This window comes from Magnolia sinica, unplaced genomic scaffold, assembly GCF_029962835.1.
Source record: "Magnolia sinica isolate HGM2019 unplaced genomic scaffold, MsV1 ctg59, whole genome shotgun sequence".
NCBI lineage: Eukaryota > Viridiplantae > Streptophyta > Magnoliopsida > Magnoliales > Magnoliaceae > Magnolia > Magnolia sinica.
Genome location: NW_026682857.1, coordinates 3,626 through 75,714, shown reverse-complemented (window position 1 = coordinate 75,714; position 72,089 = coordinate 3,626). Strand labels below are relative to the sequence as shown.

Here is a 72,089-nt window from a genome sequence, read left to right as displayed (position 1 = left end):
GCATCCGCAAAGAAAGACTCGACTTCTGTGTATGGCTTCGCATCGGTCATCACTTTATACTGTATTTCCATCTTTACAGTATTTAAAACATTGGTGCAAGGTAGAAGGTACAATATTATACTGATGTATCCATGGCCTTCCTAGGAGAAGATTGTACGTTGTCACGACATTTATAACATGGCACACAACATTAGTATCTCGTTCTCCTATTTCCAGCGTCACCATAATCTTACCAAGTGCGCGTTGCCCATCTTGATTAAAGCCCTGTATCATCATTCCACTAGGGCGTAGATCCGAACAACGATAACCTAATTTACCCAAGATCAAGAGTGGCAAGAGCTTCACCGCAGACCCATTATCTATCATTACCTGCTTGACCTTCTTCTCGCGGATATGGCCTTCTATCATCAGTGGCCTGTTGTGTTCTACCTTACAGATCAGATCATCATCGGAAAAGGAAACGACCAGGAGGCAATTTTCTCGCTCATCGTGATCTTCATGTTCTAGTTCTGCCAATAAAGTTTCTTTGACATCGTGATTGGACAATGCTTAGATCAAACTCTGCCAAAATTTCTCTGACAATTTAAGTGCATCATAGACGCTTAATCGAGCTGGTATGCCTTTCAAGTGACTCACTACGTCATAAGGAACTTTTACCGTCTCGCTTTTCTTTTCTTCCTTATCAACATTGTTCTACCTTTCAACGGTTTCTTTTCTTGCAATCCCTGACTTTTGTTTCGCCAGACTTGCTATCTTATTTCCTAATCTTAACGTAATTACTGCTACCTTCTTTGTTGTCTTACTGTCCTCTTTCTCTTTCGTATCCCGAATCTTTCCTCGGATCGTGAACATATTCACCGTTGCCATTGTACCCATTTCCTTTTTTTTTTCTAATTACTATTTCACATCTGTCTATCATTCGCTGTATTATACATTTCAATATATAATAATTCTCCATTGGATGTCCCACCAGGAAATGATAGTGGCAAAAATCTCTCTCTATGGTTCTTGTTACATCTTCAGGGTGCTTAGGTTCAGGCAATTTGATTGTACCAGATTTTAGCAGTTGGTTCATCATAAGAATGACATCTTCCTTGTTGAATGCGAACCCCTCGTGAGAATTAAGCATCCTGGACCTCTTTCAACTATATCTATTTCTTGATTGGTTCCATTCTTCTTTTCATTTCGGCCTCTTTTCCCTTGAGTCCCTTGTATCTTTGCTCCTTTTTTCACGATCGACAGTATTTACAGTCATTCTGCTAGGCACTCTCCTAGTTGTCTTGTAGTGGAACGCTGGCATCTTACGGGTCATCAATTCCAAAGCATGAGCCTTGGTAGCCAAGTCACAGAAAGTTCTGATGTCGGCGCTGGTGAGTCCAAACGTGATTCCTGTTTTCATAGAATTCAAACATATTTTGACTTGTTCTTTTTCTTCTGGCAGCTGTCTACATGAGGCTCCCAATGTTTTCCATTTGTCTATAAACTTTCCTACCAGTTCTCCTTCTCTCTGCCGCACGGAGGCTAATTCCGTAATACTAAGATCACATTCCGAGGAGAAGAAATTTGACATAAAGGCGTCCTACATTTGCTCCCAAGTACGTATGGACCCTGGGGCCAAACTGGAGTACCATCAAAATGACTTGTGTGTTAGTGACGACCCAAACAATCATAAGCAATATTGCAGTATTGTAGAAAAATTCCCCATGCTGGTAATGAAATGCATTAAGTGTTCTTCTGGCGATCCTTCCCCATTAAACTTTTAAAAATCTGGATGCTTGAAGTTAGGGGGAAACGGAACATCTTCTACCTCCCTTGGATACGGTGTTCGGTACCTGAAGCGGCCTGTATTTTCACACTCCCTCTCTATTCTTACAGCTTCTTCAACGACTTGTCTCACGTCATCTTGCGTTATGGTTCTTGCGGCTGGAACAGACCCCTGTGATCCTATCCCTTGTGGTTGAGAGCCTTCAGGCTGGTTTTCTTGTCCATTCATTGTGCCCATCATTGGTGGAGCCGTTATCTGAGTTATGTTATGTGCAAGGGTCGCTAAAGTCTCTTTGAGGTATCTGCACTCTTCCATTAGTGCTCTTTGTGCTTCTGTCATCTCATTCATGAGATCCTCTGTAGTTGGCATATTGTCCTGATATATCCCGGCCATATGTACCGCAGCTTCTCCACTCTTCGATGAAGCTGTAGTTAGCATGGGGTGAGAATACATTGATGTAATAGGGCTTACGAAGAGGGGAGAGGATGGAGTCTCGCTCGACTTCCCTACACTTCCGGTGCCATTAATCGATTGGGGCGATATAGACATCGGTGAACTTGTCTGGGACAATACAAACATTGGTGAACTTGCTATTAATGCTTTACCTTTTTGCTCTTTCGTCCATTTGACCCTTGGGGTGACCAAAGCCGGAAAGTCACGTGATACCAACTGTGGAATTGTTCGCTCAGGATATATCTTAGGAGGAGCAAGTTCAGGATGCTTCCGAGTTGCGTTACGCGTTATTGGCCCTCTAACTCTTGGTGAAGGTAGATTCATTCGAGAGCTTCTTGCATTCCGTACCCTTGTCTTGCGAGACGTCACAACAGTCTAGCCCTTATCGCCTTCCCGTGGTTGAGGTGAAGCAGATACAACCCCAGCTGTCGCTCGAGTCATGTTGTTTTTGCTTGCAGGAAGTCGAGTCATGCATAAGGGAGCTTGGTTCGGCGTGTACTCTATCGTAAATCCGGTTGGGGTGAAACAGAAGCTTACTTTTCTCGTAGAAATTGCCATTGGTTGTAACTTGTAGTTGAATTTGGAAACCTTCAGTCATGAAATGCAACTATAATTAGTGTTTGAAGAATCAAATGATCTATCTTAGAGATGAAGGGGAGGATATTCCCACTGAGAATGGCCATTTTGGCATCAGGAAGACGCCAAACTATGATGAAAGTTCTTAACTATCTCAATGTTATACTTAAATAAGATAAGTTCTCCTCAGCAGAGTTGTCATTTTGTTTCGAACAAGAAACAAATGTATTTGATTTGAGAAATTATCTTATTTAAGTATAACAGAGAAAAATATTTATAACGATCATCATATTTTATTAGTACTGAGTTCATCTACATCCCTTTAATATCCCTTGATTCCAAGATAGATTATTTGAAATAAAAAAAATTGTAATTAACAAAGCTTATATATTAAGTCTTGAATTCGACTGCATTTCGACAGTTGCTCAGGTCATCTCCTAGGACTTAGGATGAATGTTGAATTGATCAACCAATCTCTCTTTTGAGCTTGTCCTTCGAACAAAGGAGAGAGAGCCTTCAACAATTTCGGCAGCATTTCTGCCCTATTTTTCCTTGGCCACATAGTGACCTGGTTGCGTGACCTGCACAACTAATTTGAGGGTTGCGCAGCTTGCGAAACTGACCCATTCTTCTGCTCCTCATCTTCAGCCTTCTTTCAGAACTCTGTTGCTGCTCAAATGAGAGGGGAAGTGGGGTATTTATAGACCTCCCACACATGTCAACCCTCGATCTTCGTGCCATGGGGCCCACTGTGCATCAGATCTGTCCATTCATCTTAATCACTCTCTGTTCTCGATTACGCCACCCGCACAACAGAAAAGCTTGTTGCGCAGTCCGCACAACGGTACACTTAGTTGTGTGACTTGCGTAAGGACCAAATCTGCTTTTCATATGACAAACTGTTTGCGCCACCCGCGCAAGTGCTTCGACTGGTTGTGTGGTCCGCACAACCATTACTTGTTGAGCAACTCGCGCAACTGCCAGTCATGATTTCTTAGTTCTTTCTCATTTCTTCACTTAATGTTTGATTTCTGATCTTCATCCTTTCTTGATGATTTTTCATGCTTCAACACACTATATAGCTGCAGGACGGTGGAACCCACTTCAGATGTATCTGTTTCATCTTGCGGTGCGGGTCCCCTTTAATGTATGTATTTATTTTACACACCGTCCATGTGGACGATGCATGTGAGGCCCATCTTGAGGTATGTGTTGTATATCTACACCAGGCCATGGGGCCTTATGATGTATGTGTTTTATCCTTGCTGGCCATTAGCGATGGAGCCCACCATGATATATGCATTGTATATCCTAGTTGTCCATCTGGTGGGGCCTATATGGATTGTGCAGGCCCACCTGTTGCTTGTGCAGGGCCCACCTTAATGTGTATGTTGTGCATGGCTGCCCACCTATCTTGGTTAAACTATGGGCTACCTCATGAGGCCCATTGTTGCGGCCCACTTGATATATGTGAGGCCCATTGGTGCGGCCCGCTTGATGTATTTGAGGCCCATTTGGAATGTGCAGGGCGGGCTCACCTTAATATGATGTATTTGCGACCCATTTAGCAGGACCCAATTGTGGGTGATCATTGTATGTATTCTATCTCCACCTTCCGTCTGGTGAGGTCCATCTGACTCGTGTAGGCCCACCTGTTGTGTATTTGAAGCCATGTGGTAAGGCCTGACGTGATATATTTGAGGCCTATGGGTTGTAGCCCATGGTGATGTATTTCCGGCCCATTTGGTAAGGCCCATTGTGATGTATTTCCGGCCCATATGATGAGGCCCATTGTGATGTATTTCTGGCCCATATGATGAGGCCCATTGGATGTATTTCTAGCCCATATGATAAGGCCCATTGTGATGTATTTTCAGCCTATATGATGAGGCCCATTGTGATGTATTTTCGGCCCATTTGGTAAGGCCCATTATGATGTATTCTCGGCCCATTATGATGTATTTCCGGCCCATATGATAAGGCCCGACTTGATGTATATTAGGCCCGTGTGAGCGGCCCATTGCGATGTATATTAGACCCGTGAGATGTGACCCACTTGATATATATGTGGCCCATTTGATGTATATTGGCCCATGTGCCAAGGGCCATTGTGACGTATATGAAGCCCGTGAGTGAGGCCCGATATGATGTAATTATAGCCCATGTGATGCGGCCCCATTGTGATATGTGAGGCCCATATGGTAAGACCCATTATGATTGTATGAGACCCATTGAAATTGTATGCGGCCCATTATATTGTGTATAAGGCCTTTGTGTGAGGCCATGGGCCCACTATATACATATATATATATAGCCCTATGAAGGTCACTCTTTGGGAGCAATGTTGGTTAAATGTCTATATTGATGGGCAATAATGGTTAAATGTCCACATTGTGACCTTCCCTTAGGCTAATTATCGAGGCCGATTTCGATTCTGATTATCGAGGCCGATTTCGATTCTGATTATCGAGGCCGATTTCGATTGTCGATACTGATTCCGATTGTCGAGGCCCATTCCGATTATTGAGGCCGATTGTCGAGGTCGATTCCAATTGGCCGATTCTGATTATCGAGGCCGATTGTGATTGTCGAGACCGATTCTATTATTGAGGCTGATTCCAATTGTGAGTATGTAATAACATAGCATCATGATACATGGCCATATGTATCATCTGCATGTTTGTTATAAGATGTGATTGACCATTGCATATGCCATAGTGCAAGTAGTTTATGGGACTCCCTGATAGGCGGAGTTATCCCACATGAGCGCACAGTATGCGCATGATTGATGCATGATTGGACTGCGTAACTCACGCATCTCGCATTGTGTGATGGTGATTAGTATATACCCTAGCGACATCAGGGCCGTAGCCTCCATAGTTATGTCGTGGATGGCCAAATGGGACATCGAAAATCTATTACTAGCATCGGGCCGCCATAAATGGCCCTGGGTGAAAATTTCTAAACCCTCTTGGTATCAAAGGACGCCCTAACGTCTAGACTAAGTAGATATATATGTGCGGATGAGGGTCGTATACTAGTAGGTCACATCTCCCACTATGACGTGGTCGGTTGGGAAGGGGTGTGGCCTTACCCACCTGAGGGAGTAGGCAATGTTAGGCTGAGTCTGACCAACTTGAGGAATGGGTTCGCTATCGACGAGTCGGGCCCGATATTAGCAGGCGGATAGTGAGGTCTTTTCCACTTACCCAGTTGTACGCTTAATGGGACGGCAAGCTAGTGTAAAGTGTACTAGACCTCGGTGATGATCCCAGAAATGTACAGTACCGATTTGTGGAGCAGGAGTTGCATGCATACTCATTCATTCATTCATTCACTATCCACTCGGGCTGGTAGTGCGTAACTATTTGTTACGTGTACCTTTGCAATGGTCAGGATTTCGGTTGGGGCGCGCGACTAACCTGAGATCAGGAGCTTACTACATTAACTCTATCTATCCAAATTTAGGTATGGAACTGGTTTGAATAGAAGTCCTTTGTGATAGGCCCCATAGCCTGCGATATCACGTACTATCATCTCGACTTCATCCTGCAACTTGGTCATTTTATTCGCATCACATATCGCATATTGCATTACATCCTCGGCATATGGCATTTTGGGTTGCTATGTTTTTGCATTTTATATGATCTAGATGAGGCTGATGGTATTCGTAGCTCTTCCGAATTGCATATTGTATTGTATCCTCGATATCTGATATTTGGTTCATTATGTTTCCGCAGCCGATTTATATTACTTTCTCAGTATATGACATTGGTTTGTTATGTCTTTTCATCGTATATCCTGGATGAGGTTGATGATATTTTTATGGACTTGTCAATATTTATACTTACTTTGTTATTATATGATTCGTGGACTTACGAGTATTTCCGTTTACTCTGATATTATATTCTGAGCACGCATATACTGCTCACACACGTACACCACCCTCTAAGATTTCTATAAGCTTATGCACGATATATGCGTACAGGTGACGTTAGGTTGCAGCAGCATTGAGCTTGGAGTATGTAGCTGACTTCTGGAGCTTTGATTTCGATATATGTATTTCCCTTTCAGCATTGTATTCAAATGTTTATATTAATCTGTACGTGGCAATGAATAAATCAATTGTTTCACGCATGGTTCCTCCCTCATGATTATGATCAAGAATTGCTCCAATAATTCCAAAATTGTTGGACGGATAGCCGATCAGTGAGGGATTATTCAAAGAAGTCTTATTGTTTGTCGGTGAGAGGCAACCTGGTTGAGAATGAGTTACGATAAGTCCATTGGATTCGTCATTGGCGTACATGTGGCCCCTATGGAAGCATAAAACCAAACCAATATTCTAAAGTGGGCAAGCAACATCTCGTAAACGAACGAGATTTCATCAAACACTTTGAGGAGACGGGAGTCATGGTAGCACTGGTAGAAAAGAAAGGGGATGTGGAGTCCATGACCATTCCAGAAGATATAAAACCCATGTTGCGTGAGTTCAAGGCAATTATGCTCACCGAAGTTTCCAACGAATTATCCCTTATACAGGAAATTGGTCTTTTTTAGGTTTAGTTTTTCTTCAACAATACAATGAATCAATCTACCAAGCAGGCCCAATTTGAGGTTATGTATGCCTGAGTTCCTAAACATACACTCAACTTGTTTCCATTGCCTAAACTACCTGGAATAGGTGTTGGGGCGAAAAATATGGCAATTCGGCTAGCAACTATTCATGTTGATGTCTAGGAGATATTATAGAAGCCTATTGCAGAGTACAAGGAAGATGCTAATAAATATCAGCATCCGAAGTTGAATATCCATTGTGAACCAAGTCCATTGAAGAACTCGAGGAAGTTGAACATGCATCATGAACCAAACTCGAGGATGAGTTGTTTTTCTTTTTTTTTTTTTTTCAAGTGGAGTGGTTTGATGTAGAACAAGGATCAAACACATTCTTAACGCATAGTTCGATCGGTCGACCTTTGTGGTCGACAGGTCAAAATTCCGCCAAAATTTTCAGATTACTTGCTAACTGATTTCTGTCAGTTTAGACATGTCGAAATACTGTTCGACAGGTCCAAATACTATTCCAAATTACTTGTTGGCTGATTTCCGCTAGTTTAGACAGGTCGAAATACTGTTCGACGAATCGAAATACTATTCGACGAATCGAAATACTATTTGATAGGTCGAAATACTGTTCGATAGGTTGACAGATTGGGTTGACAAATCAAAAATCACAGAATTTTTGGTTTAAATCTTTGGACAGTTTTTAGTTGTTTCGACCTATTGACTAGACAACTTGACGACAGGTCGACTGACAGTGGAAATTTACATATTTTTTGAAGTTTATTTCCCTATTTGATTAGAATTATTTGATTACATTTTAACGATTTTTTTAGGGTTATTTAGATGGTGTTAAACTCTTTTCTTTTTTATTGTTGGATTCAAGAATGACTTGTGCATTCAAGATATTTATCGATTGAGGAAGACAGCGATTGACCTCAACACGTCCTTCCCTCTGTGATGTTGGATACCTTAACATAACTTACACGCTTAAGCAAAAAATGATTGCTTTTCTATTAGAGTGGAGTGCGATTGAAGGTGTTCACAACAATCCTCAATAGAAGCCCATAGTTATAGGGAAGACCTCCACAATTGTGATCCAATTGTACCCTCCTCCATAACTTCTCTTTTTCCTCCCTTTGCATCTTCATCCCTTCTTCATTTATTTATTTATTTTTCTGGTTTTCTTCAAAGAAAGTGGATGATTGAATGATTGCAATTGCAGTTTTTGGCGGTTTTTTAATGGTGGAATAGTGGAAAGAAAATTTAAGATTGAAATGGTGAGATCGAAGAAGAAACTTCTCTTTTTTATGCTAGGGTTAGGTTTTGATTGAGATCTTTTTTTTTTGGCAGGCACGTTTGTTTACCAAATATACTTATCTATTGAATTAGTAGAAACCAAAATGAGCTACTCGGGGCATAATTAGCTGAAGCAAAACTATTTTTTTAAAAAAAATAGTAGTTTTCATAATCAAAATCATGAAAAAAAAAAAAAACTATTTTGTTTTAGCCCCGGTCAAAACAAAGTACACACAACATGGGCAACTTGAGTTTTTTATCAGGCTGATTTTTGTACATTCACTTTATCCTTGTTAGTTACACTTGAGCAATGGGTCTGACGGAAGATACACACCATGGTTGCTCCACACAAACCTATGGTTGGCACCAAACGATTATTCCTCATGGGTGGCCAGCCTGATTTGTGGATTTGGCTGATTTCTTTTGCCTCACAGCCTAGACTCAGGGATAGAACCTGATAAATGGAGTGGATTTTACATATAAAACTGGTGGGACCCACTGCTCTTGGGTGTTTAATGCATTGTGTAGAACTGGTCTTGAGGATCCCACGTAACCAGAAGCCGTGGGAACATGTAAAACCGGACTTGGAGGGATCCTATCTAATCCAAAGCTTTGTAGGACCCTGTAAAACTGGTATTGTAGAGAGTCCCTACGTACAACTAGTGCGGTAATATGGAGCCCATGTAAGCAAAAAACTGTGGGGGCCACTGTGTTATGCGTGTGACATCTACTTTGTGAAGCGGTTTGGCGAACTCATCTTAAGACATGAGAGCTCATAAAATAGGTGGTTCCAAGACACAAGTGGTCCACCCACAGGAAATAGCGGCGATTAAATGCCTACCATTGAAACCTTCTTAGGGTCACTGAAGTTCTGGGTCAAGCTAATACTAGGGTCTCATCTGTATAGCTTATCTTGTGAATAAAATTTCATTTTGCTGAAAAAGAAGAAGCTAATATTTGTGTTTTCTGTTCATCACTGTCGGAATAACCGTATGAACAGTTGGATGCCATATAAACATCACATGTGTGTTTTGGGCCCCACTGTATGATGTGGATTATGACTGTGCACTTTTGACATTAGCTAGCTGGCTGGTGTTTGGGTCACCAGCCAAACCGACCCCACACTAATTCATCTGTGGGTAGAAGTTGTGCAAGTGCACCGAAACTTGTTCACATCATCACCTGACCACCAGCCAAACTGTATCCCTGTGATACACACCATGTGGGGTCCATGTATGCAATACTTATTCACTCTCACATAGAAGTTATTCACATGCACGGAAACTTGTTCACATCACCGTGGGGTCACCCAGTCAAACCATGTCCCCCATGATACACAGTTTGGGGCCCATTTCTGCAACACTTATTCACCCATGCAGAGAAATTCATATCCACGTAAACTTGTTCACATCATCACCGTGGAAAACATTTTCACCTACTGAAAGTTACGTATCTTGGGCAGACTCCACTCTTAAAGTAGAATCTGGGCCCAAACCCATCCAGTCATGGGTCCAACTCTTTGAAATCTGCTGGCACCCAAAAAAAAAGGAAAAGAAAAAAAAAAAAGACTTTCCCTTTATTAGGGAAGACCTGACTTGAAAAGTAGAATCGGGGCCCAAATTCATCCAGTTCAGGTCTCACTATTCTGAATTTTGATGCTCCTTGCAAGAGAATAGATTTGACTCTAAAGGTAGAAGTCAAGTCCAAAACCATCCAGTCCCACCCAATTCACACTCCTTGGAATATCGTTGATGCGAACCGCCTCTAACCCAGGTTTACGAGAATCACTTGGATAATGGGTTTGACGAAAGATACAGACTTATAGCTGGCATCCCTTCCATTATTCCAAAGGGTTGGCCACTTGAGTTGTCGATCACTACTCTGATTTTTTATTTTTATTTTGGCCCTACAACCAAGACTCATGGATGGAACCTCATGAATGGAGTGGATTTTATATATAGAACTGGTGGGTCCCACAGCTCTTAGGTGTTTTATGGATTGTGTAGAACCGGTGCCGAGGGTTCCATGTAAACGAAAAGCTGTGGGGCCGTGTAAAAACAGAGTTGTAGGGAGCCCATTCCTACAATTGCAGTTACATGGAGCCCGTGTAAGCAAAAAGCTGTGGGGTCCACCGTGATGTGTGTGTGATACTTTGGCCAGCTCACCCAAAAATGTGACAGACCCTAGACTGAAGTGGGCCATGCCACGGGAAAAAATGATGATTGAACACTTATCATTGAAACCTTCCCTGGGGTCAGTGAAGTTTTGTATCAGTCTGATATTTGTGTTTTCTGTTCATCCTTACTGGTATAATTGAAACTGTATGAAGATGTCATAAATATCATGGTGGGCTCAAGGAAGTGTCAATGGTGAGTGTTTCCATCCCCACTGTTTTGTGGCCCACTTCAGGTTTGGATCTACTTCATTTTTAGGCTCATGCCTTAAAATAAGCTGGCAAAATTGATGGACTGCCTAGATAAAACACATAAATTATGGTAGGGTACATGGAGCTTTGACACCAGCTAGCTGGCTGGTGATCGGGTCACTAACCAAGCCGCATCTCCATGATACACACCATATGGGGGCCATCTCTGCAACACTGTATGCAGAAGTTATTCACATTGACGAAGCTTGTTCACATCATCGCCCATGGAAAACGTTTTCACCTACTGAAAGTTTCTCATCTTACCGTGTGGGACCGACTGCGATTGGATGTGGTTTTTTTGCTTTTTTTTGGGTGTATTATAGTTTTATAAGATGGCCTACCTGATGGTTGGATGAGCTGGATTGGATTTTTGGGTGATCTGGTCAAGTTGGTCGTGGTGCAACTATTGCAGGGGTTGGATCTCCTAATCACTATCTGGGCTTTACAATACTTGATTGCATCACTTTAAGGAAAAAAAAAAAAAAGAATACAGGAATGCATAAAACAGATTCTTCTCTGGTGATTTAGGGCCCGTTTGGATGCACTTCCACGATAGGGGGTTTTGGAAAAGGTGGTCCAAGCCTCCTTTTTCCGATGAGTTGGCACTTGGCAGCCTACTTCTTTGATGATTTTGAGGTCCATTTTCTTACATTTCCACAAATTATTATTATTATTATTTTTGTCAGTATGTTTTATGGGGTTTAGAAAAAAGAAACTGCTCTTAGGGCGCCCTTGGAATCTAGTAGCTTCGTAAAAAGGTGGGGACGTGACTTAAAAGTAGGAGGATACTTGACTCTTAAAGTAGAATCTGGTCCAAACCCATCCGGTCATGGGCTCAAAACTTTCAAAATCTGTCAGCACCCAACTAAAAGAGACACAGACTTGACTGGAAAAGTAGAATTAAGGCTTAAACCTATCCAGTCCGGGGTTCCACTAGGAATCTTGAAAAGTAGAATCAGGGTCCAAACCCATCCATCAGAGCCATGGCCACTCCCAGAAATCTCACAGCACCCAATAAAAAAGAAAAAAAAAAAAGAGAGAGAGAGAGACTATTTTAATGGCAGACGACAAGTCCAAAACCATCCAGTCCCTCCCTAATCGCACGGCTCGCTTCTAACCTAGGATTACGAGAATCACATGTGACTTTAAGCTCTATGAGGGCAGCTGTGACGTCAGTTTTACTCCATTCCTTATGCCAGCCCATGCTAGGAGGTGATGTTAAAATCGATGAAGATTCAGAGCCACACCAAATGAAATAGTAGAAACAGAAATGCCCAGGTTGAAACTTTCCAAAGACCCGCCTTATGTTTATATGCCATCTAAAACCGTTAATAAGTTGATTCCCATGCAGGTGAAGGGAAACACTAATATCAGACTGATCCAAAACTTGTGTGGCCCACAAGAAGTTTTCGATGGTGGTTATTCAATCACCACTGCTTCTTGTGGTGTGGCCCATTTGAGATTTGAATATGCCTTATTTTTTAAATCTGATGGACGGAATGGATGTCACACATAGATTGTGGCAGAACACATAACTACCACCTACTGGAACATTTTCTATGAAGGGGCACGGCCAATTCACATCCACTCAACTCCGAAGTTCGGAGCAGCCAAGAACCGTAAGGAATTGAATACCACCATTGAAAACTAGGCTGGTATTCATATTTTCCATTCATGCATGTAAGGTATCAATGATCGGAGCTTCCGTCTTCCACTATTTCTTGTGAAGTGGCCCACTTGCATTTTGGATCTTAAAAAAGGATGGACAGAGTGAATATAAGAAAAACATCACAGGTTCACCCAGTCAGTTAAGGTAGGTCGCTTCCCCACTCTGTTTTACTGATAGAAACCATATATCAGCGTTAGGAACATATGTGACATCAGCACTGATGTGAAAATAGAAAATCAGAAAACCAGAATGCTCTGTTAGACATTTATTCCCTGTGCAACTGCACAATCTGTATCAACCTTTTCCTATAAATACCCATATATCCATCGTAAGTTTGTAACAGACCATAAGCAACAACAGCCATGGCCATACATAAATCTCTCTCCCTCGCTTTTCTCCTCTTTTTCCTACCCTTTCTTTCTTCTTCCCATGCAACAATATCATCTGCAACAGCAGGACTGCCAGAAGCAGAGGCTCTCCTGAAATGGAAAGCCAGCCTCTCACCAGCACAAGCTCTCCACTCATGGTCACTTCCTGCTACTAATGCCAGCACCAACACCCTATCTCCATGCAAATGGACTGGGATCTCATGCAACAGCCTTGAAAGTGTAACCGAGATAAGCCTACCGAGTGCAGGCTTGCAAGGTAAGCTCGACAACTTGAGCTTCCCCTCATTTCCAAACCTCCTTCATCTCAATCTCAGTGGCAACACTCTCACTGGTACCATCCCAGCTCATATTGGCGCTCTTTATAAACTCACATCGCTCAATCTGTCTGCAAATAGTATAAGTGGATCAATACCCCTAGATATAGGGAATCTTGTGAATTTGAATGAGCTAGACTTGTCCACTAACCACCTAGATGCTTCTATCCCTTCCACTTTAGGGAACTTGTCAAAGCTTTCCATCTTGTACCTGGACCAAAATCGAATCTCTGCCTCCATTCCTCCACAAATTGGGAATCTAAAAGATCTAGTTCATTTGTCATTGTTCCAGAACAATCTGACCGGTCCAATTCCTCCTGCTTTGGGTAATTTGAGAAACCTTACAGAGTTGCTCCTCTACCGCAATCAAATTTCTGGTTCAATTCCTCCACAATTTGGGAATTTAATGAATCTCAACATTCTTGATCTGTCCAATAACATTCTAACAGGTTCTATCCCTTCCACTTTAGGGAACTTGACAAAGCTGACAGTCCTCTTCCTCATTCAAAATCAAATTTCTGGTTCTATTCCTCCAGAACTTGGGAATTTAATGAGTCTCAATAAGTTAGCATTGTACGGTAACAATCTGACTGGTCCCATCCCTCCTGCTTTGGGTAATTTGAGAAACCTTACAGAGTTGCTCCTCTACCGCAATCAAATTTCTGGTTCAATTCCTCCACAATTTGGGAATTTAATGAATCTCAACATTCTTGATCTGTCCAATAACATTCTAACAGGTTCTATCCCTTCCACTTTATGGAACTTGACAAAGCTGACAGTCCTCTTGCTCATTCAAAATCAAATTTCTGGTTCTATTCCTCCAGAACTTGGGAATTTAATGAGTCTCAATAAGTTAGCATTGTACCGTAACAATCTGACTGGTCCCATCCCTCCTGCTTTGGGTAATTTGAGAAACCTTACAGAGTTGCTCCTCTACCGCAATCAAATTTCTGGTTCAATTCCTCCACAATTTGGGAATTTAATGAATCTCAACATTCTTGATCTGTCCAATAACATTCTAACAGGTTCTATCCCTTCCACTTTAGGGAACTTGACAAAGCTGACAGTCCTCTTCCTCATTCAAAATCAAATTTCTGGTTCTATTCCTCCAGAACTTGGGAATTTAATGAGTCTCAATAAGTTAGCATTGTACGGTAACAATCTGACTGGTCCCATCCCTCCTGCTTTGGGTAATTTGAGAAACCTTACAAAGTTGCTCCTCTACCGCAATCAAATTTCTGGTTCAATTCCTCCACAATTTGGGAATTTAATGAATCTCAACACTCTTGATCTGTCCAATAACATTCTAACAGGTTCTATCCCTTCCACTTTAGGGAACTTGACAAAGCTGACAGTCCTCTTCCTCATTCAAAATCAAATTTCTGGTTCTATTCCTCCAGAACTCGGGAATTTAATGAGTCTCAATGAGTTAGCATTGTACCGTAACAATCTGACTGGTCCCATCCCTCCTTCTTTGGGTAATTTGAGAAACCTTACGGAGTTGCTCCTCTACCGCAATCAAATTTCTAGTTCTATTCCTCCGGAACTCGGGAATTTAACGAGTCTCAATGAGTTAGTATTGTACCATAACAATCTAACTGGTCCCATCCCTCCTGCTTTGGGTAATTTGAGAAACCTTACTTTATTGTCCCTTTTTTACTGTCAATTATCTGGTTCGTTGCCTCAAGAAATGACAAACATGACAAATCTTTCTGCACTCTACTTGGATGGCAACAGCCTCTCTGGCTATTTACCTCAGTTATGCCAGGGCAGATCTCTTCACGCCTTCAATGCTGTTGGCAACCATTTCACTGGTGAGATCCCAAAAAGCATCAGAAATTGCACTAGCTTAAGAAGAGTGCGACTTAATGGAAACCGACTTGCTGCAAATGTATCGGAAGCCTTTGGTGTATACCCACATCTCTCATTCATGGATGTCAGCAACAACAAGTTGTTTGGTGAACTCTCACCAAATTGGGGAGAATGCCGAAATTTGACAAAGCTACAATTATCCGGGAACATGATCACCGGTAGAATTCCTCCTGAGATAGGGCAGTTGATGCAGCTAAGTGTGCTTGGTCTTTCTTCAAACCAGCTGGTAGGCGAGATTCCAAAGGAATTTGGGAGGCTGACTTCTTTGTTCAACTTAACTTTAAATGAAAACCAGCTTTCTGGTCTGATACCCCAAGAGATTGGAAAACTATCCAATTTAGAGGTTCTTGACTTGTCAATGAATCACCTAAGCGGTCCAATACCACCTCAATTAGGTGATTGCTTCAAACTCCAATATCTGAAATTGAGCGAAAATGTTTTAAATGGAAGCATTCCTTTTCAGATCGGTAACCTAGTATACCTACAGGGTTTACTAGATCTAAGTCATAACTCCCTCAATGGACAGATATCACCACAACTCACAAAATTGATTCGGCTGGAAAAGTTAAACCTCTCCCACAACATGTTGTCAGGCTTCATTCCACCTTCTTTTGAAGGGATGTTCAGCTTGCAATCCATTGATTTTTCATTCAATGCTTTGGAAGGTCCTCTTCCCAACAGCAAAAGCTTTCAGAAGGCTCCTGGAGAGGCATTCATAAATAATAAAGGCCTATGTGGTGAAGTGCAAGGTTTGCGACTTTGCAATGCCTCTTCAATCAATCGTGGTGATGCGATGAAAGGTCACAGAGTTGTGATCCTCATTATTCTTCCTGTCTCAGCGGCCTTGTTTCTTTTATTTGTAATCTATGGCATTTCTTGCATTTATTACCAAAGAAGAAGAAATATAAAGAAAGGGGTTCTTGAGATGAGCAACAGAAATCCATTTTCAATATGGAATTATGATGGGATTGCTGTGTTCGAAGACATCGTGGAGGCAACAGAGGGTTTTGACGACAAATATTGCATTGGAATTGGAGGGTATGGAAAAGTTTACAAAGCAAATCTACCACTGGGTCAGGTAGTAGCTGTGAAGAAACTTCACCCACTCGAAGGAGGGGATCAATCTAATCAAAGAAGTTTTAGAAATGAGATACAAGCATTAACCGAAATCCGCCATCGCAACATAGTGAAGCTTTATGGCTTTTGCTGCCATGCTCGATGCTCGTTTCTCGTCTATGAGTACATGGAAAGAGGAAGCTTGGCAAGTATCCTAAGCAATGATGAAGGAGCTACACAATTGGACTGGACTCTAAGGGTGAAGATTATTAAAGGCGTGGCCCATGCTTTATGTTACATGCACCATGATTGCACCCTGCCAATTGTCCATCGAGACCTATCAAGCAACAACGTTCTGCTGAATTCAGAACTTGAGGCTAGTGTTTCTGATTTTGGCACTGCACGATTGCTGATACCTGATTCGTCCAATCGGACTTTGCTTGCAGGCACTTATGGATACATCGCTCCTGGTTAGTCACTAATATATTCTCAACACTGAATAGTTTTATCATAAATTAGCCTTTATTTTTCTTAATATTTTCTATTTTTTGTTGAAATTATTTACTATAAAATTTGTGCATTTGTTACCACACTATTGTCAAATGGTGCAATATTCTAAGGCAACTGGAATATCAGAAAATTCATATTTGAAAATCTTAATTAACTTTCATCACATTTTATTAGCTATTAAATTTCTGGCATTGACCATTTTTAACTGTACATTTATTGGCCAGCAATTGGTTGGGTAGAATCCTTCCATAAGTGTTATTTCTGGGATCTTCTCTATTTACAACATGGGTCATGTTTTCAGATGGTTTGGATTGATTTACATGCATACCAAGTTTAGATGGATGAGTAAAGGGTCGTTAATAAATGATTGAAAAAGCTCATGTCTTCTAGCCCATGCATCGGGAAATGGAAATTAGATTGCGTACTGAGTTACTCAGTATGCTTTTATCTTACTGAATAAACTTAGTTGAGCCCACTGTGAATGTATGTGGTTTATCCACACCGTCCATCCGTTTTTTCAGCTAAATTTAGGGGTTAAACACAAAATTGAAGTATATCCAAAGCTCAAGTGGACCATACCATAGGAAACAATGTGGAATAATGATTTCCACTGTTGAAACCTTCCTAGGGTCCACAGTGATTTTCATTTGTCATCCAACCTGTTCATAATATCACAAAGACATAGATGAAGAGAAAACACAAACATCTGCTTGATAAAAAAAACTTATGTGGCCTCCAAGAAATTTTCAATGGTAGAGGTTCAATCACACTGTTTACTGTGGTGTGGTCCACTTGAGATTTTGATATGCTTCTATTTTGGATTCAAGCCCTAAAATTATCTTTTAAATGGATGAACGGAGTGGATAGATTAAATAAATAACAGTGGACCCCATAGAGTTTACTCAGTACACTGCCTAGTTTAGTTTGATGTATGGATAAGATTTTATCTATTGATGATTAGCAAAGAATAAAGAATACGATTGAACAATCTTTTATCATGTAGAGCTTGCCTATACAATGAGGGTGACTGAGAAATGCGACGTCTATAGCTTTGGTGTTGTGGCACTTGAAGTGATGATTGGAAGGCATCCTGGGCAGCTCATCTCCTCCTTGCAATCACCAAATAGAGATGATACACTGGTAAAGGATATGTTGGACCAACGTGTCTCCAATCCGATGGCGGAGGTTGCACACGAAGTCATATTTGCAGTGTCCATGGCCCTTGCATGCATTCGGCCGGATCCCGACTCTCGGCCAACCATGCACCATGTGGCTCAGGAGTTATCTGTTGGTGGGCTTTCTTTCTCTCTAGAGCCATTTCATGCACTTACATTTCGTCAACTGATGGATCTCAAGGTATAATTGGGTGTATGAATATATATTTCTCGGATTGGTGATAAAAACCAAAATGTAATAAAAGTTGGATGAAAGAATAAAGATGTTTTCTTGTTTGATGGTTATATATCTTCTAACCCAAGGTTTTTATGCCCAAAGAAGTTAACTTCTGGGGATTGTAATCCTTTTCTGTGATACCTTTATTATGGTTGGTTGAGATTGTTTTCAAAAAATAGGTCCAAACAACCATTTGATATGTCATGGATTGCTTATATATATATATACATACATACATACATACATATATATATATATATATATATATATATATATAGAGAGAGAGAGAGAGAGAGAGAGAGAGAGAGAGAGAGAGAAGGTACTATGCGGTCGAGCTCATGGGAACTTCCCATGAGGTTGAGTAAACTCTGTTGGGCCCACTGTGAATGGATGTGGTCTATCCACGCTGTCCATCTGTGTCCATCTGTTTTTCAAGCACATTTTAATAGTTGAGACCAAAATTGAATCATTTCCAATGCTCAAGTGGACCATAGAACAAGAAACGTTGGGAATAATAATTTCCACCGTTGAAACCTTTCTAGGGTCTACAGTGATGTTTATTTGTCATCCAACCTGTTCATAAGATCACGTAGACATGGATGAAAGGAAAACACAAATATTAGATAGATCCAATGTGGAACTTAATCTATATGCGGAATAGGCCCACGGATCTGTCTGTGCATGGGACATGGCGATCAGGGGTCAGATCGCTTACCTAGCTGTGACGCCACCATAGAAGCCGGATAAGAATACCAGAACACCTGTAGAGCTTAGGATATTCCTCTCCTTCACACTCTTTCTGCAATTCACAAGATGGGACTCGAATTTCTGCTGTGGTGTAAGATCGGGGACCCAGCTCTCTTTTATAGAGACTGTGGAGGGGGAGTTTAAAACCCATCAAAACTCTCTCTCCCACGCTCCACATTGTTGTGTCCTAGTTTGACTCAAACTGCTGTCTGCGTAAACAGCCATAGCATTCCAGCCCTAATACGTACTGCTGCGCAATCAGAATTGCGCAGCGAATCACATGAAGTGGGGCCCACTGGTCTATTCAATCATCCAGTCCAACTGAATGACAATCCAGACCGTTGATCAGTAAGGCCCACTAAATAGAGTTCTTACATTCTCCCACTTGGGCCTCATTGAGCAACGTCAATGATAATCATATAGAATAATTTTGAAAACAAGTTTTGATCTTTAAAAAAAATATCCAAATGGTTAACCAATGAAATAGTTGGACAATATGAGTAATGCTATTCAATCTGGTCCATTAAGACTGTCAGTATCAAAACGTGATAGTCGTCACAACATTTAATTTAGATGAAGTGAGACTAAGCGCGATTACAAGTACTTTCAATCTTAACGACATAGATCATGAACTAGAAAATGTAGTATAAGGATTACACACTTTAGTGTGATGATATGTGTCTATCCTTAAGAGGTCCTAAAGCTTTTACATGTCTCCAACGAGACATGACTGTAGTTCTACTTACTCAAAATTTACGCATATATATAGAGAAGCAGAAATAAATCTTTATATCAAAATCTTTCAAACAAACTGTATCAAACGAGATATCTAAGTATCTGTGAAAATTAAAATACGTTCAACTCCCACTAACTGAAAACATCTGTGGGATCAATGACTCCCATGGATGTTACATGCTCCTGAAATGGCTTGATATGGAGCCCTTTAGTGAGCGGATCTGCATTCATCTACTTAGTGCTGATGAATTCCACGGACACTTGCTGATTCTGAACTCTTTCCTTTACAACAAGGTACTTGATGTCGATATATCTCGACCTTGACGAATGCTTGTTGTTACTAGAGAAGGAAATAACAGCCGAATTATCACAAAATATTCTCAATGGTTTCGGGATATGCTCCAGTACCCGCAAACCTGAGAAGAAACTCTGTAACCATAGTGTCTGATTAGATGTCTCATGTCAGGCAATAAATTGAGCTTCCATAGTGGATAAGACTGTGGTAGACTGTTTCATGCTTTTCCACGATACAACTCCTCCCACCATCATGAAGATGTATCCCGAAGTAGACTTCTTAGTATCAACGCAACTTGCGAAGCCTGCATCTGAATATCTGATCAACTCTAATTGATCAGATCTTCTGTATGTGAGTCCGAAGTCTTTCGTTCTCTGAAGATATCATAATACTTTCTTCGCAGCTATCTAATGTTGCATTCCTGAATTAGATAGATATCTTCCCAACATTCCAGTGACAAACGCAATGTCCAGTCACGTACAGACTTGAGCGTACATGATGCTCCCTACTACTAATGTGTACGAAAATTCCTTCATTAGATTCTTTTCTAAATCATTCTTTGGATACTGAAATAGACAAAATTTGTCACCCTTCACAATGGGCGACTTTCCTGAAGCATAATTTTACATGTCATACCTTTCGAGTACCCTAGTAATATACGCCCTCTATGATAGGCTGAGCAGTCTAAGTGTTCTGTCACGGCGAATCTCAATGCCGATGACATAAGAAGCTTCACCAAGGTCTTTCATTTCAAACCTTTGAGATAAGAATTTCTTGGTTTCGTTCAACATCCTGGTATCACTGCTAGCCAACAGAATGTCATCAACATATAAAATCATCATAATGAACTTACTCCTACTAGTTTTAATGTACATGCATTTATCTAAAATGTTTTCTACAAAGCCATATGAGGAAATTACTTCATGAAACTTAAGGTACCACTGTCGCGATGCCTGTTTCAACCCATAGATGGACTTCTTAAGTTTGCAAACCAAATGTTCTGAGCTAGTAGCTACATAACCTTTGGACTACAATATGTATACATTCTCATTTAGACCCTCATTGAGAAATGCAGTCTTTACATCTATCTGATGTAACTTTAAATCCATATGAGTTACAAGAGCCATTATGATCCTGAATGAGTCTTTCTTAGATATTAGTGAGAAAGTCTCCTTAAAATCAATGCCCTCACATTGGTTAAAACCCTTGGCAACAAGTCTACCTTTATATCGTTCGATATTACCTTTGGAGTCCCGTTTAGTTTTAAATATCCATTTAGAACCAATCGGCCTTATTCCAGTAAGTAACTCTACAAGATCTCATACTTTATTGTCCTGCATAGATTTCAACTTATCTTTCATGACATCAAACCAACAAGAAAGATCAACACTTTGTTTAACTTGTGTAAAGGATTTATGATCTTTTTCCACCCTTATGTCAAAGTCGTGCTCTTGTAAGTATACGATGTAATCGTCTCGATTTACAAGCCTTCTCTCTCTTTCAGATCTTCTCAATGGTTCAGTTTGTTGGGTCTGATCTTGATTTTCCTCATCAGTGGTTTGTATATGAGGTTCTACGTGGTGTTCTGCAGTGACTGCAGAATCAACTGCATTATTAATATCCATGTGATATGGATTGACTATGACTGGAGTTACGGTCCTTTGTTCCTCAAATACAAAATTTCTTATATTCGTGCTCCCACTGTTTTCAGTGTCCTCAATGAATTTGGCATTCCCAGTCTCAACAATCCTGATGGAGTGGAAAGGACAGTAGAATCGATAGCCTTTTAATCTTTCTAGGTATCCAATGAAGAAACAACTTACGGTTCTAGGATCAAACTTCTTTTCATACGGGTTATAAACTTTGGCCTCAGCAAGACAACCCCAAACATGTAGATATCAGAGACTTGGTTTTCTCCCATTTCACAACTCAAAAGGAGCTTTGCTTACTGCTTTCCTGGGAAATCTATTTAGTATATGAACTGCAGTTTTGATCGCATCACCCCACAGAGATTCTGGCAATGTCGAATTGCTGACCATGCTTCACACCATATCCATAAGGGTGCGATTGCGTCTCTCAGCCACTCCATTCTACTCTGGAGTACCAAACATAGTGTACTGAGCGACAATGCCACAATCTTGTAAGTATTTAGCGAATGGCCCTGGATTACGTCCTGATTCGTCATAGTATTCACCACCACGGTTAGATCTGACAACTTTAATTCTCTTATCGAGTTGATTTTCAACCTCGGTCTTATAGATTTTAAAAACATCCAGGGCATCTGATTTCTCACTGATAAGGTATAGGTACCTGAAGCGAGAGTAGTCATCTATAAAGGTAATAAATATTTGTGGTCACTCCATGAGGCTGTAGAAAATGGTCCACAGATATCTGCATGTATAACCTCTAATAGATCTACACTCCTGGTTGCATCTTTCTTTCTCGTTCTAGTCTGTTTCCCTTTTATGCAATCAATGTATAATTTATAATCAAGAAGTTTAGAGAATGCAAATTCCTTCTCGTACAAGCCTGTCTAATCTCTCACGAGATATATGGCGTAGCCACCTATGCCACAATATGGAGGAATTCTCATAGTCTAGTCTTCGCTTGGATCCCACTACATTTCTATGCAATGAATTAATGTTATAGACATGAGAGACAATCAAGTCTAATTGGTATAAGTTGTTTATTATAGAGCCGGTTCCAACTTTAATCAAATTAAAGTAAATACTAAAACTTTTATTTCCAGAGTGGAATGAATATCCTAACTTATCTAAAAAGGAAATTGAAACTAAATTGCGCCTTATAAACGGCACACAGAATGTATCTGCTAAATTCAAAAAATGACCAGACTTCAACTTAAGCCTATAGACTCTTATTGCCTCCACGTCAATCTTGACATCATTGCCTACGTATACTGAGCGCTCCGCATTAGTTGGTGGCCTGGCCTGTAGTAATTTCTTCATAGAAGTGCATATGTGAATAGTAGTTCCTGAATCTATCCACTAGGAATCCGTTGACACATCGGTCAAATTAGATTCAAAACAAACAAGAATAGAATGATTACTTTTCTTTATGAGCTAATTGTAGAAACCTTCGCATCTTTCTTTAGATGACCCGCCTTTTTACAAAAGAAGCACGGTTTACCTTTAACTCGTTTGCGTTTAGATCCATTTCCAGATTGATTCTCATGGTTTCCAGTTGGAGGACTAGAGAATCATTTATAAAAACCTTGTTTCATTTTCCTTTTACTTTTATTCCCTTGCTCATGCCCTTGTCCTGAAATCACCATATTAACATTTTGAACTTTTATCATCTACCTGATCCTGTTTTCTTCTTGGATGCACTGAGTGATGAGTTCATCCAATGTCCACATGTCATTCAGAATGTTATAGTTTACCAGAAACGTGCCAAATTGGGGAGGTAGGTTGTTCATAATCAAATGAATCAGTTGATCATCAGTGAGTATAAGCCATATAGCACGGATCTTAGAAACAACTTCGATCCGCTCTACAATGTATTTACGGATGTTGCCTTTTCCATTGTAGGACGAGCGAGTTAATTTATTTAGAAGAATGCCCACTTCAGATTTATCAGATTTCTTGAATCGTTTTTCCATTTCAGTTAGGAAAACTTTGGTCTTGTCTGTTTCAGGCATGACACCCTTCATCGATTCAGAAATTAAATACTTAATGACTTTCAGGCATGTATCATTTGACCTAAACCATGCAACCCATCGATTATATTCAGCTTCAGTGGCATTATCAGATTGTTTTGGCAGTCCTGGTGTTATCAGGGCAAGATCTAGTTAAAGATAGCCCAGTACAACTTCAATGGCGTTCTTCCACTGAGCATAATTAGATCCATTAAGGGCAGGGACTTGATTCTGATTAGTTGGAATTGATACTAAAATAAAAGAGATACATATATACTCACATTAGTTCATAATTTCACAAATCAATTTCGTGAATATAAACAAAATTATCAGGCAAAGTTAATCAATTCAGTTGTTAAGGGAGGCATCAACTAAATCATCCAAGATGAAAATGGGCCCAACCATCACATCCTGGTGAGAATCTGTTACAACATCATCATTCCTCCTGTGGGAGGTAATAATAACATGTTAGTGATCCTCCTGAACATGAAGCTAAGTGATGTCAGTCATGTAAATATGAGACATTCAACACCTACGGGTAAAATGAGTCTTTCAGCTTTACATCACCAATACCATTAACTTCACCCGTTCACGTGATTGCAAACGGTAATTGTCTGTGTTTTCGCTACCGTATGCATGAAAAATGTGAACGCAACTGTATGCAATCCTCTTCATTCCAATGTTACTAGTCTGTACTTGTAAAATTTTCATTGATTGAGGTCACTATAGTGGCTAACATAACGGAATCCAAAACTACAAATATAGACTTAGGATCGCAATTATAATCATGCCTCAATGAATTATACTTAAATTAGTTTGATACGGCCCACAAGATGGTCGATATTGATCATTGGAGGATAGAGAAACTATTGACGAAAACAGACGGATATGTTTCATTCTCTATGATCCAATGGTCTATATGAGACCTTTAAGGATGGGCAGTGGGCCTATAGCTAGGCCGAGTCAAGTCTCTATATTATATATTATATGGTCACTATCAATGAGTATAATAAGTCTAGTCTATAGTACCAACACGATGAATGAATAGTATTGAACTTTCCACAAAATTTGATGCTAAGATCCTGACATTTATGTCCATTAGACGGACGTGTTAGATATGCTACTTGATGATAGTTCTTTCTGCTAATATTTATCCATCAAGTGAATGTTTCTAGATTAGATGCTCATTTTAATCCAACCTAATGACTCAGATCTGGTTAACGGATCCAAATAGGTTCCTCAAATATCTGTGGGCCCAGATGAGATCTGAATTTAATGTGTAGCACTTGGCCCAATTAAATGGGCCCAATCAACATCCGTACTGAAATCTTCTGATGAGGCTCACATGTGCCCGGCCCATTTCAGATTTGAAAATCCAGTATAGGCCCATATATATCATCCTTAGGATACATACAGCAAGATTCGAACCGGCTGTAATAGGTTTAATGCACCCAAGCGGCCTGAAATCGGGTTGAACGGACTGAAGTCGGGTCCATATACCCGAAACAATTAAAACGGGAGATATGCCGTCTGTTGTGTCTGAACGGGGCAGAAAGCCCTGAGACTCTTCTCATCTTCCGAAATCTCTGAGAGAGAGAGAGAGAGAGACGCAGGCCGCTCTCCCTGTCCGCCCGACGCAACGAGAAGAAATGGATCTCGGTAGACATCATCGGAAGCAGCGTCTGCGACTGTGGCCGCGGCCGCGATTGATGAAGACGAGAGCTCGTGACGCTGGCAACGACTCCGGATAGAGGAATGAAGGTCGAGAGTCATCACCTTTGTCTCGAGGTTTATCAATGGCTGCCGGTCCAACAGATCAAGGTAAGTGGCCAGATTTGAAAGGCCTGACGGGATAAGAAGTCCCTGATCAGCTGGATTTAGGGTTTCTTCAAAATCCCTATATATCTATCTGGAATGGGGCTGATCTGGGATTTCCCTAATTTCCGATCTGAGATCCAAAATCTCTAATGGGGAGTATAATCTGAAATTCCCAAATACTGGATTTGGGATTCGAAATCCCTAATCTGAAAGACTGTATTTAGGGTTTCGAGTCCAAATCCCTAATATGAAAATCTGTATTTAGGGTTTCGAATCCAAATCCTTAATTTAAAAATCTGTATTTTAGGGATTGGAAATTGAAGACCCTAATCTTCTAATTTGGGGATTCGAAATCGAAATCCCTAGGGCCTGTTTGGGAGCGTGGATTTGGAACCCCCAGGATTGGAAACCCCCTGGATTGGCAATCCTCCCGGTGTGTTTGGCACCCTGGAGTGTGAATCAACCTTAATTCAAAAATAACTATGCATGGTATATTTAGGGGGGTTTGAATTTAATTACTAAATCAACTTTAATATCCCTAATTAGTGAGATATATAATTTTTGACACTATGGTTGTTATAAGCCCGCCGAAATATATGCTTTGCCTGAAAATGATGATATTCCAAGTCTTAGATGGACCGCAAGCACAATATCATGTCTGAGTGACTAACCAATGATTTTTAATCGTTGATTATATGGACAATGTTTGGAGGGTGCTGGACAATGTTTGGATGATGCTGATTTACATGGACAATGTTTGGACAGTGCTGATCATCATTAGTGGGCCATGTGCCCAATAGAATGATAGTGTACAATGACATACGTAACCTGCAACTATTGAAATGATTTTAGGTGTAATCCAAGCTCTCACCGTGGATTACAAATCCCCTCAAAGAGGGGATTGGAAACCCCCTGGATTGGCAATCCCCAGTTACTTTATGCTGCCAAACAACCAAGGGGATTTGAAACCCCCTCCAATCCCCTCCAATCCACGGTGCCAAACGACTCCCTAGTCTACTCTGGATTTTGGGGATTCGAATTCGAAATCCCTAATTCGAATGGTTGTCTTTAGGGTTTTTTTTTTTTTTTTGGAAATTCAAATCCATGATCACAACTGTTTCAGGAATTCAAAAATCCCTGATATGATCAGATATAGCTGGATGTGATCATCCATACCTATGCACAGATGGCTTTGATACCAACTGCGGGACTTAATCTATATACGAAATAAGCCCACGGATTTGTCTGTGCATGGGACATGGCGATCAGGGGTTGGATAGCTTACCTAGCTGTGACGCCGCCATGGAAGCCGGATAAGAATACCAGAACACCTGTAGAGCTTAGGATCTTCCTCTCCTTCACATCCAAAACTTGTGGACCCAAATAAAATTTTCAACAGTTGACATTCAATTCACAATGTTACCTATGGTGTGGCCCACTTGAGCTTTGGATATACTTCATTTTTGGGCTTAAGCCTTAAAATTATCTGTTAAAATGGATGTAAGGAGTGGATGGAATACATAAATCACGGCGGTCCCCATAGAGTTTACTCAGTAGGCAATCCCCTTCCCCGCAAGAGACTTGAGCGCGAATGGGCTATTGGCAAGTTGAGAAGCTACGTCACCAAATTTTGTTGCTCCACCAAATAATACCTAAAGAATGAGTCACATCCAAAGCTCCAGTGGACCCCACCATTGAAAATAGTAGGGAGAGTGACGCCACCGTTAAGAAGGGATTAGATACTGACAAAGGACAGAGGGTACACGGATTAGATACTGATAGGTTGTGTAGGGAGACTGGCTACTGAAGTGACATCACCAAGTTCTGTGGACCCCACTATGATGTATGTGTTGTATCTACAATGTTCATCCATTTGGAGATATTATTTTAAGCCATGAGCCAAAGAATGAGGTAGATCCAAAGCTTTAGTGGACCCACCACAGAAAACTGTGGGGAAGATTGAAGCCAACCGTTGAAACCTTTCTAAGGCCCACCATGATGTTTTTTTTGAAATCCAACCTGTTCAAAAGTTAACAAAGACATTAAAGAGAAGGGAAAATACAAATATAAGCTTGATCGAAAACTTTTGTGGCCTTTAGAAGTTTTAATGGTGGCGTCACTCTCCCCACTGTTTTTTGTGGTGGGGTCCACTGGAGCTTTGGATGTGACTCATTCTTTGGATATTACCCTAAAATGATCTCTCCAGATATGGATGGCGTGGATACAAAACATATATCATAGTGAGGGGCCACAAAATTTGGTGACGTCACTTCTCAACCTTTCGATAGCTCAGGTCTCTTGCGAGGAAGCGGATTGCGTACTGAGTAAACTCTATGGGGCCTACTGTGATTTATATATTCCATCCACTCCTTACATCTATTTTAACAGATAATTTTAAGTCTTAAGCCCAAAAATGAATTATATCCAAAGCTCAAGTGGGCCACACTACAGGAAACAGTGTGAATTGAATGTCAACAGTTGAAAATTTTCTCTAGGTCCACAAGTTTTGGATCAATCTGATATTTTTGTTTTCCTTTCATCCATATTTTTGTGATTTTATGAACAGTTCAGATGACAAATAAACATTACTGTATACCCTAGAAAGGTTTCAACGGTGGAAATTATTATTCCCAATGTTTCTTGTTCTATGGTCCACTTGAGCATTGGAAATGATTCAATTTTGGTCTCAACCATTAAAATGCGCTTGAAAAACAGATGGACGGCATGGATAGATCACATCCATTCACAGTGGGCCCAACAAAGTTTACTCACTACGCAATCCGATTTCCTCTCTGCGAGTGGGAATTGGACTGCAACAAGGTAGCATGCCGGATCACAGTATACCATTACTCTCTCTCTCTCTCTCTCTCTCTCTCTCTCTCTCTCTCTCTCTCTCTCTATATATATATATATATATATATATATATATAGAGTCATGCTCCCCTGCGCACCTACGCACGTGCGCACCTTTGCACACGTGCCATGAGTGTCAAATCTGAACGGTCCATGTGATGCGGAATCCCATAAAACCTTATAACACAAGTTTTCACCCCGATCTAATATTCTGGTGGGCCATAGCAAAGAGAAATGCAAATCAGGGGAGGAAACTGTTTTCAGTTTTCATCGCCCATCAAAGTTTTAGATCAAAGTAAAACTTGGACCTAGGAGGTTTCAGGAGGTGCTGCTTCACATGAACGGTTCAGATTTTTGATCCACCTCACATATGATGGGTTCCCAAAAGAGTTCGTACGTAGTACGTACGAATTGGTTCGCAGGTGAGCGTTTCCTATATATATATATAGCTCTATGCGGTTGAGTTCATGGGAACTTCCCATGAGGTCAAGCTGTGTGGGCCCCACCTTGATGTGTGCCGAACATCTACACTGTAAATTTGATGGGTCCCCTTTAAATGATGGGATATCCCAAAAATCAGCCGTATAAGGAACTCAGGTGAGCCATACCATCTAAAATAATGAGAAGACTTGCTTAAAACATATAAAATCACTTGGTGGGGCCCATGTAAAATTTGGATGCGTCTGAAACTTGGTCTGCCGCTCATACAAGCGGGACACACATAATGGATGGGCTGGATTTGTGAACCACACCTCGTTAGGCCCAACAAATGATTATGAATGTTTTAATGGGAGGATAACCCCTCTCAACTTTTGTATGTAGTGTGGCCCACAAAAGTCATCGATTGACTTGATTTTTAGCACGAGGCCCACCGTGGAATTTTGTATCTGATTGATGGGGTAGATGTTCGGCACGCATCACGGTGGGGCCCACACAGCTAGTCCTCATGGGAAGTTCCCTTGAGCTCGACCACATATATAGAACCATTTCCATATATATATATATAGTCAATTATAACCATTTCATCCCATCCCATCTCATCCATGGTCTAGAAAAGAAATGGATAGAGAAAAATAAGGCCAAATCAATAATGAGTTGGATCATCTGATCAGTACTATTTTTGCATTGTAGTCTATGAAATGTTTTGGAGTTAATAAACGGTTTAGATTAATTGATTGGACTGTCCAAGTTAACATATGGAAGAACATTATACTTTAGTGCTCTGAGAGTACCAAAGCATTTCTGTTTACTATGGATTTTATGTATAAGCCTCTCCCTCGGTTTTTTAAAATCTTCATGGTATCATAATCTAATCACCGCCAAAACCTATCTGACAAATCCAATCACCACCAAAACCCATCTTTGTCAATCCCACAATTCCTCATTTCCATACCTCTTGCCCGCCCCTTCAACACCCCTCTAAAACACATTCTAGCGACCTTTCTCAATTATGGTGAACTCAATCCGTTTCAAAACCCATCCCTGCCAGCAACCATCCAAAAATAAAAAACACAAATAGACAAGAATGGGAAATGAAAAAAAAAAAAAGGACCTCTAACACTCCACATCTTTGAGGCATATTCAAAAAAAGGAAATGCCGAGGTTGAAACTTTCTAGAGGCCCACCCCATGTTTATATGCCATCCAATACCCAATATATAACTCTTGTGGCCCATAGGAAGTTTTCAATGGTGGTTGTTAAATCACCACTGTTTCTTGTGGTGTGGTCCATTTGAGATTTGAATATGCCTTATTTTTAAAATGACGTCCTAAAATGGGCAAGCCCAATGGATAAACGGAGTGGATATAACACAAACATCAATTCACACAGGATTCCACTTTGTTGTTCCCCACATGATTTATTTCATTTTTTAGTGGTTTTATTCAAAGGTGGTGGAGATTGAATGGTTACAATTGCTGCGGTTTGAGGCTTTTTAATGGTGCAATGGGGAAAGAAATATTAAGACGGAATGGTGAGGTTGAAGGTATTCATGCTAGTGTTAGGTTTCGATTTGAGGTTTTTATTTTATTTTTTATTTTATTTATTTATTTATTCATTTGTAAATTTTGGCTAGCAAGTACGTTGACTAGCCAACAAATATCAGTAGACATCGAGATCAGTCACTGAAGGCATCACTAGCTGGCTGAAGCAAAATGACTTGTGTTCCACATGACGTCTTAAAGCCTATTAAAGTAGTTTTCGTAGCCTATGCCCCATCTAAAAAATTAATATTTTCCTCACAAAATAGAGCCCAGTAGTTGAATAGACAGGACCAGTGACATGAATTGATTGTATAACAAGTTGGTGATAAATACAGGTGTGACCTTTAATTGGTGATCAAAGTGTATTAGTGAGATGAGTAGCACCATCCACCATGCACTGTATTCTTTTTAATAGAATATTCATAACTTTGTGTTATTTGGGACAGGCACATGAAGTTTATTTGGGACAAGCACATGAAGTGGGTGATAGGAAGCATTGGCCGTGCTCAATGGACCTCATAAGATTGTCTATATTTTATTAAAGTAGTTCATTTATTTTGCCGAATCATTTTCAAACACAATCCCAAAAATGAGGTACATGCAAATATTAGGTAGATCACACTAAAGAAAACAATGGTGATTAAACGCCTATCATTAAAAACTTCCCGAGTCCTACATTAATGTTTATTTTCCATCAAACCTATTGAATAGGTCACATGGACCTGGATGAAGAGAAAACACAGAGACCAGATTTATCTAAAACATTTGTGCGCAAGAATTTTTTAATGGTGAGCGTTCAATCATCATTGATTTGTGTGGTGTCACTACAAGAAAAGGGAGCTTTAGCCTCAATTCAAAATTGTGGCTAAAAAGGTTAAAAACTGAGGCTAAAGCCTTTAGCCTCTGTTTTGCCTCAGTTATCCAAACTGAGGTTGAAACCCCCGTGGCTAAAAGGACTTTTATAGCCTCGGTTCTTCAAGTGAAGTTAAAAGAATCTTTTTAGCTTCAATTTTCTCGAAATGAGGAATCAAAATTTTAGCCACCATTGTTTCCAACTGAGACTAAATTTAAATTTTTGCCTCAGTTGCCTCCAATTGAAGCTAAATTTATTTTTAACCTCAGTTTTCAACAACCGAGGCTAAAGCCTTTAGCCACAGGAGTTGTAGTCTCAGTTTAGGTAACTAAGGCAAAATTGAGACTAAAGATGGATTTAGCTCTTGTTGGCATCAATTGAGACTAAATTTACTTTTTAACCTCAATTTTCAACAATTAAGGCTAAATCATTTATTTTAACCCATTCATAAACCTGTGCATAGTCACTCAAATCCACAACATTAGCTACAATATTTTAATGGATTTTTCCTCTCAAATAAAACCCAAGAAAACCTGGAAAGAGTCGTCAATTCTCAGTCAAATAGACTTTGGAATCCCAATCCATAAAACATGACAAAACAGAGAAAAGAAAAGGAAAGAAGAAAAACACATATGGGTTTTCTCTTTCAGTCTAAGAGACTTGAAATCTCAACACAAACAGCAACAGGCTGAAGACAAGGTCTGGTGTACAACCTCCTGAGCAGCCTTCTTGGATGTATTCATGTAAGCCTTCAAAAGGGGCCTGGGATGCAAGTGGTCTACAAGGTCAAAAGCATATGCAAAGTCAACAGCATTTTTTGTCTTCCCATGATGGATCAGCTTTCTCATGAGATCTGTGACAAGCGAGAATCTAGTGAGTATTATGTCATCAAAAGACCCAAAGGTTGGGAAATACAATGAGAAAATAGACATGAGAAACACACCTTCCAGTTCTAAATATAAACAGGCGAGTTAATAATGTTTCAAGTGCACCAAAAGCATGCAGATGGAGTGAAAACGAATATTTTCAAGGTTGCAGTGCATAAACAAACAGATTTGAGAGCCGACTCAGAGTTGCAAAATAACAGCAATGTTGCAAAAGATGGTATTTTTTGGTATAAGATATCATCACTGGTAAACGTAATTCAGACACTCATGCACACATTTGGTTGCCCCTCGGCCAGGCTTCCTAAATTTATATCTTTTTTTTTTTCTTTCTTTTTTTCTTTTTTAATCATCTGACCAAATTTCTGCATACAGAAAAAAGTAGTCATCTTCTCAACGAACACATTAAAGCAACTGTCTGGTGCATAATAAACTGCCCAACTTATGGGTTCCAAATTGGATGTGTCATGAACCAAACATTATCTTTACTTTGTTATCTAATTAATAGATTGCTGGACATCTATTGGACAGTCAAAATGAAAAATATCCAATAGTCTTATTTCAAAAAACAAGTGTTCACAAATCAGAGGTTGGGACTGTCCAAACTCCGAACTGTCTGATTTTCAGCCTGTAACTAAGCCAGTGGACTCCATAAATTAGCTGGTTTAATTTGAGTTCATATATTTAATGAGTGCCATTTCAACTGCCCGTAACTCAAATTAAACCAACTAAAGCATCATACACAGCCAGAGTATCAGATAAATCTTTCATCATAATGGAAGAACGTCAAACCAATCAATTAATTGAGAACATAATTCTTCAGTGGTAAAGAAAAGGCTGCTCACTTCCTATCTATGACAGAGATCCTCAGGTTTCGGCATTGATGATCCAACTTACCCAAATCCTTGCCATACTTGATAATTGTACACATACTCAGGCAAAATTGCTTCCTCTTAATTCTATAGATCACTTTGAAAAACAAGGTAACTTATTTTAAAACATGCACAGCCATCAGACCCTTTTTGCATGCACCAGAAGAAAAGCTGCAACTAAAACCAATGGCAAGGTTTGAAGTATGGTCTGAAACCAGTACATATCATCTGATACCGACCAGTATCATCCATGAAAGATACGGCTGTATAGGTCCGCAAGATCATGATACAGGGTGATACCGACCTTGAATCGGTGGTGAACGATACAATTTGCCAAAACCGATTTTTAAACCATTGTTTCACATTGCGACCTTTGTGATCACCACACCCTAACTGCTTAGACATAAGGCTTTAACCCCAAATTGCAACTTTGCTAAAGTAGATGAAGGACAAATGTAATCCTATCAAGAAAGGAAAAGAACTTCACATTTGCAGAAAGCAGCCAAGGCTAGGAGTGGACAACATGGCTAGACAATCGAGTAAGCGGCCTTGTATAAATGATGAAAGCAACAATGTCTAACACACAAATAGAGCTTTTGGAAAGTTAGTGTGACCAGTGACCAGATTGACCTGAACAGTTTAAAATGTTAAAAGCCTATTTTTCCATGGAGAGGCTTCTTCTAAAGAACAGCAACGCTCAGAAAAATAAAGTGGCCAGAATGCCACGAGGGGACTGAATAATTGAAGGAATGCAAACTTGAAAATATGAACAGCAAACTACCATTTCTCTAAAGTGTCACGTCGTCATTGCTTTTATTTGAAGGCGGTGGGCCCTTCAGAGCTAACAATTAGAAAAGGATTGACATGTGGTACCAAATCACATTTCGCAAAAATTGTGTTGTGTAAACAGTGTAATTCTTTTAAATCAAATAATTACTGTACTTAAATTTTGTAACCACAGCTCAATAAGTTCAAAACAGTGTAATGCCTATATGTCTTCAACATCATAGGCCAAAGGTGGTTACTTTTGATCAACCTCAGGCCGTTAAAAAAATGCAATCCCATTTAATACAACTTAATACTACTGGCCAAACAGGCCCCTAAAGGTAGAAGTCAAGTCCAAAACCATCCAGTCCCACCCAAATCACACTCCTTGGAATATCGTTGATGCGAATTGGCTCTAACCCAGGGTTACGAGAATCACATGTATGTGACTTTAAGCTCTATGAGGGCAGTTGTAACGTCTGTGTTACTCCATTTTCTGTGCCAGCCCATGCTAGGGCAGTAGTCTTCTTACTGAAAGATACAGACTTATGGTTGGCATCCCTTCCATTATTCTATAGGGATGGCCACTTGAGTTGTGGATCACTACTTTGATTTTTTATTTTTATTTTGGCCTCACAACCAAGACTCATGAATGGAGTTGATTTCAGATTACTTGCTAACTAATTTCTGTCAATTTAGACATGTCAAAATACTGTTTGTGAGGTCCAAATACTATTCCAGATTATTTGTTGGCTGATTTTCGCTAGTTTAGACAGGTCGAAATATTGTTCGACGAATTGAAATACTATTTGACAGGTCAAAATACAGTTCAACGAATCAAAATACTATTTGACAGGTCGAAATACTATTCGACGAATCGAACTACTATTTGCTAGGTCAAAATACTTTTTGACAGGTTGACAAATGGGGTTGACAAATCAAAAATCAAAGAATTTTCGATTTAAATCTCTGGACAGTTTTTAGCTGTTTCGACCTATCGACTAGACAACTTGACAATAGGTCGATTGACAGTGAAAATTTACATATTTTTCGAAGTTTATTTCCTTATTTGATTAGAATTATTTAATTAAATTTTAACGATTTGTTTAGGGTTATTTAGAGGGTGTTAAACTCATTTTTTTTTTATCATTCATTCAATCAATAAACTTCTTAAGAATTTTCTTATTTTCTCTCATGGATTCGAGAAACTTCTTGTGGATTCAAAAATGCCTTGCAGATTCAAGATATTTATCGATTGATGAAGACAGTGATTGACCTCATCACATCCTTCCCTCTGTCATGTTGGATACCTTAACATAACTTGTACGCTTAAGCAAAAAAATGATTGCTTTTCTATTAGAGTGTAACGTCCTGGAAATTGAGGGTCGTGCATACATTCGACTCCCAAGTTCTCGGGTATCACTTATAACCGATTTTATTAATTTGCGTTTAATTAGATTTAAATGCGTAATATGAAATTACTTGAAACATGAAGCACAAGCACAACTAGTTTATTGAAATGAAAGAGGCTAAATATATACAAATTCAAAATAATATGAATGGGTCGCACAAGGTGTTGCCCAACAAAAGTACAAAAATATGTCCAAAAAGAATGATGAACTGAGTCCAACACCCAGCGATCCGAATCCGTCTACTAGCCTGGTGGAGAACCGCTCATCAACTGGAAGTAGGACAGCTCGTCCTCCTGATCAAGATTTGCGCCACCAGGCTCCTCGTACTCTGCGTCACCTGTAATTACGGGAGAGTCTGGTTAGTGTTTAAAACATCGTCCTAGAGTGGGAGTGAGTGATCAACTTAGTGAGTGCTATTAATCTTAAGTTACATCAGGCATCAATTATTTTATGAATTTAATGAAAGACAAACGTTCATAAATCCTTATCTAATCTTGTTACTACATATGCATGATAAATGATATGATGCATGAACTCGCCACAACACTTCCTCGAGCGACTCCATCTAACGATCGCACATGATCAGCATTCTCTCATTACGACCTCAACTGCCGAGTCGCCAAATCCTAGTTAATCAATGCATGAATAATGTTAACCGAGTATTTAGTTAATTCCGTTCATCCAGTAGCTTGGAAAAACTAGTACACCCTACATATCAATACCCTCAACTAGTTACGAGGCAAAGGCCCCTCAACGTATGAGGTCAGGACCCCGCGATCCTTGATCTCATCGGGTTCCCCATCCCCGACATCAAGCACATGGGGAGTGCTAAGAAAAGGGATCGATTGTAGTCACTATGGGGAGGCTCTTCACCCCAATGTAGGCCGACAGCTCGGATACAGTGTCCCATTCCACCATGCCCGGCTCATGAGTCAGTGGATCGGTTTCAATTTGGTTATCAATGAGTTACAACAGTTGAAGGGTGTTCTAGGTTCCATACATACGTGAGCAGAAAGGGTTAGGTTGGTCAATAAGTAGATTAAACTGCACGGGTTCAGACGAGTACGTGACAGACAACATCGGGCACAAGCGACTCATGTAGTCTAACTACTGTCGCTCACATACACCCGTCCTAAATCCACGGGTTTAGCCTTAGGATAGCCCTACCAACGGGACCACCGTTTCTCTCCTCGGATTCCTGACCAACGCAAGAGTTTGATAGTATTCAATAATATTTCAACAATCAGGGTTATCAACTAACATAATCAGTATCATTCATTCATATTTCTCAAACCAAAATTCAGATTTCCTACAAAGCAAATGCTAACAATATTATGAAATAAAGGTGCATGTGTTGTGTGGGTTAGTGAGGAAGGCAAGCATTTCATATATCTCCTAATACCAAAATATACACAAGGGTTAATGCATCAACATATTATGGGGAAACATCAAACAAGAATCGAGCAAAAATTTGTACAAACAATCATCAATTGCATACCCAATCATGTTGAGGAACATCAAACATTCTATCATCATTTCATGTTGATTTGAAGAGGATCTAAAGTGTAAGGTCTTATCTAAGTTTTTCTAGATTACCCAAATACATCATCCAACAAGTAAAATCATTAGATTCATATTAAAATTGGTGCTAGGATACCTAAGAACCATAGTCCGCACCTATGGTTCGTTGAGATCTTGGGAAATAACTTAGAAGCGTCGAACTCGGAGTCGATTAGTCGAAATCCTGAGGAAATGCATTTGCATGTTAGAATCTCCCCTCAACATGAGGGGTTTTCAAGAAGATAAGAGATTTACCTACCCAATCGGCGGAGAGGGGTTCTTTTGGTTGTAGATGATGAATTTCCTTGAGGGAGAGGTAGGAGTTTGTAATATGGAACTCCCTTGGGCCCCACTTCGATCTATGGTCCACCTTCTCTCTCACCTTCACTCTCTTTCTTCTCTCTTTACTCTCTTTGCTCTCTCTTTACTCTCTTGGTTGTGGGAGTAATGGTGGGAGTTCTGAGAGAAGGAGCCTTAGGGCTTTATTCCCTAGACTTGGGCCCATCGGCCTTGAGTTCAACAAATTCTCTCAATGACCCTCTAGAACCCCCTTTTGGCTTTTGGGCGGCCCTATCACCCCTCTGGCCACCAAATTTGGTGTATAAGTGTCTCATGGCCCGATAAGGGGCCATGCAAAACTTAAGGATAAACGGACATGGGGTTTTATCGTACGATTCCGATCTTTAAATGGCTCTACGAGGTTCATTTTGGTTGTTGGGGCAGTTTTGATGGCCTCCTAGCTATGAAATTTTTAGGATAAGTGCTTCATGGCCCGATGAAGGGCCGTGCAAAGTTTGAGAGTGATCGGGTGTGGGGTTTGATTGTATGGGTCTGATTTGCGATCAATGATCACCTTTCCACGATCGAGTTCCAGATTTTGTGGATGGGCGTAAAAAAATACTCTAGGCTCTCACTGTAAATGTAGAAGAGATCCGATGGCTGCAAAGCCTGGTATCTCAGTTTTATTTACAAGTGCCAGATTTCCATTCTAGCCTTTAGGTGAGTTGCGTTTGACAAGTGCCACAGGGACGGCATGGATAATTAATTTTTAGATGTCTACTATTCTGCATCTTGATGCTCCTTGCAAAAGAATAGATTTGACTCTAAAGGTAGAAGTCAAGTCCAAAACCACCCAGTCCCATGCAAATCACACTCCTTGGAAAATCGTTAATGCAAATCACGTCTAACCCGGGGTTACAAGAATCACATGTATGTGACTTTAAGCTCTATTAGGGCAGTTGTAACGTCTGTGTTACTCCATTCTCTGTGCCAGCCCATGCTAGGAGGTAATGTTAAAAATCCAGAAGATTAAGCAACTACAGTGAGCTATTGAAATTTGAATATGCCTTATTTTTTAAATGACGTCCAAAAAATGGACAAGCGCAATGGATAAAACACGAACATCAATTTCACCAGATCACCTTTGGAGATGAGCCCACTTACGAGTCAGATCTGAAACTCAAATGGGTCACACAATAGGAAATAGTCCTGACATGATCACACATAGATCAGAAAATGAGAATGCTCTGTTAGATGTTAATCCTCTGTGCAAGTGCACATAGTCATAATCCAAATCGTTAAAATAATGTTAGAAACTGTGGATGGCCAGCCTGAGTTGTGGATTTGGCTGAGTGGATTTTACATATAGAACTGGTAGGACCCACTGCTCTTGGGTGTTTAATGCATTGTGTAGAACTGGTCTTGAGGATCCCACGTAACCAGAAGCTGTGGGACCAGGTAAAACCGGACTTGGATGGATCCTATCTAAACCAAAGCTTTGTAGGACCCTGTGTAAAACTGGTATTGTAGAGAGTCCCTACCTACAACAGCTGTAATATGGAGCCCGTGTAAGCAAAAAGCTGTGGGGGACATCCACTTTGTCAAGCGGTTTGGCCAACTCATCTTAAGACATGAGAGCTCATAAAATAGGTGGATCCAAGACACAAGTGGTCCACCCATAGGAAATAGTGGTGATTAAATGCCTACCATCGAAACCTTCTTAGGGTCATTGAAGTTCTGGGTCAAGCTAATACTAGGGTCTCAGCTGTATAGCTTATCCGCCATTGAAAAGTTTTTAAGGGCTACAAAGGTTTTGGATGAAGCTGATATTCGTGTTTTCTCTTCACCCAAGTTTACATGACCTAATCAAAAGGTTAGATGACAAATAAACATTACAGTGGGCCATAGGAAGTTTTTAATGGAACCATTTAATCACCACTTTTTTCTTGTAATATCTTCGGCTTGAGATTTGAATCTGCCTCATTTTTTAGTACATGCACTAAAATGATATGAAAAATTAAATGGAGAACATGGATAAAACACATACATTAGCGACGTGGCTACTAGCAGCTTCAGTAGGCAATCTGCATCCAAATTGAAATGGTCATCTACTAAAATATTAATTAATATTAATAAATTGTTTAATTTAAATTAGAGATTAAATATATTAAACAATACATTGAAAAAAAAGAAAAAAAGAAATAGAACTTTTAAAATATTCCCTTAGAAACCATAAATGGGTAAAACTAAGTTGGACTAGGTTGAGTCAGCAGACTTTTCATGCAATCCAAACTCAAACCAAGTTGAGCTCCGGTCACCCAATAATTTAACTTGACTCAACCCAAAATTCAACTCAGTACTGACTCGACTCGATCCCAAACCCAACTCATGTGTGTGTATATAAACTCCAGATTTGATGTTCCATATCTCAGATGCCCTATAACTGATGGAGAAGCTGCAATTCCAGCAGGTGCACCTAGGTTTTGAGTTGTGATTTCAGCCCGTGGATACCTGCTGCACCCGACTTGGTATATGTGATCGGGTTGGACTCTGTGTGTATTAGTCCAGGCCAGACTTAGACTTGGATCAGGATCGGGTTTAAGCATGCTAGACTCGGTACCAAGTCAGGTGGAGTTTGGGTCAGGTCTGTTTCAAAACCAAATCGAGTCAGGTCTACCCTAACTCAGTCCAACTCGACTCGATGTCCAACTTTAACTGCAATGATTGAGAATAAAATAAAGCAACTGTCTACATTCAACACGAGGACCAAATATTGGATGTCTAGGATTATCTCATATAGAGATGTTTGTCCATTCCACCTTCAAAGCAAGTTTCATAAAAGAGAAAAGTTTAATACTCTGGCGGAGTATAATTGATGATACACAAGCTCTGGTTTGGAGCATCATACCTTCATTATTCCTTAAGCATATGTACAAGGTTTGATACACGTAGTTAACTTAAATGCATGGACCACATATAAGGATGGTTGATAATGACACCACGAAATACCCCATCTGGTAGGTTATCCTAACCATTCAATTGGCATCTAGTGAAATGTGGGCGACTAGTTGCAATCATCCATCTTTTCATGGAAGCTAAGGGCGGAAATGGGCCCTCTATATCCGGCCCAAACCAACGAGCCTAAACTGAATTTGGGTGGGCCTTGCACCTCATGTACATGGCCCATTCAATTTTTGAATTGGACTTTAAATCAATTGATTTTGATTAATCAGGCCTCTCTAGCTTTAAATGTACATATATTGTATATTCCGCGAATATGCTATTCTGATTCTCAGTTGGGAACCGTCCATCTTGAATGTAGACCTTTACCTTCCTTTCTTTAAAATATCTATTTCCTTGTCCATGTGTGGCCCATCTGATTAATAACATACAAGTAGGTAATAGAGACGTGGATAGACCGACCACACACTACTGTGTTGACATGGCAAAGTTCTGTGGTGTCCATCCATTTTTGTGAGATCATTTTAGGGTGTGAGGCCAAAAATGAGGCAGATCCAAAGCTCATATGTGTGGCCCACCATTTTGAGAGATCATTTTAGAGGGTTCCACAATTTAGTTTGTTTAACCTGAGTTAGAGAATTCCACGTATGCAATTTTAAGTGCCTGTGTATCAACATCATGAGCTGTCACAGTAGGACTAAAATGAACAAGCTTGAGCCTGACCCTCATGTTAGTAACTGTCCTAACCAAAGCCCAGCCCAAGCTTGGAATAGTCATCTACGATATTAGTAATTACTAATAATAATCATTTCAAAAGTATTAATTGCTAATTGAAATTGGAATAGTAGTCACAAAAATATTAATTAGTACTTATTAATAAATTATCTAATTAAAATTAATAATTAAATATTTTTGAAATACATTGAAAAAAGAGAGATGGAACTTGTGAATATAGTATTACCGGACATTCAATACCATTTTATTCCACGGACCAAACACGCCCTAATGGTTAGACGATCTACACCGTCCACCTTTAGGGTGCTACAATGGATGGGTGACAGCTGAAAAGTCAAGTTCAACAGAAAGTCCCAGCTGAGTAGAATCCGGATCACTGAAGATCAAAACCATCATGGCCCACATTAACCCAGCACTCTTATCATGGCCACTCATCCAGCCTGGTTTTTAATCCATAGCCCGAAAAAGGCAGCATGAAGAAGATGGACGGTTCCGATCATCCAACCATCTCCTCACAATCATGGCTCGGACAAAATGAGCTATGCTAGATTATCCCCATCACACCATCATGTGATTAATTAATTAAGATTTAATGATGCAGTTTGAGGACGTGGAATATAAGGTGAGGGGCAGAAGTGGATCGTCCAACCCTTTGAAGTCTATAATGACGAAAGTAACCTCGCAGCTGAGCATGGAGCAAGGGAATTACAAGCACATCTCGAAGGGCATAACGGGAAGTGTGGGGCCAGGAGAGATCCTTGCACTGATGGGGCCCTCTGGGAGTGGGAAAACAACATTGCTGAAGATAATAGGCGGTAGATTGCATGAAAATGTTAGTGAGACCATCACTTACAATGATATTCCTTACAATCCGGCTCTTAAGAGAAGGTACGGCTACAAATCCCTCTCTCTCTCTCTCTCTCCCACTTTGAATGGATCGGGTACTTATATCCGGACCCGATTATCTCACGGGTCTGGTATTTGTATCCATGACCATGCCAGGTAAGGGAATCGCATCTGGGGCTCTGTTGTATAGCATGTTCAATCCACAGTGGGAAGTACAAAACCAATGGTTTGGATTATCTAACCAGCTGTCAAAATTGAAAATGCAAGAAGAAATAGTTTTTCGTTGTTAGATACATCTGCGGGTGGTTGGTATCCATGCAAGCCCCTGTATTGGTAGACTCCTAGACTCTGTAGATGGATCTGGACCGTCCAAAACCCACATCCCACGTTGGATGACGAATAGGCATGAAATCACAATCTTTGGTCACTGGCCCACCATGAAATGTCGGATTCATTTGTCAGTTTGGATCAGAGATGGGCACGGGATGACTTGACTGGGCAAACTTGACTCGTACGACTTATTGAGACCCGACTCGACCTGAAACTAGTGGGTAAGTCGATCCGAACCAAGCAGACTTCGTCCAATCCGAATTCAAACCGAGTTGAGCTTGGGTCGCTTAGTAACTCAACTCAACATGATCCGAAATCTGACTCAGTTCAGACTCGATTTTATCCAAAACCCAACTCATACATATAAAAAAAACCCCAAATTTGATGTTTCATATTGAGATGTCGTCTAGCTGATGTAGAGACTGCAATTCTGGCAGGTGTACTTAGGTTCTGAGTTATGATTTCAGCTGGTAGATACTCGCCACACCCGGCCCGACTCAACTCGGTATATGTGACTGGGTAAGACTCGGTCTAGGTTAGTCTAGGCATGTGGACTCGGTACCGAGTTGGGTTGAGTTCGGGTCAAGTCTATTTGAAAACCGGGTTGAGTCGGATTAGCCCTAACTCAATTCAATTCGACTCAATGTCCAGCTCTAGTTTGGATTGATCTAAGAGCCCACTTGGGCAGGCGATGTCATTTACCAAATCACACCAAATTCAGGCTATATCTGATCTCACATGAGATTAGGTCTGTCAACAGGGTTTTAAGACTCAGGTCGACTCGTTGAGTCCTTAGTTGAGTCGCCACTGAGCCGAGTCAGGCCGAGTCACCCCCTCTTGAACCGGGCTCAGCAATTCTGAACTGAGTTGGATTGGACCAAATCCGAGTCGACTCGTCGAGTCTGACGAAACTGTCAGACCTTGAGTGTCAATGGGCCAGCCCAGCCCGTCAAATAGAATCAAAATTTGAATTGGGCCATCATGACAGGCCTCGCCCACCCATTTCAAAATACAGGCCAAAGCCTATCTAAAGGCCTAATCCCATTAACAAGATTATACATTCATGGCAAGATTATACCTTTCTTATTGTGTTTTTCGTTGGTTTGAAATTGAACAGAATTGAATTTGTAACACAAGACGACGTGCTCTTCCCGCAGCTGACGGTGGAAGAAACACTGTTTTCGCAGCGTTTCTGAGGCTCCCGGGCGACATGACTCGGCAACAAAAATACTTGCGGGCTGAAACCATTACAAAGGAATTTGGCCTAGCAAGGTTTGTTTGGGTAACCAATAGGGTCTTTGGATTCATTGTTTAAAGTATTCCTGATATTATATGAATATCCCTGATATTATTCCTATCTCCAGCTTGATATCGATGATACTGGTAACGATACCAATAATACCAGCATTCTAAGAAATTCTAAGTATTAGCAATGTATCACTGTGTATCACCACTGTATTGATATCGCTAATGTCAATAATTTCAAGTGTGGAAATTTTAGGCATCGCTTGTATAGCTACTGTATTGGAGATATTTAGATAATATCGCCAATGTATCAATATTGCTAAAGATCTATTTATTAAAAAACTTTTCAAAATTTTTTTATGGACATGTCATTATATGCTGTGTTAAAATAGTTGACAATAATATTGAACATATCACAATATTATTATTATCACAACATGGGTGATATCAAGACTATAATATTTCGTTTCCTTTCTAGTTATCATAGATAATTTCTCAGCGAAATTCTATTTGTTGTGGATATTGTGAAATATCGATACATATTTAGATGGATAGATGGGATGGAAAGAATGGTTGCACCGATTTCCTACGAGAGCACATTCTTTTAGGCCTCCATCAAATGAAAGCCTATTATGTATGCGTTACTTTACAATTTTTATTCTTTAATATGCAAATATGTATATTTTAGCATCTTTTGAAGTTTCACTAAAAAAATCCACCATTCTCTCTATGTTTTTCCAAATTTCCGATTATCAACATTATTATTGGTGATATCGATATTGTTTACATATCTCCAAGTGGCGAAACTTGTAGCAATACCGATACTTTGAACACTGGTCGGGACTAAGAGGATTTGGGTTGGGTTTGGCACATTGGGTTGGGTCCTCTTGAGGTTGGGTCCTGTCAAATGGTGGGGCCCATTCTCGCCACGTGGCCAGTAGTAGCTTTCACATTTTCTCTTATTCTTTGTGTTTTTTACACGTAATAGCTGGTTTCTATGGCATAAGTATCTACAGTGGAAGTACAAGACACTGGTGGAGCCTGAGAGGAGGAAAACTGTCGATCAGGAAAGGCCCCACCCAACCTCCAATTAGCCGTCCAAGTTAAGAAGGATTGGACAATGACATGATAGGAGCAGTTTATGATCTTATCAAAGAGAACTTTCAGAGAGAGAAGTAGAGATTACTTTGATAAGCTGAGATTGGTGCAATCCATTGGAGTTTCAATCTTACTCGGCCTTCTTTGGTGGAAGTCTCAGATTGGAACTGAGGCCCAGTTGAGAGATCAGGTTCTAATTGCTAGTCTCACATTATTTAGATAATTTTCATGATTTTAAAAGAGAAGATCAGAGCCGTGTAAAAGGTGGGACGCACGTAAAGATTGGTCGGTGTGAAAATTGGACCATCTACTTATTAGATGGACCACACTGGTACATTGAATCAGACCATCAGCCGTCCATTGATTTTGTCGGTGTAGCATGGTGAGTGACCCGTCCTGGTAAGTGGGGCCAGGTGGTATTTTTATGGTGGGGTCCACCTTTTGCACGGCTCAGATGCATAAACAAGTGACACGTTGGCAGGAAAGAAATGGTCCGTGGAAAAAATGTCAGATGCAACGTTGCATGTGAAGCTGTAAAGATTTCTTACTTTTAAAATGAGAAAAAATGAAAGCTGATGACATAAAATCCTTCCCAGCTCTTGATTTGATTTCTTCCTCTCTTAAAATCCTTTCCAGCTCTTGATGAAGAAGAAGTACTCTGCATGTAATTCCCCTTCAGATACGAGAATTCCTCTCTCCCCAATTTTTGAGTGTACAGATACTACATATTTAATTAACCGAATTATGAAGTGATCGAACAGTTCTAACTGCCAAATAAATCAACATATCCCCCATAGAATTCAAATGCTTGCTAGCCGTCTATTTGACGGCCACCAAATCAAGAACCATTATGGGTTTCTGGTTGACGTGATTTTTGAAGCCGAGGCCAGATCACAGTGGGGCTGGCAACTTGGACGGTTCTGATCAGGAATTGAGTAGATGGATGCTGCAGATCTAATTCTATAAATACGAAATGATGAGACAATCCAATCAAATTCGAATGCTTGAGATTATCAGTGTCTGACTAAAGGAAGCCTCGAGGTTAAATGGCATTGACAGTGAGGACGGCAAATTGGACGGTCTGGATCAAAAGTGCAACCGACATATGTATGCATCAACGTGTGGTGAGTACGATACATCATACTCCGGCGGAGTATCATAAAACAACTTCCTGAGAAAAAGAGAGAGAAATGGAAAATGTATGGACCTGATGGAAGCTGAGATCGCCTCTGTAGCCGAGGCCTTTGACGGCGGAGGCGATGTCCGTACAGATCTTGAATCTCTCGGCCATGGAGATGGGCAAGGAGGTGGGGAAGGAAGATGAGCCGTCGATCAGGCGGAGGGACTGGGCGCAGATGGAGACGAGGGCCCCAGGGGTGAGGTCTTGGAAGGAAGAAACGCCTGTGGGGAGAGAGACTCCAGAAACTTCTAGAAAATTTAAGAGGATTTCATGCGCTTCTTCCATTGCTGCTGCAGCTTCTTCTTCTTTTTCAGATTGTTGAAGAGGTTTTTTACAGAGTCTAGGCAAGCAGACGAGGTTGGGCGACTAAGGGCGGAGGACTCAATAGAGGTGGATGCATCAGGAGATCCGCCGAGGTTGATGGACCCTGAGTGTGGGCCCACCGTCATATGTGCCTTAAATCCACGCCGTCCATCTGTTTTGACAGAACAATTTAGGGCACGATCCGAAAATGAAGCAAGATCCAAATCTTAGGTGGACCATACTACAGGACCAGTGGTGATTGAATACCCCCACCCAAATGTTTGTTTGCCAATCCAACCTATGGACAACACAAATATCAGCTTGATCCAAAATTCTAATAACTCACAAAAAGTTTTGAATGGTCAATTACTAATTTTAGTAACTCATAGAAAGTTTTAATGATCAATTACCATTTGTTTATTGTGGTACGAGATTTAAATATGCTTCATTTTTAGAATTATGCTTCAAAATTAGCTGACAAAATGGATAAAGAGCCTACATGTAAGGCAATGTAGGGCACATGCATCATGGTTAGATGGAGAGAATTGTTCAATCGATTGAAAGCAACACAAAATGTCCAATAAACAGAGACCAGAATTCGAATTTAGTCTTACCGATTGAATCCCGATCGATCTCAATTAACCAACAATCTACTGGAATGTTTTGTTCAATTATAACTTCAATGTTTTAATTGATGTAAATTAGTAATAATCTTTGATTGTCTTAGAACACTTGAATGGTCAGAACACCATGGTTAATTAAGTGGGCCCCACATTAAAAAGAAATCACACCAAAACTATGTAGAGGACAAAACCAAGATCAATGGTTCAATTCCTATATGAATTTCAAATTTGGGGAAACTAATTGCCAACCATGGGCGGGTTGATTACACAGTCGTACACTAATAGAAATATAATTTGAATTATGATTATTTAAATTATTGCAAACTGATTGAACTTGGGATAACATCTCATAATCTATATCACCAGATCTCTGGTGAGTAATCCCAATATGTTTCATCTCCGTTGTGATTATGGTAGTTATGTGATTGTTATGCTGATTGTGATTTATTTAATTGAATTTTCATGCATCAATGCCATGCATAGTGTACTAGGGCTGAAAGTCGGGCGGGTTGCGTCGGGTTGGTGCTCAACCCTAACCCAACCCAAGCTTCCTATACCTCAACCTGACCCGAATTCTCAACCCAAGCCCAACCCAAGCGGGCTCGGTCTGGTTGGTCGGGTGTATACATGTTAATATTTTTGTTATTACATTAGTTTATTATATTTCAATATAGGACTAATTTTTCGTATCTATTATTTTATTAATTATATATGCGATTATTCATCAAAAGAACTTCATTTTTTTCTTTAAAAAACAAGTTAAACTATAGGACAACTACTCATTTAAAAGTCATGTAGCATAGCACCCAATCTATTTGGGAGAGAGAAATCTGGCATATTTTGTTAGCTTGAGTCCTTAGAAAGATGTGGACAAATGAGACCCGACATCACTAGTGTGCCTTCGACACGAATGATCCACACTCAATTATAATTTATAAGTAACTTATATATTGATCGGGTTCGGGTTGGGTCGTGCAACCCATGACCTCAACCCAAGCCCAACCCAAGTTTTATCAGATTGGTGTTTGTATAGCCCAAGCTTGAGATCGGACTCGATATATCTTGCTCGAGCCCAACCCAATGTCGGGTCGGTCACGGGTCGATCGAGTTGAACCCGCCCAACTATCAGCCCTATAGTGTACATGCGTTGTTTCTATATGAGCTCTCCCTGAAAGACCTGTAGGTACTTACAATATTGGGTGACATAGGGGACTATCCCTGGATGCCCACAACATGTGGCTTAGTATCTCTTCCCCTTGTAAACAGTGCATCAGAAGATGACCCCAAGCCACAGTTCATCTTTCTCATGACCTTCCCTTGAAGGGCTGAGATAATGGTGTCCACACTTAGGGATTTATTTCTGGTACACAATAAGTCCCTTAATGACTCATATGATGGTGGTAGAATATTCAACAATATACATGTCTGATCTTCATCTTTGATCATTTTCTCCATGTCCAGCAATTTGCAAATCAGTTTATTAAATTTACTAATGTGGGCCTCTACATCTCTACCCTCTGCCAATCTGAATGTGAACAACTGTCGCTTCTAAGTGTAGGCAATTCTTAGTGGATTTTTTAGCATAAATATCCTCTAACTTCACCCATAAACCAGCTACAGTTTTCTCCCTCAACACATTATAGAGAACCTCATCCATGAGACACAAACAGATCAAGAATAAGGCCTCTTTATCAAAAGTATTCCAATCATCATCAGTCATAGTAGACTTTCTTTCCTCAAGAGAATCATCCACACCTTACTTGGTTAAGGAACTGATCATCTTAATCTTCCATAACTCAAAGTTATTTTTTCCTGAGTACTTCTTAATATCATACCTAGTGCTTCCTATTGATGCTAATTCTATAGATTTAAATGTGTGTCCCAACGCTTTCTCTGATACCACTTGTTAGGGATTGTTCTGTGGAATCACACAGAGATGAATCTAGGATAACAATCCAAGAGCACTAAGCAAACACAACAGAATACAAAGGTTTAACGTAAAAAACTCTTCTGGGAAAAAACCACAGCATAAAGTGACAGATCTTCACTATGAAATCAAAAATTACAAAGAGAGAAGGCTTACCCAATTCGAAAAACCTCGAATCTCACCCTCGCTACACCCCTTTGAAACCCAAGAACCCCTTCTAGAAACCGTTTGGAATACTTTAAGAAGCCTTAGAATGTTTTAGAATGACCCTAGGAACTCCTATTTATAGATTAGAAAATCCTACTTTCGCACCGACTTGGAATAGTCCAGAAACCGCCTCAAATTTACGCAATCCATGCATAATCTACGTAACCTCCAACTACTCAAACCAGATCTCGGGCTAGTCGAAGCTCCGACTAGTTGAACCAGAGCTTAGGTAGTCGAAGGGAACTTCGACTAGTTGAACTTGTCCTCCGACTGGTTGAATTTTTCAAAAGTTCCAAAGCACATAGTCGAATTTCCTCAAATTTAAAATATTTGTTAACAACAGTTTCCTGCATCATAGTGCAGTTTGTTTGGATCTGCCCATGCCCTAAAATAAGATGGCAAAATGGATGGACTACATGGATAAAACATATACATCGTGGTAGGGCAAATGAGCCCATGCCCTAAAATAAGCTGGCAAAATGGATGGACTTCATGAATAAAACACATATGTATCATGATAAGGCCAACAAGGTTTTGACATCAGCTAGCTAGCTGGTGTTTGGGTCACCAGCTAAACCGACCCCACACTAATTCATCTGTGGGTAGAAGGTGTGCAAGTGCATGGAAACTTGTTCGCATCATCACCTGATCACCACCCAAACCGTATCCTTGTGATACACACCATGTGGGGTCCATGTCTACAATATTTATTCACTCTCACATTGAAGTTATTCACGTGCACGGAAACTTGTTCACATCACCGTGGGGTCACCCAGTCAAACCATGTCCCCCCATGATACACACCGTTTGGGCCCATTTCTGCAACACTTATTCACCCACGAGGAGAAGTTATTCATATCCACGGGGTAATGGAAAACGTTTTCACCTATTGAAAGTTACTCATCTTACTGTATGGGGTGACTGTGTTATTTGTATACCATTCCACAAGCACATTTAGTGAGCCCTGCCATGATTATCAGCTTGGACCAAAAGCCAAGTCAGTTCCAATCGTCAGGTGGACTACAGGTTAAGGTCTTTTGTGGTGTATTATAGTTTTCTAAGGTGGCCCACCTGATGGTTGGACTAGTTAGTTTTATGTGTCATCTGGTCAAGTTGGTCGTCGTACAACTATTGTTGGGGTCGGATCTCATAATTACTATTTGGGCCTAATAGTACCTAACTGTACACCACTTTAAAAAAATGATACAAGATGCATACAATAGATTCTTCTTTGGTGATTTAGGCCCTGTTTGGCTACACTTCTTTAATGAGTCTCGGAAAAAGGGTTCCAAACCTGCTTTTTCGATTGTGTTGATAGCTTGCATAGATGATTTTGGAATGATTTTCTCTCTCTTCCTCGAATTGTTTTTTTTTTTTTTTTTTAATTCCAGTTTGGTGTTTTATTGCATATTTTGTTAAGCAGAAGAAGGGGATCGTGCAAAGTCACACCCCTTGGGAGGGAAGCAGATTGGTTGGTGTACCTCACACCAACTATATAGTTGTTGTATTGATGTCAACAAAGTTCTGTGGGTCTGATCATGAGGCATGTGTTATATCCAAACCGTCCATCCATTTGGCGAGCTCGTCTTTAAGCTTGAGACGAAAAAATAGACAGATCTAACTATCAAGTGGACTACACTGGAAGACTTAGTAGGGGATTGAACGTCTACCATTAAAATCCTTTTTGGGGTCACAGAAGTTTTAGATTAATATGAAATTTATTTTTACTCTTCATTCAGGTCTTTTTTATCTTATGAACAGATTGGATGTAAAATAAACATTATAGTGGGCCCATGTAAGTTTGATCTCCTTTGAACCGTTGGTACAACTCGAGCTTGAAGAGCGTCAGTGCTCGCCGTCGCACGACACTTACCTACAACAACTATATAGCTGGTGTGTGGTACACCAGCCAATCTGCTTACCCTTGGGAGGGTGCATCCAAAGTGGCCCTTGGAATAGGAGCGGATTAGGTGAGACCATAGATCCACCGAGATGGGCAAGACCCCCGACCGTGGGGCCACTGTGCCATCTATGCATCGGTATTGAAAGTTCATTTTAGAGCATGATTCAAAAAATGAAGCAGATCCAAATCTCAGGTGGACCATAATACAAGAAATGGTGATAATCGACCAATAAAAACTTGTCGTAGGCCAGAAAAGTTTTGGATCAAGCTGATATTTGTATAGTCTTTTCATCTAGATCTTTGTGACTTTATCAACAGGTTGGATGGAAAATAAACATTCCTGTGGGACTAATGAAGCTTTTAGTGGTGGGGATTCAATCACTACTGTTTCATGTGGTATGGTCTACATAAGATCTCAATCTACTTCCGTTTTGGGATAACGCCCTAAAATGATCTTTCAAAACGGTTGGATGGTGTGGATTTAAGGCACATACATCATTATGAGCCTGCCAGTTAGGTCCCAGTACCCACATTGGTAGACCCGGGTCTCATCTAATCTGCTCGCCCTTGGAATCTAGTAGCTCCCTAAAAAAGGGGGACGTGACTCAAAAGTCAGGGCAGACTTTACTCTTAAGGTAGAATCTGGGCCCAAACCCATCCAATAATGGGTCGAACTCCTTAAAATTTACTGGCAAAAAAAAAAAAAAATGACTTTCCCTTTAAAAGGTCATGCTAAGTGCATTTATATTAAAGGTCAAATCAAGCAGTACAATCTAATGGTTTTAGAGTAAACCAAGCAGATAAGTGCATATATATTAAAGGTCAAATCATTATCTGTCTATATGCAGATGATATGCTAATATTTGGACCAAATGAGGACTGTGGAAAGAAACAAAAAAGTTTCTAAGTACCAACTTCGACATGAAGGATATGGGTAAAACCGATGTAATATTGGTATTAAGATTTATAATCTTAATGATGGAATAGCCTTAACACAATCTCATTACCTAGAAAAAGTGTTAAAAAAGTTTAATCATTATAATAGTAAATCGGTGTTAAAAATATTGGTAGATGTAAAGCACAACAAGAATATGCGAGTGTTATTAGGATTTTAATGTATGCAATGAATTATACTAGACCCGATATAGCATTTACAGTAGGAATGCTAAGCAGGTATACCAGTAATCCAGGACAAGTATACTGGAATGCGATTTCGAGAGTTTTAAAGTATCTAAGAAGAACCATAGACTATGAACTGCATTATAAATCATATCCCGCTGTACTTGAAGGGTACAACGATGGAAGCTGGAATGCAGATAGCATAGAATCTAAATCTACAGGTGGTTGGATATTCACTCTTGGAGGAGGAGCAATATCATGTGCATATAAGAAATAAACGTGCATATCTCACTCTACAATGGAAAGTGAGTTTATTGTACTTGGAGCTGCTTGTAAAGAAGGTGAATGACTAAGATACCTACTGTTAGAAATCCCGTATTGGCTAAAACCTACTCCTGCCATATCTATCTTTTGTGATAGCCAGGTTACTCTTTGTCGTGCTATGAGTAAGACTTACAATGATAAGTCTAGAAATGTAGGTATAAGGCATAACTTTGTTAAAGGATTGCTCAGAGATGGAGTAATCATAGTGGAATATGTTAAATCCATCCTGAACTTAGCAGATCCCTTGACAAAAGGTTTATCAAGAGATCAAAAAAAGAGAACCATTAAAGGAATGTGACTAAGATCCATAAAGATATAACTTTTACTCTTGATGGCAACCCCACCTATGTTTTGAAATATAAGCTAAGTTCAAAGGGACAAATAAGTCAAGTATGTGACTGAAACATATACTACAAAAAGAAAATTTGAGTCTTATTCCTAAAAGTCTAGTGTTTGGTTTCTGCATATCATAAGAGGCTGAGTATTAACTCTTAATAGATCTATAAGCAGACTTTGCTGAGATGAAGCAGAATCATCTTTGATAGGTCTACTTATATAAGTAGAGAAGTGAGGCCGCTTTTGAAGAGATTGAGATCGTATCTAGAATACTCATGAAATAAGGATACGCACAAGGCCAAAAATGTGTGAAATTTTAGATATCTAGTTATATATGAATAGATATGTGTTATGTGTCCGGTGAGTTATATAAGGTCCTTAGTTCAAGACTAATGGGTCACTAAGTACCTGATATAACTTTGATACGTATACACTAAAGTCAAGGTTCAAATCCAAAAGATACCTTTACTTATGCATGTATTTATATTGAAATGCCATTCGTTCTAGAATCGAATTTTATTTTTGAAATTATGGGGGATTGTTGTGTTTTTTAGAATAAAAAAAATTTTAAAAATAAAAGTTATTTTTAGAAAGTAAATAAATATATTAATTATTTAAACTTTCCATAAATAATGTGTATAGCCAGTCAGTAAGAGAAGGGGTTTTTGCTTATGTAACCAGGGTTCAAATCTCCTCAAGGACGGTTCCCACCGTCCGCGCACGCACGCGCAACGTGGGCTGTAGGGTTGCTTAGGCACTTTATTAGACGCACTTAGCACTTTGCATGTTCGCATCGTCTAGAGAACCTCAGTCTTTTTTGGCACTCGATTCAAACTTTTTGGGCCATGGTAATCTGATGTTTTATTACCTTTTTTTTGTTGATTCAGAGTAATTGTGACATGATTGTACATGTGGCACCTATGCCATGTGTCACTTATGTGGATGCAGTTTTTCCTGTTGGATAACTGCTTCTGTCTGAATGGGTACAGAAATAACTGTCATATGACAAAGAGTCATGTCCTTTCATGAAAGGCAATTATTTGTTATGAATGGGTATGGATTTCTTGAAGAGGCACTTTAGCACCTCTTCAGGAAGAAATCCATAACCTTTTAATTGATATAAATCCTGAATACTATAATCCAGAAGTAGACACTCTTAATCTTTAAGATTATATCATCTTCTGGGCAATTACTCTCGATCTAATCTCTTGCTGAGCTTTTTCTGAACGTCTTAAGGCATATCGGTGTCAAAACTAGAGATCTGCTCAACACTTAAATGTACATACTTTTGTGTTGAAAATCGGATTGAGAGTTCATTGTATCCTGAAGACAATTTGCAGATTTCCTTCGTTTGCACTTGCTGGAACTTCCAGAAAAAATACAACAAATCTGTCTTGAGAAATTGACTATTCAAGTCGAGCCTTAAACCCGATAGATCTGATCGTTTCATTATCATTTTCTTCTATCCTCCGTTGTGTACAAGAAACACTTAAAAATTCTAACATTCAAGATAGATTTATTATCTTTTCACAATGGAGGCAATTCATTCCATTCAAGTTATGAACCAAGACTTTGTACGAATGGATCATTTCGACGGTCAATTCTTCTCAAGATGACAACAAAAGATGCTTTTTTTTCTAAATACTCTCAAATTATCCTACATTCTAGATAATGATCTGTCTTCTCTACCCGATCCAAAAGAAGAGGACTCAAATTAAGTGAAGGAAGAACGGAAGAAAAGGAAGGAGGGTGGTTTTCTATGCAAAGGTCATATCCTAAATGCCCTCTTTAATTCTATCTATAATTCATACCATAAAATATCATCTGCTAAAGATTTGTGGACAAAATTGGATAAAAAATATAAAACTGAAGAGGTCAGTACTCAGAAATTTCTGATCGACAATTATGTCCACTTTAAGTTTAAAAATGATCAGCCAATTCTCTCCCAAGTAACCGAACTACAGAACTTTGTTGATGAATTGAAGATTGGTGGTATAGATCTTCCTGAAGAATTCCTGGTCGGTGTGGTAATTGTAAAATTACTCATCATGGTTTGATTATAAAAAGAAACTGAAACATGATGAGAGGAAATACAATCTTGAAGGGCTTCAACGACATCTTCGTATAGAAGAAGAGTCTAGAAACCGAGACAAGAAAGAAAGTGCTTCGAAAAATCATTCTAAAGCAAATATAGTAAAAGATGGTGAGCCAAAAATTCAGAACTCTAAATCTTTTCCCCCAAAAAAAGATACAGAGTTTAAGAAAAAGGGCAAGTGTCACTTCTGCAATAAGCCTGAACACTACATAAAGGAATGTCGACAAAGGAAGAAACAATTGAAAGCTCAGGCTAACATGGTAGAAGACTAACTTGTAACAATGCTTACAGAAGACCAACTTGTAATATCCGATGGTAAATGGTGGCTAGATACTGGTGCAACCATTCACATATCGAAGGACGGAAACATCTTCAAGACCTATTAAGGTATTACAACTGGACAAGAAGTGAAGATGGTTAATAACGTCCGTGTGAACATTGTTGGAAAAGGAACAGTCGAGCTTCATTTTACATCAAGCAAAAGACTGACATTAACAAATGTATTGCATGTACCTGACATGTCTAAAAATCTAGTGTCAAGCAATCTTCTCAATAAGAGAGGATTCAAAATAGTGATTGAGTCTAATAAGTTGGTTATCACCAAGAATGGTATGTTTGTAGGCAAATGATATTCTTGTAATAGTATGATTAAATTGAATATTAATAATAATAATGATGTTTCCGTTTATATAGTGAATTTTATATCTTTATAGCATGCTAGACTAAGTCATTTTAACTATCATTCAATGAAAAGAAGGATGATCCTAGGACTTATACCAAAATATGAAATTCAATAATAAGAGAAATGTGATTTGTGTGCCCATTCTAAAATAACCAGAAAATCATTTGGGACTGGCATGAGAAAATCACAATCCTTGGAGTTAATTCATTCCGATACTGTAATTTAAATAATACCTTAATTCGTGGAGTAAAAATGTATTTTATTACATTTATTGATGATTTCACTAGATTTTTCTATGTATACTTAATGAAATTTAAAGATGAAGCCTTTGAAAAATTTAAGCTTTATAAGGCCGAAGTGGAAAATCAGTTGAATGTAAAGATTAAAGTGAAAAGGCTGAGCTTAGAGTCCCGGGGGGGGGGGTTGAATAGGAATATGCCAAATTAAAAAATGAAAGTAAAATTTAAACAAATATAAATAAAGATATCACTAAACAATCCCACAATGCAGAAATGCAAAACAACCTCAAGTGTACAAGTATTGAGAGGTTGATACAGATGTTGTTCTAAGGACAACCTTACACCAAAAACCAATGGTTTATGGTAGGACAACCTAATTCCTAAAACGGTCTGTGTATTAAAAACTCAAACTAATACAGATGAATAAAGAAATAAATAGCAAAGGAAATAACTAAGCTATTACGACATTCCCATACTTGTATAAAAGAAATTACAACATTCTCCACAAATGCATAAAAGAAAATTTCAACATCCACAAAATGAAATAATCAATCAATCAATCACCACAAGACCAGAAATTATAGCGGTTCGCTTGTGTGTACACCAACTGTTTAGCAAAACAGCCACACAACTACTTCACTCCTAATATCCTCACACAGTAGATATTAGCGTTCACTATGAAATAGGCTTTTCAAGGTTCACCTAAAACCCTCACAATTGTGTCTTTCAAGTGGGCTTACACAATTCAAAAACCCCACACTCTGAATTTTCTGGATCACCTCAGACAAACAAAAATAAAAAAAATTTTCTGGCACAATCTCAATGAAACCAAAAGAATGAATTTACAAAACTGTAAAATACTTATCTGGATATTCTCCTTTGATATAGCCCGGTAGAACCAATTCGGAGTACAAGTTCTACGTAGAAGTTCAATGTCCACACTCACTTATAAAATGGTTCTAAGTTCTAAATAGATTTTAATTTAAATCACCTTAGGTTAGCTTGATTTGATTTTGATTCCAAGAAATGAGAATACTTTAATCCCTCTTTCAAATAAAATTGGAATGCAGAATACAAAATCAAATGCAAAAAGCTAATTAAAGAGAATATTAAATGAGCACTAAATAACTTAAGAATATCACTAACTTATCTCTTAGAGCGGTGTCTTGATTTTGTTTGAATTAGATATCAAACTCTGAAAATCATGATCTATTTATAAGTGCAGAAATCGCTCCTTTGACTAGCCCAGAGGTTGGCTCGACTGGTCGAAGGACCAACAAACTTTTAAAAATTTGGGTACGATAAGATCAGACTATTCCACGACTGGTAGAAGGGCCTGCTCAACCAGTCGAGTGGCCTCCATGACTGGGCGAGTCCTATCCACGACTGGTCATGTGGGACTCTTTTTTAGTTGCTGGACTTTGAGTCGAGCCTACAGGACTGGTCGAGCACTGTTCACTCGACTAGTCGAGCAGTCTCCAGGACTGGTCGAGGCAATAACAAAAAATTTTAAAAATTAGTAACAAATTCAGGACTGGTCGATGATTTCTTTGACTGGTCGAGCCAGTGCTAGGACTAGTCGAACATAGTCTAAGACTAGTCGAAAAATAGACTATGCACTTATAAAATGACTCAATCAAATTATGTATTCAAAATGACCTATCTTATGGTCAATCTAGGGTCATTCATACCTTATAAATGATGTATGAATATTGAATCTTCTTTTGCTTCAGTTGATATTTGTTCTTTGAAGATCACGAAGCTTGAGATCTTGACATATGATGAAGCTTGATCTTGAGACTTTTTGAAGCTTGAATTTGAAACACATTGAAGCTTGAGCTTGAGGTTCAAAGTAAAGAAATTTGTCCTGACTTGGACGAAGCTTTGAAAACTTAAACTATTGAAGCTTGAAAGATTGAATTAACACTTGATGTTGTACTTGAACATGTAATCTTGCATTTGAAGTTCTTGAGGTAAAGACCTTTGTTCTTGTACATGAGATGCACAGTCTTGAATATGTAGATGCGCTACACAAGATACAGATTCCAAGAGGTTTTGGCACTACAAAATTTGACAATTATAGGAGCTAGAAAATATAATACTTACATAAAGCCCTCAGAAATGATAGAGGGGGTGAGTACTCTTCTAATGAATTCAATGAATTTTGTGAATCAAATGGTATATGCCATGAATTTATGGTACCTTACACACCCCAACAAAATGGCCTGACAGAACGCAAAAATAGGACATTAATTGAGATGATCAATTGTATGATATTAAATTTTGGATTACCACTGAATTTGTTGAGGGGGAGGGGGGAGGGGAACATTATTAACAGCAAGCCGTATTTTAAATGCTATCGCACATAAAAAATTGGATATCTCCCCATATGAATTGTGGAAAAAAAAAAAACCATATCTTCATTACTACAATGTATGGGGAAGTATAATAGAAGTCAGGAACATTATTAACAGCAAACCGTATTTTAAATGTTATCCCACATAAAAAATTAGATATCTCCCCATATGAATTGTGGAAAAAAAAAAAAGAAACCATATCTTCATTACTACAAAGTATGGGGAAGTATAACAGAAGTCAGGATTATTGATCTTAAGAGAGTAAAATTAGGTCCTAAAGGAATCAGGTGTGCCTTTGTGAGTTATGGGATTAATAGTTCCGTATATAGATTTTTGATTTTGGAACAATCTACTTTTACTGATAAAAATATTATTATAGAGTCTAGGGATGTTATATTTTTTTAAAATACAGTATACAAAGACTATATGAATAATCATATAAAAAGGCAAGTAGATGAAAATATAATAGAACCAATGAACGAAGAAACTAATAGCTTTCATGATAAATCTAACACTCATCCAGAAGGAAATGAACCAAGGAGATCAAAAAAGGCAAGAAAAGAAATATCTTTTGACCCAGATTTCTATATGTTCCTTATAAAAGGGAATATAAATGAAACATGAAAGGAGATTACTCTATCACTAAGTATTAAAAGTGATCCATCAACACTTAGTGAAGCTCTCTCATCTCCTGATGCACAGTTTTGGAGGGAAGCCATAGACGATAAAATGGATTCCATAGTCTCAAATAACACTTGGTTTTTGGTCGATCTTCCACTAGGTTCAAAGCCTATAGGATGTAAGTGGATTTTTAAAAGAAAGTTCAATCCTGATGAAACCATAAATAAGTTTAAAGCTCGCTTAGTAACCAAAAAATTTAAACAAAAGGAATGTATCGATTTTTTCGTTACATATGCTCCTGTTGCTTGTGTATCTACCATTAGGACTTTGATTGCTCTTGCAGCAATTCACCACCTAGTAATTCATCAAATGGATGTCAAAACAACATTCTTAAATAATGATCTAGATAAGGAAGTCTATATGGAATAACTTGAAGGTTTTGTTCAACCTAGGCAAGAGAAGAAAGTGTGTAAACTGGTCAAATCCCTTTACGGGCTCAAGCAAGCTCCTAAGCAATGGCATGAGAAGTTTGATCAAGTAGTACAATCTAATAGTTTTAGAGTAAACCAAGCAGATAAGTGCATATATATTAAATGTCAAATCATTATCTGTCTATATGTAGATGATATACTAATATTTATACCAAATGAGAACTTTGTGAAAAAAACAAAAAAGTTTCTAAGTACCAACTTTAACATGAAGGATATGGGTAAAGCCGATGTAATATTAGGTATTAAGATTTATAATCTTAATGATGGAATAGCCTTAACACAATCTCGTTACCTAGAGAAAGTGTTAAAGAAGTTTAATCATTATGATGATAAACCGGTGTCAACCCCATTTGATCCAAGTATTAAATTGGTTAAAAATACTGGCAGATGTAAAGCACAACAAGAATATGCGAGTGTTATAGGGAGTTTAATGTATGCAATGAATTGCACTAGACCTGATATAACATTCACGATACGAATGCTAAGCAGGTATACCAGTAATCCAGGACAAATACACTGGAATGCTATTTCGAGAGTTTTAAAGTATCTAAGAGGAACCATAGATTATAGACTGCGTTATAAATCATATCCCGCTATACTTGAAGGGTACAGCGATGCAAGCTAGTATGCAGATAGCATAGAATCTAAATCTACAAGTGGCTGGATATTCACTCTTGAAGGAGGAGCAATATCATGGGCATCTAAGAAACAAACGTACATATCTCACTCTATAATGGAAAGTGAGTTTATTGTACTTGGCGCTACTTGTAAAGAATGTGAATGGCTAAGATACCTACTGTTGAAAATCCCGTATTGGCCAAAACATACTCCTGCCATATCTATCTTTTGTGATAATCAGACTACTCTTTGTCGTGCTATGAGTAAGACTTATAATGGTAAGTCTAGAAATGTAGGTCTAAGGCATAACTTTGTTAAAAGATTGCTCAGAGATGCAGTAATCATAGTAGAATATGTTAAATCTATCATAAACTTAGCAGATCCCTTGACAAAAAGGTTTATCAAGAGATCAAATAAAGAGAACTACTAAAGGAATGGGACTAAGATCCATAAAGATATAACTTTCACTCTTGATGGCAACCCCACCTATGTTTTGAAATATAAGTTAGGTTCAAAGAGACAAACAAGTCAAGTAAGTGACTGAAACATACACTAGAAAAAGAAAATTTGAGTCTCATTCCTAAAAGTCTAGTGTTTGGTTTCTGCATATCATAAGAGGCTAAGTATTAACTCTTAGTAGATCTATAAGCAGACTTTGATGAGATGAAGAAGAATCATCTTTGTAGATCTAACTATATGAGTAAAGAATTGAGGCCGCTTTTGAAGAGATTGGGATTATCTCTAGAAAACTCATGAAATAAGGATACGCACAAGTTCAGAAATGTGTGAACTTTTAGATCTCCAGTTATATATGAATAGATGTGTGTTATGTGTCCAGTGAGTTATATAAGGTCCTTAGTTTAAGACTAATGGGTCACTAAGTACCTGGCATAACTTTAATACGTATGCACTAAAGTAAAGGTTCAAATCCAAAAGATACCTTTACTTATGCACCTATTTATACTGATATGTCATTCGTTCCAGAATCTGATTTTATTTTTGAAATTATGGGTGATTGTTGTGTTTTTCAGAATAAAAATAAAATTTTAAAATAAAAGTTATTTTTAGAAAGTAAATAAATATATTAATTATTTAAACTTTCCATAAATAGTGAATATAGCTAGTCAGTAAGAGAAAGGGTTTTTGCTTATGCAACCAGGGTTCAAATCTGCTCAAGGACGGTGCGAAGCACCATTCGTGCACACGCGCGCGGCGTGAGCTGTAGGGCTGCTTGGGTGCTTTATTAGGCGCACTTAGCACTTCGCACGTTCGCATTGTCTAAAGAGCCTTAGTCTTTTTTTGCACTCGATTCAAACTTTTTGGGCCATGGTACCCTGATGTTTTATTATCTTCTTTTTTTTGTCGATTGAGAGTAATTGTGACATGATTGTATATGTAGTACCTATGCCATGTGTCGCTTATGTGGATACAGTTTTTCCTGTTGGATAACTGCTTCTGTTTGAATGGGTAAAGAAATAACTGTCATATGACAAAGAGTCATGTCCTTTCATGAAAGACAATTATTTGCTGTGAATGGGTATAAATTTCTTAAAGAGGCAATTTAGCACATCTTTAGGAAGAAATCTATAACCGTTCAATTGATATAAATCCTGGATACTATAATCGAGAAGTAGATACTCTTAATCCTTAAGAGTATATCATCTTCTGTGCAATTACTCTCAATCTGATTTCTTGTTGAGTTTTTTCTTAACGTCTTAAGGCATATTGATGTTAAAAATAGAGATATGTTCAACACTTAAACGTGCAAATTTTCGTGTTGAAAATCGGATTGAGAGTTCATTGTATCTCGAAGACAATTTGCAGATTTCCTTCGTTTGCACTTGCTGGAACTTCCAGAAAAAAGACAGCAAATCTGTCTTGAGAAATTGACTATTCAAGTTGAGTCTTGAACCCGATAGATCTGATCGTTTCGTTATCATTTTCTTCTATCCCTCGTTGTATACAAGAAACACTTAAAAATTCTAACAACAATATCATCTACAACAGCAGGACTGCCAAAAGAGGCTCTCCTAAAATGAATAGCCAGCCTCTCACCAGCACAAGCTCTCCACTCATGGTCACTTCCTGCTACTAATGCCAGCACCAACACTGTATCTCCATGCAAATGGATTGGGATCTCATGCAACAGCCTTGGAAGTGTATAACAGAGATAAGCTTACCAGGTGCGGGCTTCCAAGGTAAGCTCGATAACTTGAGCTTCCCCTCATTTCCAAACCTCATTCATCTCAATCTCAGTGGCAACACTCTCACTGGAACCATCCCAGCTCATATCGGCACTCTTTACAAACTCACATCCCTCGATCTGTCTGCAAATAATCTTTACGGTCTATACTGAACTCGGGCCATTTGCATTAGCTGTATTTGTTTTAGTCATACATTGATCGCATTAGCCATTCATTTATTTTATACACCGAACCACTTGATCGAAGGGACGGGAATGCCCTTTGGGCCAGAGCATCTAACAGGAGGTGGTCACCTAAGGAAATCATGCAAAAATCGCATGAATGGGATTGATTCCATCCATCTTAGCCTTATTTCTCTATAGCCTTATGTTTTATATAAAAGCCACGGTGGGATTGTTACAGTTACCTAACAAAAGTAATTCTTCATAAATACATGCAATCAAGGGCCCTAAGACTTTTTTTCTCTGTAAACAATATTGACCGTCCGTATTAAAGGCCATGGATCAAATGGTTAATATTTGTCAATTTGCGTGATGTTCACATGCTAGCCGATGAAATGTGCGTTCGCGAGGCATCCAAAGAAGGGCCCACAAGAGTCGTGGTGTTGATTCGCCAACTGTACAACCATGTGCATAGAGAGTGGCACATGCTACCACATGTCAACATGTGGAAGGTGTTGATCGTGCCACGTCACCCTCATACCGAGTCCTACGTTGCAACGTCCACGTATAAAAGTACACAGACAAGAAGCCAACGGGAAGGTGGAAAAATCAAAAGAAATTTACAACTGTACGACCCATTTATGGCCCATTTACATTTGTGAGTCCACTTCTTTTTACCTCTCAAGAATAAGCCCGTACGGGTGAATTTTCACCGGACCAAAATACCCCTACCTTCCTTTCGGAAGTAGATTGGCTAGTGTGCAAAGACGAGCGCTGACGCTCCCCGAACTCCGAGTTGTGCGAACGGTTCAAAAGAGATCAAAGTTACATGGGCCCCACAGTTATGTATTTATTATATCCACAACGTTTATCCATATTTCGAGATCATTTCGGAGTATTATCAAAAAAAAAAAATCATATCCAAAGATCAATTAGACCACACCACAAAGAGCAGCGGGAAAATTGATTTTCACTGTTAAAAATTTTGTAGGGCCCACCATAACATTTATTTTCCATCTTATGACCTGGATGAAGAGGAAAAACAAATTTCATAATGATCCAAAACTTATGTGACCCCTAAAAGGGTTTCAATGGTAGACGTTCAATCCTCCACTGCCTTTTACAGTGTGGTCCACTTGATAGCTAGATCTGTCTTATATTTCATCTCAAGCCTTAATATGAGTTCGCCAAATAGATGGACAGTTTGGATATAACACATACCTCATAATACGACCCACAAAAAGCGATGGGGATTACAACAAGGTAAAAAAACAAAAAGCCAGGAACCTATGGCTACAGATTATAACCGTAGCCATTACCATAGCCCATGCATTTTCGATATGTCCTTTGCTATGTATCAAAGTTCTTTTGATACGATCGAAAAAGGTCCAGAACTGTCCAGCAAGTTTGCGTAAAAAATCCTGCAATTTTCGATATACATCGAAGCGTATTCGATATGTATCGAAGGTATTTTCCCTATGGCTACGGATTATAACCGTAGCTAAGACTGTAGTCCGTAAAAATCTATGCATTTTTTTTTATTTTTTTATTTTTACATGGAGAACTTTATTCTACCTACAATTTTCTCTAATACATATTTATATAAATATGTATATACAAGCATATAAAAAAATTTTCTCTCTTTTTTGCATTTCTTTCTTTATTTATTTAACAAGAATATCTTCTAAACCAAAATTAGTTACTTGATGTACCCTATATGATTTTGTGGTAGGAGAAGCTACTTTATCCAACCAACTTGGTTATTTTCCAAGATTCCATTAGGTCAATGGTCGAAAATCCATTTCATTCACTTCGCGGTCAATTTCAATCAGTTTGCGGTCAATTTCATTCATTTCATTTACTTCGCGATCAATTCCATGCATTTCACGGTCAATCCCGACGATTCCCCTTCACTTCATGGTCAATTCCATGCATTTCACGGTTAATTCCCTTCACTTCACGGTCAATTTCGTGCATTTCACGGTCAATTCCATGCATTTCACTATCAATTCTGGCGATTCTCCTTCACTTCACAGTCAATTCCATGCATTTCACGATCAATTCCCTTTACTTCACGGTCAATTCAATGCATTTCACGGTCAATTCCCTTCATTTCACGGTCAATTCCATGCATTTTATAGTCAATTTCAACGATTCCCCTTCAGTTCACGGTCAATTCCATGCATTTGACCGTGAAGTGAAGGGGAATCGCTGGAATTGACTGTGGAATGCATGGAATTGACCGTGAAATGAAGGGAATTGACCACGAAATGCATTGAATTGACCGTGAAGTAAACGGAATTGATCGTGAAATGCATGGAATTGACCGTGAGGTGAAGGGGAATCACCTGAATTGACCGTGAAATGAAGGGAATTGACCGTGAAACGCATTGAATTGATCGTGAAGTAAAGGGAATTGACTATGAAATGTATGGAATTGACCGTGAAGTGAAGGGGAATCGCCGGAATTGACCGTGAAATGCATGGATTTGATTGCGAAGTAAATGAAATGAATGAAATTGACCGCAAACTAATTGAAATTGATCGTGAAGTGAATGAAATGGATTTTCGACTATTGACCCTATGAAATCTTGGAAAATAACCAAGTTGGTTGGATAAAATAGCTTCTCCTACACCAAAATCATATAGCTAAGCTACGTCAAGTAACTAATTTGGTTTAGAAAATATTCTTGTTAAATAAAGAAAGAAATGAAATGAAAAAAAGTGAGAAAAAAATTTATACGCTTATATATACATATTTATATAAATATGTATTAGAGAAAATTATAGGTAAAATAAAGTTCTCTATGTAAAAAAAGAAATTGAATAAATAAAATAAATTACATAGACTCTTATGGACTACAGTTATTGCTACGGCTATAATCCATGGCCATGGGGCAAACCAGCTTCAATGCATATTAAATGCTCTTCGATGTGCATCGAAAATTGTAGGATTTTTGAGGCAAACTTGCTGGACAGTTCTGGATCTTTTTTGATCATATGGAAATACCATCGATACATATTGAAATATCTTCAATGCATATTGAAGGACATATCGAAAAAGTAAGGGTAGCGGTTCTAGCTATGGTTATAATCCGTAGCCATGGGAAAACCATCACATTTCCAAAAAAGCAAGGACATTTTCGAACTTTGGCCAATCGTCCGTACACATGAGGATTATTCTCCCGAGATAAAAAGAAGTGGGCTTAAAAATGTAAATGGGCCATAAATGGGTCGTACAGTTATAAATTTAGCAAAAATCAAAATAACACGAATTGAATTGGGAATGCAGGAACGTGAGTATATTTTATTATGGGAACCATTCATGCTGCCACGGGGCACCAGATCGTGCTATGTTGACTTGTCCATACTGGCTTTAACGGTACGGCTGGTTGCCGCCCGTCGCCAATTTCTTATAGAGACGCTTGCGTACCTGGCGTTGGTACTTACCAGGGTAGTTTTTTTTTTTAACGTGGGTAAGACGACCTAGTCGTGGATGAAATCCACGCCGTCCATCGGGTGTATCAACCGCTCTTTTACTTGGTATGGCCCACCTTAGTTTTGGAGTACTGCCAATTTTGGGTAATTTTTTCATTCAGACAGGAACATCAGATGAATGGATTAGATGGCATATAAACCATATATCAGCGTTAGGAACATATGTGACATCAGCACTGATGTGAAAATAGAAAATCAGAAAACCAGAATGCTCTGTTAGACATTAATTCTCTGTGCAACTGCACGGTCGTCATCCAAACCGTTAAAATAATGTATACAATAAGTTAATACTTTTTTTTTTTTTTTTCAGTCGTAAAAATAAGATGGGCAGCGCAATTGAAGCTATCTGTATCAACCTTTTCCTATAAATACATATCCATGGTAAGTTTGTAACAGACCATAAGCAACAACAGCCATGGCCATACATAAATCTCTCTTCCTCGCTTTTCTCCTCTTTTTCCTACCCTTTCTTTCTTCTTCCCATGCAACAATATCATCTGCAACAGCAGGACTGCCAGAAGCAGAGGCTCTCCTGAAATGGAAAGCCAGCCTCTCACCAGCACAAGCTCTCCACTCATGGTCACTTCCTGCTACTAATGCCAGCACCAACACCCTATCTCCATGCAAATGGACTGGGATCTCATGCAACAGCCTTGGAAGTGTAACCGAGATAAGCCTACCGAGTGCAGGCTTGCAAGGTAAGCTCGAAAACTTGAGCTTCCCCTCATTTCCAAACCTCCTTCATCTCAATCTCAGTGGCAACACTCTCACTGGTACCATCCCAGCTCATATTGGCGCTCTTTATAAACTCATGTCCCTCGACCTGTCTGCAAATAGTATAAGTGGATCAATACCCCTAGATATAGGGAATCTTGGGAATTTGAATGAGCTAGATTTGTCCATTAACCATCTAGATGGTTCCATCCCTTCCACTTTAGGGAACTTGTCAAAGCTTTCCATCTTGAACCTGTACCAAAATCGATTCTCTGGCTCCATTCCTCCACAAATTGGGAATCTAAAAGAGCTGGTTCAGTTGTCATTGTTCCAGAACAATCTGACCGGTCCAATTCCTCCTGCTTTGGGTAATTTGAGAAACCTTACACTGTTGTTCCTCTACAGCAATCAAATTTCTGGTTCAATTCCTCCACAATTTGGGAATTTAATGAATCTCAACATTCTTGAACTGTCCGGTAACATTCTAACAGGTTCTATCCCTTCCACTTTAGGGAACTTGACAAAGCTGACAGTCCTCGGCCTCATTCAAAATCAAATTTCTGGTTCTATTCCTCCGGAACTCGGGAATTTAATGAGTCTCAATATTTTAGCATTGTACCGTAACAATCTGACTGGTTCAATTCCTCCTGCTTTGGGTAATTTGAGAAACCTTACACGGTTGTTCCTCTACAGGAATCAAATTTCTGGTTCAATTCATCCAAAATTTGGGAATTTAATGAATCTCGATAATCTTGATCTGTCTGATAACATTCTAACAGGTTCTATCCCTTCCACTTCAGGGAACTTGACAAAGCTGACAGCCCTCTTCCTCTTTCGAAATCAAATTTCTAGTTCTATTCCTCTGGAACTCGGGAATTTAATGAGTCTCAATATGCTAGCATTGAGTCTAAACAGTCTGACTGGTCCGATCCCTCCTGTTTTAGGTAATTTGAGAAACCTTACAATTTTGAATCTCCACGGCAATCAAATTTCTGGTTCAATTCCTCCACAATTTGGGAATTTAATGAATCTCAACAATCTTGATCTGTCCTATAACATTCTTACAGGTTCTATCCCTCCTACTTTAGGAAAGTTAACCAAGCTTACCGTATTGTCCGCTATTTACTGTCAATTATCTGGTTCGTTGCCTCAAGAAATGAGGAACATGACAAATCTTTCTAAACTCTACTTGGGTGGCAACAGCCTCTCTGGCTATTTTCCTCAGTTATGCCAGGGCGGATCTCTTCAAGTCTTCAGTGCTTATGGCAACCATTTCACTGGTGAGATCCCAAAAAGCATCAGAAATTGCACTAGCTTAATAAGAGTGCGACTTAATGGAAATCGACTTGCTGCAAATGTATCAGAAGTCTTTGGTGTATACCCGCATCTCATATTCATGGACATCAGTGACAACATGTTGTTTGGTGAACTCTCACCAAATTGGGGAGAATGCCAAAATTTGACAAAGCTACAATTATCCGGGAACATGATTACCGGTAGAATTCCTCCTGAGATAGGGCAGTTGACTCAGCTAAGTGTGCTTGGTCTTTCTTCAAACCATCTGGTGGGCGAGATTCCAAAGGAATTTGGGAGGCTGACTTCTTTGTTCAACTTAACTTTAAATGAAAACCAGCTTTCTGGTCAGATACCCCAAGAGATTGGAAAACTATCCAATTTGGAGGTTCTTGACTTGTCAATGAATCACCTAAGTGGTCCAATACCACCTCAATTAGGTGATTGCTTCAAACTCCAATATCTGAAATTGAGCAAAAATGTTTTTAATGGAAGCATTCCTTTTCAGATCGGTAACCTAGTATACCTACAGGATTTACTAGATCTAAGTCATAACTCCCTCAATGGACAGATATCACCACAATTCACGAAATTGATTCGGCTGGAAAAGTTAAACCTCTCCCACAACATGCTGTCAGGCTCCATTCCACCTTCTTTTGAAGGGATGTTCAGTTTGCAATCCATTGATTTTTCATTCAATGCTTTGGAAGGTCCTCTTCCCAACAGCAAAAGCTTTCAGAAGGCTCCTGCAAAGGCATTCATAAATAATAAAGGCTTATGTGGTGAAGTGCAAGGTTTGCGACTTTGCAATGCCTCTTCAATCAATCGTAGTGATGTGATGAAAGGTCACAGAGTTGTGATCCTCATTATTCTTCCTGTCTCAGTGGCCTTCTTTCTTTTATTTGTAATCATTGGCATTTCTTACATTTATTATCAAAGAAGAAGAAATATAAAGAAAGGGGTTCTTGAGAGAAGCAGCGGAAATCCATTTTCAATATGGAATTATGATGGGATTGCTGTGTTTGAAGACATCGTGGAGGCAACAGAGGGTTTTGACGACAAATACTGCATTGGAATTGGAGGGTATGGAAAAGTTTACAAAGCAAATCTACCAATGGGTCAGGTAGTAGCTGTGAAGAAACTTCACCCACTCGAAGGAGGGGATCAATCTGATCAAAGAAGCTTTAGAAATGAGATACAAGCATTAACCGAAATCCGCCATCGCAACATAGTGAAGCTTTATGGCTTTTGTTGCCATTTCCGATGCTCATTTCTCGTTTACGAGTACATGGAAAGGGGAAGCTTGGCAAGTATCCTAAGCAATGATGAAGGAGCTGCACAATTGGACTGGACTCTAAGGGTGAAGATTATTAAAGGTGTGGCCTATGCTTTATCTTACATGCACCATGATTGCACCCTACCAATTGTCCATCGAGACCTATCAAGCAACAATGTTCTGCTGAATTCAGAACTTGAGGCTAGTGTTTCTGATTTTGGCACTGCACGATTGCTGATCCCTGATTCGTCCAATTGGACTACGCTTGCAGGCACTTGTGGATACATCGCTCCAGGTTAGTCACTAATATATTCTCAACACTGAATAGTTTTATAATAAATTAGCCTGTAATTTTCTTAATATTTTCTATTTTTTGTTTAAATTATTTACTATAAAATTTGTGCATTAGTTACCCCACTATTGTCAAATGGGGCAATATTCTAAGGCAACTAGAATATGAGAAAATTCATATTTGAAAATCTTAAGAAACTTTCACCACATCTTATTAGCTATTAAATTTCTGGCATTGACCATTTTTAACTGTACATTTGTTCGCCACCAATCGGTTGGATAGAATCCCTCCATAAGTGTTATTTCTGGGATCTTCTCTATCTACAACATGGGTTATGTTTCCAGATGGTCTGGATTGATTTACATGCATACCAAGTTTAGATGGATGAACAACGGGTGGTTAATAAATGATTGAAAAAGCTCATGTCTTCTAGCCCATGCTAGTAAATCTGAGTTACCCAGTATGCTTTTATCATATTGAGTAAACTTAGTTGAGCCCACTGTGAATGTATGTCGTTTATCCACACTGTCCATCCATTTTTCCGACTAAATTTAGGGGTTAAGCCCGAAATTGAAGTATATCCAAAGCTCAAGTGACCATACCACGGGAAACAATGTGGAATAATGATTTCCACGGTTGAAACCTTCCTAGGGTCCACATGATTTTTATTTGTCATCCAACCTGTTCATAATATGACAGAGACATGGATGAAGAGAAAACACAAACATCAGTTTGATAATAAAAAAAACTTCTGTGGCCTCTAAGAAATTTTCAATGGTAGAGGTTCAATCACACTGTTTACTGTGGTGTAGGCCACTTGAGATTTTGATATGCTTCTGTTTTGGGCTCAAGCCCTAAGATTATCTTTTAAAATGGATGAATCGGAATGGATAGATTAAATAAATAACAGTGGACCCCACAGAGTTTACTCAGTACGCTACCGTTACTGAGTTACTCGGTACACAATCCGCTTCCCAGGAAATGTGGCATCGTGAAATGCTCCATACCAAGAGATCCTATAGCATGAGCTTGGGCTTTCCCTGTTGTGTAAGGGTTCCACGGCTCTAAGATCCAGACTGTCCATGTGATGTCTCACACAATGAATGCCCCACACAACAAAAGAAGTTTCTAGATTGGAAAATCCTAACCATTGAATCTATAGTCTTTTTTGTTGAATGTTCGCAATTGCCTTTTTTTTCTTGATCATCTATCCGTTGGCCACTAAAATGGTTAGGATTTCCAATTAGAGAATTGCCAATGCGTGAGCCATCCAAATTGGGGCCCACCATGTCAATGGTTTGGATCCTGGAACTATGGGCCTCACTAGTACAGACTCAAAACCTTAGATACTCTTGAGTGCGTTTGTTGGTTGTTTCCTTTACTTCTTAGGTAGAGAAAGAGTTTATCTACTGATGATTAGCAAAGAATAAAGAATATGATTGAACAATCTTCTATCATGTAGAGCTTGCCTATACAATGAGGGTGACTGAGAAATGCGACGTCTATAGCTTTGGTGTTGTGGCACTTGAAGTGATGATTGGAAGGCATCCTGGGCAACTCATCTCCTCCTTGTCATCACCAAATAGAGATGATCCACTGGTAAAGGATATGTTGGACCAACGTCTCTCCAATCCGACGGCGGAGGTTGCACACGAAGTCATATTTGCAGTGTCCATGGCGCTCGCATGCATTCGGCCGGATCCTAACTCTCGGCCAACCATGCACCATGTGGCCCAGGAGCTATCTGTTGGTGGGCCTTCTTTCTCTCTAGAGCCATTTCATGCACTTTCATTTCGTCAACTGATGGATCTAAAGGTATAATTGGGTGTATGAAAATCAATGAGGTTGTGGGCATGTAGTGGCAAGAACATTGCTGTGTGTGTCTATTGTATGAAAATAATCAAACGGAGGTGTTTTTCTTGTTATGATGTGTACACAGTTCAGTGTGTGGATTCCATGTTTATATAGAATACATATTTCTGGAATTGGTGATAAAAACCAAAATGTAATAAAAGTAGGATGAAAGAATAAAGATGTTTTCTTGTTTGATGGTTATCTTCTAACCCAAGGTTTTTATGCCCAAGAAGTTAACTTCTAGGGATTGTAATCCTTTTCTGTGAGACCTTTAATATGGATGGTTGAGATTGTTTTCAAAAAATAGGTCCAATCAAGCATTTGATACGTCGTGGATTGCTTTATATATATATATATATATATATATATATATATATATATATAGAGAGAGAGAGAGAGAGAGAGAGAGAGAGAGAGAGAGAGATGGCCTCGTAGGAACTATCCCGCACGCTACCTTGGTGCAGTCCAATTCCCACCACAGAGAGGAAATAGAATTGCGTACTAAGTAAACTCTGTTGGGTTGGATGTAGTCTATCCATGCCATCCATCTGTTTTTCAAGCGCATTTTAATGGTTGAGACCAAAATTGAATCATTTCCAATCCTCAAGTAGACCATAGGACAGGAGCTTTGGATGTGACTCATTCTTTGTATATTACCCTAAAATGATCTCTCAAGATGGATGGATGGCGTGGATACAAAACATATATCATGGTGGGGGCACAAAAATTGGTGACGTCACTTCTCAACCAGTCAATAGCCAATCCGCGCCCAGGTCTCTTGGGGGAAGCAGATTGTGTACTGAGTAAACTCTGTGGGGCCTGCCGTGATTTATGTATTCCATCCACTCCTTACATCCATTATTTTAACAGATAATTTTAAGGCTTAAGCCTAAAAATAAAGTATATCCAAAGCTCAAGTGGGCCACACCACAGGAAATAGTGTGAATTGAATGTCAACCGTTGAAAATTTTCTATCTTAAAAATATAGGACTTCTAGCGATGAAAATTTTCGTCTGTAAAAGCATTATTCCTCACGAAAAAAAAATTCGTCGGTAAAAGTACTGTTTCACCGATGAAACTTTTTTTCGTCGGTAAAAAAACACTTTTACCAACGAAATTTTTTTTCGTCGGTAAAAACGTTGTTTCTTGTAGTGACCGTTGAAAATTTTCTTGGGGTCCACAAGTTTTGGATCAATCTAATATTTGTGTTTTCCTTTCATCCATATCTGCGTAATCTTATGAATAGGTCGGATGACAAATAAACATTACTATAGACCCTAGAAAGGTTTCAACGGTGGAAATTATTGTTCCCAATGTTTCTTGTTCTATGGTCCACTTGACCATGGGAAATGATTCAATTTTGGTCTCAACCATTAAAATGTGATTGAAAAATAGATGGATGGCGTGGATAGACCACATCCATTCACAGTGGGCCCAAAAGAGTTTAGTCAGGCAATCCGATTTCCTCAATGTGGTGGGAATTGGACCGCACTGAGGTAGCATGCGGGATAGCTCCCAGGAGACCATTACTCTCTCTCTCTCTCTCTCTCTCTCTCTCTCTCTCTCT

The 72,089-nt window shown here is 39.3% G+C and overlaps 3 protein-coding genes across 3 annotated transcripts; all 3 read left to right on the top strand.

Annotated features, from left to right (window-relative positions):
* The first annotated feature begins 13,040 nt into the window (after positions 1–13,040).
* LOC131236385 (probable leucine-rich repeat receptor-like protein kinase At1g35710) lies at positions 13,041–67,126 on the top strand. Its single transcript, XM_058233502.1, has 4 exons — positions 13,041–14,907; positions 66,299–66,751; positions 66,875–66,946; positions 67,011–67,126. Exons 1-4 carry the CDS (start codon positions 13,110–13,112, stop codon positions 67,124–67,126), a joined length of 2,439 nt encoding a protein of 812 aa, XP_058089485.1. The 5' UTR covers positions 13,041–13,109.
* On the top strand, positions 15,090–18,257 carry LOC131236382 (MDIS1-interacting receptor like kinase 2-like). Its single transcript, XM_058233498.1, has 2 exons — positions 15,090–16,848; positions 17,892–18,257. The coding sequence occupies exons 1-2, from the start codon at positions 15,141–15,143 to the stop codon at positions 18,248–18,250; spliced, it is 2,067 nt and encodes a 688-aa protein (XP_058089481.1). The 5' UTR covers positions 15,090–15,140; the 3' UTR covers positions 18,251–18,257.
* Positions 67,101–70,517, top strand: LOC131236383 (MDIS1-interacting receptor like kinase 2-like). Its single transcript, XM_058233499.1, has 2 exons — positions 67,101–68,671; positions 70,131–70,517. The coding sequence occupies exons 1-2, from the start codon at positions 67,204–67,206 to the stop codon at positions 70,487–70,489; spliced, it is 1,827 nt and encodes a 608-aa protein (XP_058089482.1). The 5' UTR covers positions 67,101–67,203; the 3' UTR covers positions 70,490–70,517.
* The last annotated feature ends 1,572 nt before the right edge of the window (positions 70,518–72,089 follow it).

Excerpts from the sequence above, each read along its gene's own strand:
- LOC131236383 (XM_058233499.1), top strand. The coding sequence starts at position 67,204 with ATGGACATCAGTGACAACATGTTGTTTGGTGAACTCTCACCAAATTGG. Across the intron at positions 68,672-70,130 it reads TTGTGGATACATCGCTCCAG|AGCTTGCCTATACAATGAGG; the intron begins GTTAGTCACTAA and ends TCTATCATGTAG.
- LOC131236385 (XM_058233502.1), top strand. The coding sequence starts at position 13,110 with ATGGCCATACATAAATCTCTCTCCCTCGCTTTTCTCCTCTTTTTCCTA. Across the intron at positions 66,752-66,874 it reads TCCGATCCCTCCTGTTTTAG|GTTCTATCCCTCCTACTTTA; the intron begins GTAATTTGAGAA and ends ACATTCTTACAG. Across the intron at positions 66,947-67,010 it reads TATTTACTGTCAATTATCTG|CCTCTCTGGCTATTTTCCTC; the intron begins GTTCGTTGCCTC and ends GGGTGGCAACAG.
- LOC131236382 (XM_058233498.1), top strand. The coding sequence starts at position 15,141 with ATGACAAACATGACAAATCTTTCTGCACTCTACTTGGATGGCAACAGC. Across the intron at positions 16,849-17,891 it reads TTATGGATACATCGCTCCTG|AGCTTGCCTATACAATGAGG; the intron begins GTTAGTCACTAA and ends TTTATCATGTAG.